This window comes from Cyprinodon tularosa, unplaced genomic scaffold (genome assembly GCF_016077235.1).
Source record: "Cyprinodon tularosa strain WSP-4 unplaced genomic scaffold, ASM1607723v1 ctg273, whole genome shotgun sequence".
Taxonomy (NCBI): Eukaryota; Metazoa; Chordata; class Actinopteri; order Cyprinodontiformes; family Cyprinodontidae; genus Cyprinodon; species Cyprinodon tularosa.
Window position 1 is genome coordinate 1,737,995 of NW_024038978.1, and position 72,089 is coordinate 1,810,083.

The 72,089-nt window shown below is 38.1% G+C and overlaps 2 protein-coding genes across 5 annotated transcripts in view; both read left to right on the forward strand.

Annotated features, from left to right (window-relative positions):
* The first annotated feature begins 20,796 nt into the window (after positions 1-20,796).
* mapk13 (mitogen-activated protein kinase 13) lies at positions 20,797-55,727 on the forward strand. The gene is made up of 12 exons (XM_038289912.1): positions 20,797-21,028; positions 27,187-27,316; positions 27,447-27,505; positions 31,618-31,723; positions 31,849-31,878; positions 37,460-37,507; positions 41,533-41,647; positions 42,172-42,243; positions 42,663-42,742; positions 51,077-51,155; positions 51,547-51,720; positions 55,361-55,727. The coding sequence occupies exons 1-12, from the start codon at positions 20,916-20,918 to the stop codon at positions 55,444-55,446; spliced, it is 1,092 nt and encodes a 363-aa protein (XP_038145840.1). The 5' UTR covers positions 20,797-20,915; the 3' UTR covers positions 55,447-55,727.
* A 5,449-nt stretch (positions 55,728-61,176) lies between these two features.
* Positions 61,177-72,089, forward strand: part of brpf3b (bromodomain and PHD finger containing, 3b) — a 17,576-nt gene continuing 6,663 nt past the window's right edge. For 2 of the 4 annotated variants that reach the window (XR_005281188.1, XR_005281187.1), the window contains exons 1-7: positions 61,177-61,537; positions 62,701-64,262; positions 66,727-66,883; positions 66,961-67,092; positions 67,677-67,805; positions 71,195-71,507; positions 71,624-71,914. Coding sequence is in view for 2 of the 4 variants with exons in the window: in XM_038289900.1 (XP_038145828.1) it covers positions 62,725-64,262; positions 66,727-66,883; positions 66,961-67,092; positions 67,677-67,805; positions 71,195-71,507; positions 71,624-71,914 (2,560 nt within the window). In the remaining 2 variants the exon portion in view is untranslated. The remainder of the gene's footprint in view (positions 61,538-62,700; positions 64,263-66,726; positions 66,884-66,960; positions 67,093-67,676; positions 67,806-71,194; positions 71,508-71,623; positions 71,915-72,089) is intronic. The other 2 variants (XM_038289900.1, XM_038289901.1) reach the window with 1 other exon arrangement.

The following is a 72,089-nucleotide window of genomic DNA, read 5'->3' on the forward strand; positions in this document are numbered from 1 at the left end:
TATACATTTATTCGAAGGCAAAGTAGCATTTGGGTACAGAATCAGTCAAAATGTGCCCACAGCTGAAGCTTGACAGTCTTTTTATAAGGTTGGAGTGCACACACACAGAACACTGGGGAGAAAACAGCTGTAGAAAAAGATGGCCAATAACCAATGGAAGCTAGCTCTGTTTCATCAAGAAACAAAATAAACAGATGCGAGAAACCTACCCCTTGAAAAGTAAAACCCTACACAACCTTTGAGAGATCTGGGTAATAAAACTCTGGCTGTATCTTCTGTTATGATTGCAGCCCTGATAGCTGATCTAATTCCTCACTTCCCTCACCTGCCGAACCCTCATCGCTCACTAATTATCCCTCATCTTATCCACCTACTCCTTCTGTTTTATATACGGTTCAGCCCAGCTATCGGGGCCAGATCATTGATGTATGTTTGTTCATTACTTTGAGTGTTTCAAAGGTTCATGTTTTTTCATTCTGGGAGGCTACTGGTTACAGAGGGTGTTAGTGTTGTCTTGTCGTGTCCTGACTCTTGCCCACTGAGCGCACCCTGTTCCTGTTTCAGCTTGGTGGGGGAAGCTAGTTTAAAACTCCTTAGTCCTGGGTCTTATCCACTGAAGCATGCCTCGTTCCCGTTTTGGTTCAGTGGAGGGAGCCAGTTTAAAGTTCTGCAGTTTTCCTAGTGTCATATCTTGTTTCTGCCCCTGTACTTCTGATCCTGCCTGTTTTTTTGTCTGAGCATGTCTACCTGAACTCTCTGCTGGACTCAAGGAGTTCTGAATCTGCCTGAACGTTCTGAGGATTCCTGAAGCCCCGGATCTGTCTGTTCCTGCTCTGATCGGAACCCCAGGCCAGGTTGCAGACTCCTGGATCTCAGAAACATTCTGTTCTGAGCTGTTTGCCTGGCCTGGCTCAGACTCCTGCCTGTTTACTAGGGCTGCTGCATCGGGGACACTCTGGGCAGCTTCTTGTTGGCAGTGCATTGGCTGGATCCTGCCTCACTCGAGGGCATGGACTGAACTGTTTAAACCAGGTACGTGTCTCACATGGATAATCATCTTCAGTTAGATTATCGTCGTCACTTACCTGTGTTTCTCCCTCAACCAGAGTGCCAGTGATGGGTGGCGCCCCGCCTCCCCCCGCAGCTATGGGCATCCATTTGTTTTTGTTAATAAACACTTTGAATTTCCCATTGTCTGTCTCGCCTGAATACTTGGTCCCTCTTCCTTGTTACATGATATTTTCAAAGGAACAAGATAAGGTTTTTACAGAATAACAGTGTAATAAAACTGATTCAAAGCAGGCAAGATGGGAGGGAATCAGCTCAAATGAGAGTCAGCATATTCTTAAGCAATTCTTCTACTATGCACAAGATTTTCTACAACACATGACAGTAAAGATGGTTGCAAATTCCTTAAAGACACTGTATCTCCTTTAGTTCTGCGGTTGGGAGAACATTTGCAAGTCATCCTGTTTAATGAACACCGGCGTCTATTATTCACCAGTAGTATGGCAATGTTCCCAGGAACACAAATACTGAAAACAACAGAACCGCATCGCCTACCCAACTGATTACCACCTGCTCCAACAGATAAAATGAGACAGAAATTAAAATAACTACTCTCTAACTTCCCATCGCAGCTGGCAGTGCTGCATCGCAAATGCTAGATTCTACCTAAACAGGAGCAGCAACTACACTATATTTTGTGCTGAGTAGTTTACATTTCAAACCCGTTTTAAGAATGTTTCATAGATAAATAGATTTTTTAAACATGTATGAATCAAAAATATGCTTTACTTTTTTGTAAAATCATAAGAGGGTAAAATTATCACATAATCTAAGTGCTTGGTGTTTCAAGCCTATGAATATTATATTCACCAAAATAAGAAAATAGCTAATTTTTGACATTTTTATTTGTTTTAAAATGTGTTTGCATGAATGTGCTTTAAAAACATGCATTCCTCTGCATTTGCTCCTTTAAAAGCGCTGTGTTTTGTCATCAAATCTACGTACTAACAAATCTACATTAGACAACAAACGAAACAAATTCTTAAATTATGATTTTAACAATGAGTTGTTTTTTGTTTTTGAATCATTTATTTTCAAATGATAGTTAAAAAAATGCATGCTGATGATGCAAAGGTATATGACCATTATCATAAATTCATAAATGTAAGTCTTATCTTTTGTCACTGCAGTCCTAATAAATGTACAAAGAAAAGAGCAACTCCTAAATTAGAACCTGAAACCTTTAAGCTTCTCGGTAGATGCATTTAGATTAAAACTTCATGACTCCTGATGGGAACATTATAATAAAGCATAATGACACAAAGAGAAATGCAGACACAATAGCGAGTGGCCATGCCACATTTCCAGCATAAAATGCTTTAGTGCTTTTTATGGCAACAAGCCAAGAATCACAGACTGGAAAGATACAGAATCCAGGGTTTTATTTGGAGGAGCTGCAAGTACTGATAAACCTGTGCAAACATGCTTATAATCAGAGAGAAGAAGCTCTATTGTAATTTCTGTGGATTTTGGAAAATTACCAGTGGACGTAACAAGGCAAGAAATTTGTGATGACTAGAAATAATAAAAAAAAAGTCTAGAAGTCTCTAGAATTTAAATTGCAACAAGGCAAATGGCAAATGGTAATTCCTTAGATTACATAAAAACTTATATTTTACAGTGTGTGTTCACATGATTTTAATGATCATATTGTGATGAATTCAGAATTCTTGGTTCAAAAAACCCCAGGCTTAAGGCTAGCACCGTGTGTTTACATATGGATAATAAAATTTTTCGCTTAAGACAAGTCAAACTAACCAGCAATGTTAACATCCCTCGTAATCCAGAGGAACATGTCTCCATCAAACCCTGCCCAAAAACCAGGGCAGGTACAGTTTAAGCACCTATCTAGACCTATATCTTTTCTAGCAGAAAAGACAATTTAGATTTAAAATAAGAAAAAAAAAAATTCCGTCATCATATTTCAAGTGCATATTATCTAAATATCTTATTTAAAGAGTAAACATATTCATTCTATTTGCAAACTATTTAATGTGTCTACTCAAATGAAGGGTAAATTAGTTTAAGAAATGTTTACTTATTTCTAGACCATTTTTCCAAAGTAAGACAAAGATCAAACATTTTAAAATGAAGGATTTGTTTGTACTGATGTCATTTTTTGGTGTCATTTGCTTAATAAACAATATGCACAGATTGGCAGAGAGTGAGTAGAACATGGTTTCAGTCTGAGCCAAAACTATAAGCTAAGCATTCTGAACAAATAAGGACTTACAGTATGTTTTAAGAAAGTAAGTACATTATTTTCTTAAGAGGCCGAACTCTTATTTTTTTTTAGCCATGAGATGCAAAAAGGAAAAAAACTACAGACTAAAATATTTAAGTTTTTATTTTTTTATCTATATTTTTTCAGTACAGACCTGAAAGGCAAGTAAAAAATGTATTTATTCATTGTTTGTTTGTTGTAACTCTACCACCAGAGGCACTGTTGTAAAAACCACAGGCTTTCAAAAAGAGAACAGAAAAAACAGGTAATACATTTCTTAGTCTGTAAACAAACATTTTCTAACTTGCTTTCATGGCTGAAACACAAAAAATGAAATCTGAAATATTTTGAATTTATAAAAAAGAAAAATCTCATGTGATCATGTGCAGTAAATTTAAAGAGCATTTTTATATGTTGACTCTATGTATTTTTTTTTTTTTACCATTTCCACAATTTTAAAACTTTAAAAAGCCCTAAATTGCTTTTTAATTAGAAAAAATCTAGAAATCTGCCGGGCAGAGTAAAATCATATATTTAGCTGATAATAAACTAAAGTAGGATAAAAATCTACTTGTGCAATGTGCAATGTCTTAGAAAGGGTTACCATCCTACATGAGGTAATATAACAATACATGTTATCAAATTTGGGCTGCTCAGTGGGGCAGTGGGTAGCACTGCAGCCTTGCAGCAACAAGGTTAGGGTATGATTCCAGGGGTCTTTCTGCAAGGATTTTGCATGTTCTCCCTATGCATGCGTGGTTTCTCTCCGGATACTACGGCTTCCTCCCAAAGTCCAAAAACATGACTGTAAGTTAATTGGCTTCTCTAAATTCTCCTTAGGTGTGAGTGTGTGTGTGTATGGTTGTGTTTGTCTCTGTGTTGCCCTGCCATGGACTGGCGACCTGTCCAGTGTGTACCTGGACGCCTCTCGCCCGTAGACAGCTGGAGATAGGGACCAGCACCCCTCGCGACCCCAGCAGGGATGAAGCGTGACAGAAAATGGATGGACGGATGTTATTAAATTTTACTGGCATTTAATGAGACAAACCAAACAAAAGTTGTAGGAGATTGTGAAGGGGGCTGGGAGCCTGTAAATATTTGAAAACCAGTGTCTTTGTGTACGTTAGAAAGCTGCCCTTGTAATTAGGCAGACTCCACTTCTTGAGAAAGCTTAGGTGCTTCAGCATTGTAGCAAATTGATGCATATCTTTTATAAATCTCTTCCAGAGAATATGATCTCTTCCGCCACCGTCTGAAGTAACAGCATCAGAGAAAATGACTTAAGAAGCTCAACAATCAGATGACGAAGGTCAGCTCTGTTCTAGGAACTGCCTTAAAACCTCTGGTGATGATTTCATTTAGAAAGATTCCTTATAAAGTAAAGAACATTAAGGAGAACAGCGAGCATCCTCTTCATCAGTCTGTTAAACAAAACAGAGTGTCTTCTGTCAAAGACTTCTGTGCAATATGGATGGCTACTGGGGATCCTTCCTGCCTACTGCTATCAACAACTACAACACCTCATTAGGTGTTTTTGAATTGAACTGAAATGAAATAAGAATTTACTCTGGTATTCTATCATAAGATTAATTGAATCCAAATGCACTTTGAAGTCAACTAATTAGTAAAAAAATCAACTTGTGTGTAATTTGTTTGGAGAGCTTCTGAGATCAATGCATCAGCCGGACAATAGTGCCCTCCACAAATCAGTGTCAGTTTGTCCCCAAACAAGGAATTTGATTTATGTTTTCCATTGATGGGCTCACATCTTAATCAACACCATCTTCACACCAACCACTAAATCAGTGGTTCTCAAACTTTTTCTGTCATTCCCCACTTTGGACAAGGGGGAATTTTCAAGCCCCGCCTGTCCCCATCGCCCCAACACAATGCTAATGAAATATGCAACAATCTTAAAATGTTCCAATTTTATTGAAGTAACAAGTAGTATCTAAATACAAACTATCTACATCAAATAACAGCAAGCTCAAAAATAAAGAAAATAAAAATGCAGCTGTGTCAAAATTTGTATCAAGCTCAAAGATAGAAAAAATTAAAGTGCCACTCTGCAATCTGTTAATAAAAGAAAAGAAGTGAAATCCATCTGGCAATACAGGTCTATTTATCCCTGCATTAGTGGCTGCAATGAGCCTGTTTTGCATTGCACAGTTTCTCAAAACGGGGTTGCAGGCTTGATACTGCCACTCTCAAGTCATGCTCAATGTTCAGCTGAGATCTGTATTTTGTTTTCAGTGAAGCAACAGTTGAAAAGCCCATCTCACAGAGATATGATGTGGCAAAGGGAAGAAGAATGCACACAGCTCTCTGCCCGATGAGTGGATACTCCCTCTCCACTCCAAACCAGAATTCACTATGAGTCTGAGCATTAAACCTGAGCCTCAGGGTGGAGTCAGACGTCATTTCAATAAACTGGTCCTATTTATTTAAGATAAAATATTTCAAATTCAGTTATTTATGATCAACCTGCGCCGTCAATCCCGGCGCATGTGCGCTTTATTTGCAGTCTGGACGCTGAGGGTAAACATGCTGTGTCTCTGCAGCGCTGAGAGGGACTCCTGCGATAGCGGGGGAGAACGGGGTTGGGACGGAGGCGCCCCACGGCAGCACCTGCCGCTGGAGGACAAGAAAAGGAACGATACGTGCTTTCACGTAAGAGTCTCCAAAAGTCGCTAATTTGTCGCTAGTCGCTTTTTTGATAAAGAGTCGCTGGAGGGGTCTGAAATATAGCGACAAAGTCGCTGAGTTGGCAACACTGGGGCGCGAAAGTTTATTCCGTTACAAATAATATGCCGACGTCACGTCAATCATTATTTTGGCACTTCAGTTCCAGGTGAAATTTTTCTCATATCTAATGTTCTTTTAATTAGACTGCATGTAGGCTAGTAATGATTACTTTGTGGGTTTGATTGGTCTAAAAAGCGGCAACATACAGCTATAAGGACAGTTTGCTCTCACACGTTCTACATTTATAGTCACACACACACACACACACACACACCGGAACTTGGCGCGCCCCACCTGTCACGTCTCAATAGGGCTTGGTCGTCGTGACGTCACCACTTTGCGTGGTCGCCATGTTGACGGCGCACTTTACGGCTTCCTTAGACTATTGCCTTGTGACTAACGCGTACTGTTCTCCCTCTCAGTCGTGTTTTATTTCGTTTAATTTCACCGTAACTTGATTTCAACCATGGTAAACCGTTGCAGTATTGTGGGCTGTAACAGCGCATCAAGAGTCGTCGGCTAGCTTGGATCGCGGCTGTAAGACGACAGAACATAACTTTCCACAGTATCCCGATGTCAATGCGAGTGTGTTCCCTGCATTTTCATTCTGGTAAGTTAAAGATGCACGGTTTTATTTTATAGCCTACAGTATTTCCTTCCTTCATCCGTGGCACCACATACATGCATGAACGCGCGCCCAGAGACTGTTGATATAGCATTTTCATCCTCGTTGGTTGATATAGCATTTGATATAGCATTTTCATCCTCGTTGGTTGATATAGCATTTGATATAGCATTTCATCCTCGTTTGTTGATGTAGCATTTGATATAGCATTTTATCCTCTTCGGTAGAACACACTGCCAGTTCCTACAAGGACAGGGACATCCCTCTCCATTTTCAAAAAAAACCCTGAGGTTGACAGCTGTCATAGCACCACTTACAAATTTTGCTGATCCTAGCGCTTACCAGCCGTCTTGTAATGTAATGTAATCATATAATACAATATAATAATGTGTATATTGAGGATCATTGATAACATTATGGTTCTATATGTGTTCAACACTGCTGCTGTGGATAATCATTTTAAATTGTGTCACCAGGAAAACCAGCAAATGAAATGTACACCTCGCATCCGGATTGGGCACCATCACTACACTTGGGCCACACTGAGATAAAGGCCACACAGACTGCAAGCTATGATACGGTGGCTGAGAAGTGCAAAACACATTTACAATTCAAAAACACATTAACAAATAAAAAACAAAATAACATTTGAAGAAACAAAATTATATTTTACGAAACAATTTATCTTTGAAAAAAAAGTTACAATTTTTAAAAACACATTTACATTTTAGCAAACAAATTTACATTAACAAATAAACAAAATAACATTTGAAGAAACAAAATTATATTTTATGAAACAAATGTATTTTTGAAAAAAAAAGTTTAGATTTTTAAAAACACATTTACAATTCAAAAACACATTAACAAATAAAAAACAAAATAACATTTGAAGAAACAAAATTATATTTTATGAAACAATTTATTTTTGAAAAAAAAAAGTTTAAATTTTTAAAAACACATTTACATTTAAGGAAACAAATTCACATTTTAAATAAGTTAGATTTTAGGTGAGAGAAAGTTTCATTTTAGAGAAAAAAAATACATTATAGGGAAACAAATTTACATCTAAAAAAAACTGACCGTTCGGAAACACTTGTACAAGTGCAAAGACAAAACTGCAAGTGGCAAAACACATTTACATAGCCAAAAACAAATTAACAAAAGACGGCTACACGGAAAGGGAATGTCCCAGTGGCCGGATGTGACGTCACGATTACCCTGACTTGTAGTACAAACAGCTCAATCTGTAGTCCTCCTGCTTCACGTGAAAAATCAGCGGCGATTTTAGATGGAAAGAATTGCACTGAAGCTGTTTTTCTTAAGTTTACGCTAACCGAACAATGTTTTCAGCCAATTTACACCATTTTGTTCTTCGTGCGGACGGTCTCTGGAACTTTTACGGGACACGGTACAAGGTGGCAGGACCAATAATTTGAATAAATGTTTTTATAAAGATTTGAGATTCCTTTCACTGAATGAATGGTCACAAAGCTAGTGTTAAGCTTGAAGTAAATCAAATGGAATGCCCCCCCCCCCCCCCCCCTTTAAGTTCTTTCTGCAGCCGGGTCTGGCTAACGTTCATGTTGATCCTTCTGCAGCAGGAAAAGGCTCAGATACGTGAGAAACCCGGAGGGTTGGCAGTTACCGTTACAAACTACACCTTTGAAACACATAGCAGCTAGTTAAAAGAACATTACATGCGTGAGTGGTTGTCAGCACTAGCGGTTAGAAGTTGCTAAACTAGCAGTTGTCAGAGCTCGTCTGAACACAGCTTACCTTGGTGCGTATCACTGTGTTCCCAGTGTTTGCTGGCTTTATGATCTGCAGCTCCTGAACCCATCCATTGGTGAACTGCACATGCGACTCCAAGGACTTGTAGCTTCTGTATTGTTCTGAGGTATACAGGTGCTGGTCATAAAATTAGAATATCATGAAAAAGTAGATTGATTTCAGTAATTCCATTTAAAAAGTGAAACTTGTATATTATATTCATACATTACATACAAACTCATATATTTCAGATGTTTATTTTGTTTAATTTTGATGATTACAAATGACAACAAATGAAAATCTCAAATTCATCATATCAGAAAATTAGAATATTGTGAAAAGGTTCAAAATTGATGGCCCCTGGTGCCACACTCTAATCAGCTAATTAACTCAAACCACCTGCAAAAGCCTTTAAATGGTCTTTCAGTCTAGTTCTATAGGCTACACAATCATGGGGAAGACTGCTGACTTGACAGTTGTCCAAAAGACGACCATCGACACCTTGCACAAGGAGGGCAAGACACAAAAGGTCATCGCTAAAGAGGCTGGCTGTTCACAGAGCTCAGTGTCCAAGCACATTAATAGAGAGGCGAAGGGAAGGAAAAGATGTGGTCGAAAAAAGTGTACAAGCAAGAGAGATAACCGCACCCTGGAGAGGATTGTGAAACAAAACCCATTCAAAAATGTGGGGGAGATTCACAAAGAGTGGACTGCAGCTGGAGTGAGTGCTTCAAGAACCACCACACACAGACGTATGAAAGACATGGGTTTCTGCTGTCGCATTCCTTGTGTCAAGCCACTCTTGAACCACAGACAGCGTCAGAAGCGTCTTGCCTGGGCTAAAGAGAAACAGGACTGGACTGCTGGTGAGTGGTCCAAAGTCATGTTCTCTGATGAAAGTAAATTTTGCATTTCCTTTGGAAATCAAGGTCCCAGAGTCTGGAGGAAAAGAAGAGAGGCACTTCATCCACGTTGCTTGAAGTCCAGTGTAAAGTTTCCACAGTCAGTGATGGTTTGGGGTGCCATGTCATCTGCTGGTGTTGGTCCATTGTGTTTTCTGAGGTCCAGGGTCAACGCAGCCACATACCAGGAAGTTTTAGAGCACTTCATGCTTCCTGCAGCTGACCAACTTTTTGGAGATGCAGATTTCATTTTCCAACAGGACTTGGCACCTGCACACAGTGCCAAAGCTACCAGTACCTGGTTGAAGGACCATGGTATCCCTGTCCTTAATTGGCCAGCAAACTCTCCTGACCTTAACCCCATAGAAAATCTATGGGGTATTGTGAAGAAGAAGATGCAATACACCAGACCCAACAATTCAGAAGAGCTAAAAGCCACTATTAGAGCAACCTGGGCTATCATAACACCTGAGCAGTGCCACAGACTGATCGACTCCATGCCACGCCGCATTGCTGCAGTAATACAGGCCAAAGGAGGCCCAACTAAATACTGAGTGCTGTACATGCTCATACTTTTCATGTTCATACTTTTCAGTTGGCCAACATTTCTATAAATCCTTTGTTTTTATTGGTCTTCAGTAATATTCTAATTTTCTGATATGATGAATTTGAGATTTTCATTTGTTGTCATTTGTAATCATCAAAATTAAACAAAATAAACATCTGAAATATATGAGTTTGTATGTAATGTATGAATATAATATACAAGTTTCACTTTTTAAATGGAATTACTGAAATCAATCTACTTTTTCATGATATTCTAATTTTATGACCAGCACCTGTATGCGCTTACTCCACAAACAAGGTAGCCGAAGACGTCCGAGAAGGAGAACAGTGGCAACAACTCGTCGTCGGTGCTCCACTCATTATTTGGAACCTCATACGGATCCAAATTATTTATGATGCTGATTTTGTCTACATACCGGTCCCTGGCTTCTCTATTAAGTGTATCCCGGTAAATTCCGGATCCTTTTGGGGACTTCAACATCGTTCTTCTCTTCTGCTTTTCCTCGTGCAAATACGTTATGTCGGCGCTATGAAATTGTTAGCGTAGCCGTCAACATGGCAACCACGTCCCAGAATGCAAAGCGGATCCCGAGCCCTATTCCCCACCAGTGGGTCGCGCCACACACTTTGAGAAACGCGGCACTAAATGAATGCTCAAAATAAGAAAAAATAGGATTTTGATTTCATTTTTTAATAAACAAGCTGGAAATAAAGAAAGCAAGGTTTTAAAAGTGAATATTCGTTTCCAGCTGAGCTTCTGGCTTCCCTGGCTGTGAAATGTTCACTTAGCTCAAAAGAGAGACAGTCTGGAGAAAGAAACTGTCTCTACGGCTGCTCTTTTCTGCCACGAGTGCTCTGTAACACTTCCCTGAAGGGTAAGAGTTTCATCGGGCCTCTGACCAAGATGAGGAGTCGGCTCAAATTTTGGCTGTAGCCTTTTACAGGAGCCTCTAGACAGACCTAATTGTTTCATTTGGACCTGTCCTGTTTTGTAAATGGGCCAAACTGCACGGAGATTAATGTGCACAAAACAGACTAGATGATGACAGGAGAGAAGATGACTTGCTCCTCCTGTGAAATTAGTGTTTCTTAAGCTGCCACAGGATGTGCAGCCTCTGTTTGGCCTTTTTCCATACACAGACTATGAGTGAGGACATGCTCAGTTTACGAGACAGGGCTGTTACTCTCTAGGAACCAAAGGAGATATACAAACAACTCCCTGTCATTGAGAAAACCTGACCTTTGTGAAAGCTTTGATGAATGAATATTAAAGAAGTCCTGTTTGCCGAGGAAAGTTTGTTCCAAAGGGACACAATAAGCATGGAAGGAGGTGATTTTGTCAAATTAAAGGAACATTTTATTTTTGATTCACACTCAGCTGCAACTGAGTGAAGGTGGAGAACTCACACTGCACATCACCCTTAACACACCGTTCCCACTGTGAAACATGGCCGCTGGCACTATTTAGCTCTAAGGATACGAGTGTTAAAAAGGACGGAGAGGCCTGTCGGAGTTAATCACAAGTTGGATGGATTTAAATTCAGGACAAGCCTGGAGCCAGACCCGTTAGAGTCCTTTAAAAATGTGACTTTCCTAAAAGATAACAACTGTGGCAAAGACCATCTGATCATCTATAGCAGAGGTCACGGATTAGCAGACCACGGTCCGGATCCGGACCCACCTGCTGGCTAATCCGGAAATTGTCTATATACCAAACTGAACGATTGTTGTTCTCTACTTCAAAAAACACTTTAGATTTTAAATTAGAAAAATGTTCTATTTTTTTTTATAGATTTTATTTTTTTTTTTACTTTTTTAAACAAACATGAACAAGAACACACATTGCTAAACATTCCTTGGCACATAGAGATTATGTAGCAGTGCATAACGGAGAGCAAGTAAAAGAAAATCCAGCATCCATGGAGCTGACTGATACAGAATGTAAAATGGGCAAATAAACTAGAAAGATGGACAGTTAATACATTATAACAGTCTGTGGGATTCAGTACAATTGGAAATAAATCTCTCTATAGGTAACCATCTCTTTACAAAAACGTCAAACTTCAGTTGTAATTGGGCAGTTAAAGCCTCCATACCATATACCTTCTTCACTTTCTGCTTCCACTGTGCAACCGTAGGAGGCAGTGCATTCCTCCATTTTATCGTTACCATTTTTTTTAATAGATTTTTTAATTTAAAAATTCAATGTATAACATGGATGCATAAAAATCTCATTTTATTTCAGTGTTAAATTCTGTTTAAACTAACAGATTATAATTCAAAATGTTTCTGGACCTATACTGGTTGTTCATTTTCTTTTTTCGGACCCCAGTGATTTTTAATTGGTTACCCCTGATCTATGACTGATGTTACGGTCAAATGCTAAGTTTAAAGGAGCACAGCCAAATTATTTGCTTGTAGCAAAAAGTCCAAAACCCAGTTGATTATGATAGAAAAAGGCTATAAACTCCAAGCGTGTGTCCTGATAGGATTTAAATGGTCCTTTTTGAGCCTAAATAGGATCCCAGCACTGGGGGCGATGAGCTGATATAATAGAAATGGTGCCATCTAACAGCTGAACTGCCAGAAAGACAGATGTTAGACAGATGACACAGCCACTAAATAAGTCCCGACCTTCCTATTATGCCTTGAAAAAATTTAACACCAGTAGCACTATTAGCTTTGCATGTCTATCCACTTTGTAGTAACATCAGAATGCTTCCTGAGCTTTAGCATACTGCAAAAGTCAGACTGTTTTCCCAGCACAAGTTTTACCCCTCTTGGAATCAAACATCTATATGTGCCATTTCATACAGTGATCTTGGACTTTTTTTCCCACAACTACGGGGGGAGTTCCCCACTCACTCGCCTCTATTACTTCAACTTGTTGATCGATTATATGTGACATATTCCTGCTCAGATGACATTGTTATGATAAATAAATATACAGAAAGCCTATAGTTATGAACAACCTGAGCAAAAACAAAACTTAAAGACAAAAATGACAAATACTAAGGCAACACAACACCTTAATTTGTCATAAAAGTATTGTATGCAATCAAAATGAATTACTGACCCAGCAATTTTGCATACGTTTTTAAAATAAACATGTCAAATAACATCACTGTACCTGTAAATCCTCAACTGGATAAAAACTAATGCACACGGCAGTTCATAGATGTTTATTTTTAAGAAAAGAATGCATAACCCGTGTTGATTCCTACCAAAATACTCCCAGGTTTCTAGTTCTTTAAAATGATGATAAATTTAAGAGGTACAAATGCTGTTATTTGCAATTGTGCACATTATACATATATTACAATCCTTTGATATATGTTTATTTATGTATAACCGAGGGCTGGTGTAGAGAAAGTCAGGCTTCTGCAAAACACACTTCCTGGTTGAAACATCAGGTGGCACCAACTATCAGGAGGGACTCAGAAATGCTATGAAGCAGGGGGGAGTCAATGCAACACAGAGGAGGGACAAACCGGAGTATCTCAGCAGGCGAGGCCTTGAGTTTTCAGCTTTGACCATAATATACAGATAGTGTCTGCTTCTTAACAGTACAGGCCCCAAATAACAGTGCAAGGAATTTGGTACAATTCAAATACTGTTTGTAGAGAACTGTACTGTATGGAAATGAGCTAATTTCAAAAGCAGCATTAAGGTAAAATATTTGCATCATTTCACGTAATTAATGAGACACATTAATATAAGTAGATATGTGATGACAAATTATTTTCTCCCTGCAGCCTGTTTCAGCCATCTGGATGTTTTTTAAAAGAAATAAATGAGGTGAGAGCTGTGAGAAATATGTGAAGGAGTAAAAAACGGATGTTTTTCTTCAACAGTATCTTTAGAAATTGGGAATATCACAGTTATTTGAGCTCTTAAGATTTTACAGCTCATGTTCTTTATGAAAATACTTGAAGCAAAGATTTTCTCTTTTAAACCTCGACTAGTTTGCTGTTCAGCTGACTAAACAAAGCACTGCAGACACATCTTGAAAAACAGCAGTGGGTGTTTTCACTCCAGAGGCAGAGGCTGCAAAGTGCCTTTTTGAAAGCATGAAAGTTCAACAGCCTCCAAAGTAACAGCTGAGTCACTGGTATTGATCTGCATGGCTTTTTTTTCTCAGTAATTTACTAGACAGCACAAAATCCTTTAAAATGCTCCCATCATCCATTTTTTTACTTTCAATTATTTCCTGCTAAAAGAGGAGCACAGTACTCATTCAATATTAACAGTAAAACAAAAATCAATACCTCAGAGAACTCCTAGTTTTCTTTTTAAGGCATTGTCATTTAATTCAACTTTTGCTGCATTAGCTGTAGAGTTGCATGATGCTCTGGACTGTGTTTTGTGGAAGTTATAATAAAATGACACATAATTTTACTTGTTCATATATTGTGATTCCAAATCCTGCAATCTTAAGCCTAAATAGGAGCTCAGGTGCTCTATATGTCTGGTACATCATTAGGTTTAATTTATTGTAAAAAAAATATATATATATAATAATAAAAAAAAAACTCTCTAACAGGGCAAAGGAGTCCAGTTGCAACTAAACAAATTTCTGCTGCACTTTTTAGATGTTTGTCTTGAACTGTGTGTAACCAGAATAATTTGTTTCCATTTTTGTTGAGTTCAGTTTTATTTATGTTTATTTAAAGATTTATCTTAAAATAAAATCCTCTGCTCCTTAATTTCTTTACCACAAAAAAAAAGCCAAATGAGATAATTCTGTTCTCACATGGTTGTATGGTCACATGACCGGCTGCATGTCATTATCGTAAATTGACAGCTGCAGCTTATAAGGCTGATGAGTGGCAGCCCAGGTAGGAGATGCTGTCTGACGCTGAGGCAGGTAGGCTTCTAGCAGATCATATGCCTCTCACAAGTGTGTACAATACTGTCTTCCACTCATATGCCTTTCAACTTTTCGATTCATTATTGTGGATTAAAACCTTCATCAGATCACAAGGTTTTGACCATTGGAAACTGGTGGGTATTTGTGTTTGTTCGGGAGCTAGCAGGCTAGCACTAGCCTCCCAGTGATTGTTTGGGCTTGGTCAGTGTAAACTGATCTATGTTTACCCACGTGGATTAAACATTTAAACTGAAAGCACTTTGAATTGTAAAACACTATCATTGTATGATTAAAGCTACAGTGTGTAACTTTTAGTGACATCTAGCGGTCAGACTGCAGACTGCAGCAACATGAACATCTCCCCCCCACCGCTTCTCCCCCCCAACAGTACGGCGAGCGTTACGGGACAAAATGTCTTCCACGACGTCCGCATCACCTACCTTCTCAAGTGATGAGGTTTGTTTACATAGATAATTTTACAGATAGTATTTCATTAGTCTGTGTAGGGTATAGATTTCATGTAGACTTAAGATAATAAATATACCTGTTATTTTTTCTACATCGTTGTGACGTTTTGGCAATCTCGCAATCGCTAGTTTGTTGGGTCTGCGCTGCCGTAGCGCAAAGATGTCTGCCTCCATGGCTGCGAGACCCGCTCCTATGTAATTATAAATAACAAATTCTAAGGCAACGCAAATATTAAGGTTAAGAGGCTGAGCTCGTAGATGATGATAAATAACATAGTTATGTATAATATATTACATTTCTGACAGTATATCCCTGTAATTATTACACACTGTAGCTTTAAATGAAATGATTGAGTACTCACATGAGCTCATAAGGTGTGAACTCTGTCACCTCATTTCTTGTACAATTGTATGCATGTACTAAAGGCTTGATATACTCTCGCCATTTTGACTTTTGTTTACCCTCCAGGTTTCCAAGCATACTGAGCAGAGTGCAGTTGAAGCGCTCAACTGGATTCCCTCTTGGGTGCTACGGGGTAGTTCGACTTTTCTTCATGCCCATAACTTTACAGAGCTCCTTAATGAGCATTGACTTGAACTCTGTACCCTGATCTGAGTGTATACACTCTGGAATTCCATAATAAATCATGAATTCATTCCAGAGGTATTTCGCAACAGTCTTTGCTTTCTGGCTTGGGGTAGGAATGGCAACTGCAAATTTGGTAAAGTGATCAGTGAGAACGAGGATGTCCTTAGTATTACTGCTACCAGGTTCAATAGTTAAAAAGTCCATACATAACAGTTCAACTGGCCGGTTTGTTTGAATATTTATCAATGGAGCTGCTTTTTCGGTTTGAGTGTTATGCCTTACACAACGACCACAGGTTTTTATAAGGGTTTCCACCTCAGGTGTCATTTTGGGCCAAAAGAAGCGCTGGCGAACCAGTTCAATTGTCCTTTCAATGCCAAAATGCCCCACATCATGGTGCAAGCTCTTTAAAACAGCTGGCCGTATACTGGGTGGTAGGACTAATTGAGAGGCAAGTCTATCTCCATCTTGTCTTCTCCGATATAGGATTTCATCCACCAACTCTAACCTGTTCCACTCTCTCAGGAACAAGGGAAGGTCTGGCAGCTCATCACGAACTGATGGAGGGACCTTCTCGCCAGTCTCCAGCTGATGAATGACCTTACGAATAGCAGGGTCAGCTTGTTGTTCCTGTTGGGGATCAGACTGAGATAGAGAGGGAATCAGAGGCAAGCCATGACACTCTTCATTGATGATGTTGACAGAGACTGAGACTCAACCAGTGTGACAGAACAATTTTTGTTCGGAAACGTAACGTAACAATTATTGTAGACAGAATGGCGATTTGGACTCTCTTATGATGCCAGCTTCGAGCAGATCCCTAAGGTGTTCATGGACTGCCTCCAGATCTTGGGGATGGATTTGCCTTGCTCTCTGTTTATAAGGTGTCTCATCATGAAGTTTAATCGCATGTTTAACTGCGTCTGTACAGCCAAAATCCAAGTCATGATGAGAAAATACATCAGACATGCTGTTCGATTTGTTAATATATATATTCTTTCCACTCAAGTGAAATGGGAGAATCTCCAAAATTAAACTCCAAAGTGGTGTGTTGTGAGGTTTGAGTTGTGTTTTGCTGTGACAAAACAGTAGGTGCTAAACCAATGTCTAATAATGGTTAATGGTGATATAGACACACCTTGCCATTCATTCTTCATGATTACTGGGACTTTGTATGGTGGATGCAGTGGCAGTGTAATTACACAACTTCGAACACACAAACCCCTTAGCAAAGCTGAGCTGGGGTGTTCAATAATGGCCCACTAATCTACAGATGGAGGGGTGATTTTAACAGAACCCTCCAGGACAATAGTTTGGCCAGATGGAATCAGGACTGGGATGGTGCTTAACAGCCTGATAGTTCCTGCATTGCCTGATTTATTCTGCTGGTGCCTTAACTGTAGCAGCTTCAGGACCACATGATACCCTTGGGAAAAGGGCTGAAAATGTACATGGTCACTGCTAAGGTGTTGTTCATACTACTCCAGTGTGTTCATGCCGATAAGTACATTAGATGGCCTTTCAGGACTAGCATCTGGAACCACAAGAGCGAGAGTTGGTAACTCAGTGCTTACCCCCATGAAGTCCTCAGGGAATGTGATGACCAGCTCCACATATCCCAAATATGGAACAGACTGTCCAGCAGCACCTTCAACCTGTAAAAAATTATCCAAGGGCATTACAGGTTGGTTGCTCAGATTATCATTGTAGAAACAAACTGGAATAGTTGTCACCTGTGAACCGGTGTCTAAAATACAGTTACAATCTAAGATAAAGTAATTAGTAATCTAATTACTTTATCTAATTTAAATGTACTTTTCAATTATATAGGGCATTATTCATTAGTGGATTTTACAATTTAAAGGTCTATGTTATATTTAAAATCATGTATTAGATAATTAGTAAATTAAATGTCACACTTACTTAATTCATAGTAGATTTATGTATTACATGATAAATTTTGGCCCTCCGTACACCTGAGGGATCACATCAAAATTATTGTAGAAATCATCTTGGATGGATGGATGGATGGATGGATGGATGGATGGATGGATGGATGGATGGATGGATGGATGGATGGATGGATGGATGGATGGATGGATGGATGGAACGTGACAAAAAGTTTAAAGAATTTCTTTCAGGCTCTGTTTATGAAAATAGAAAACGATTCATTTAATGTGATTCAGTCAGTGTAATTCATTCCTATACAGTCTACTGGCTCCTTCCTCTGACAGTGAACGTTCAGTGTGAGATTAAAAAGTCAAATCTCTTCATGTTCACATGCTTTGCCCCTTTCCTGCTTGTGTGAATGTGCCGCAGTAGGCTGCTATGATTCATACGTTTCTGGATTTGTACAAGTAACACGACAAGTAACACCTACCACGTGTGGGAGGGAGAAAATCGAGTCATGTTGACATGTTTCAACAAGCAGAGCTCCGGATTGTTCTCATGGGGGTTCTCATAATTTTAAGCATTTGGTTTGGTCTCCTCTTTCATGGTACAGTAGTTTTGTACTTGAATAAATAGCTATGATGCTACAATAAATAGCCAACATGCTGCTGATATCAAATAAAAAAATAGAAATAATCAGATTTTGGTTCAAAAGATGTGATAACAAGATTTCATTCATAAAGTTGACATTCAACTCAGGGGAGAACTTGCTTGATTGTCCTTTCAAATTAAAGTTTTGTTTTTATTTTGACATTTTGTGTTTATATTTTTGTTGTTGCAATATTATTTATGTAAACATAAAAATCTTAACAGGTAAAAATATGCCAATCTAAATATTGGATAAAAAATGTAAAAAGTTGTATTTTTTACAGTAGTGGTGGTTGTTTGCTCCAGTTTTGGGGGGAATTTATTACACAAAATATGGATACAGGATGAAAGAACAATCCAGAAATGGACCTGGTCAAAATATAACCACTTTAATTGATTATGGCAGACAGGTCCAGTTGCAGACAGACAGGGTGTTTTTCTTTTACCTGCGTATTGTCAGCAGTTCCTCCACTATCACAGTCAATTCAAATTATAGAATTATTTCTTCAGCCTGGCTATCGTTTTAGTGCATGGCAATAAACCAGTCATTTGATATAATTGTGAGCCTGAATTATTTAGAATAAGACACAGACTTGAAGTTTTAACAAATGCATAAGTTAAGCCTACTAGGAGCACATCAAAATAAAAAAACAGTCTTAGCTCTATCAGTTAAGAGATATCATTTCTTTGCAATGACGATAACAGTACTTGCTTTATTTATTTATTTATTTTTTTAGAAGAGAGAAAAAAAGGGAAAAAGACAAAAAGAAGGAAAAAAAAACAATACTTGTTTTAAATTGTACTCTAATAAGCTCAGTCTATTTAGGACTGGGGGCATTGAGGATAAAGACACCATGCGAAATACCAATAACCCCAGATTCCTCCCTTTGTGTTGCTCAGTTTATTACTATGGGTGAAAATAAAAGTACCCACTTTGGTGCTTTGAATTAATATTTCCTTCCCTATGCTCCAGAACAGAGCAACATTTCTAATGTTCCTCTTCTTTTAACCATAAAAGACTTTGGCTTTGATTCCTTCAAATCAAGGCTTCAATTGGTGTTTTGTTTTATTTAAGGTAAAGTGAGTCCAGGTTTTATTTAGGAAAACACAGTTAAATTCCTGTAGTCTGTGTAATAAGAGACAGTCATCATGTAATTTTAACACTTGGCGGGATTAAACTTGTTACTTTTATTTATTTATCTTCACATCTACTTGAATTTAATTTAAAGAGCTAAAAACAGATTAAACAATAGAGTACAAATATGCCAGGGCCTATACCATAGCAGACAAGAAAAAATACATAAGATTGTTAGAAAGAAAAACAAACAAGATGATATATACCAAGGAGTATCAAGTAACTGTACATATCCCATAAAATATATATCTTTTGTGAAATTTAGTTTCCTAATATTTTCAGATGGGAATAAACTGATTTGTTTGGGGTTTTTTTTTTTTTTTTTTTTGCTTTTTGATGAGTAGAGGATCAGATAATATATAGATTCATGAACAGCTTCTTCCCCACTGCCATTAGACTGCTGAATGTTGTATAAAATCGGGTTAAAATATAAACAAACAAACAAACCGCTGAATTTTGGAAACTGTAAATCATATCTCAGTTTTATGTTTACATTTGATCACTAATGCTTACTTTTATCACTGCTCCACTTTAAAAGTGAAAATGTCTTGAGAGCTGTACTGAATGAAATTTCTATCTGTTAACACTGTGTGTAAAAAAGTACAATGAAGTCATTCTAAGTCTAAGACAGACATATTGTCTAAGTTAAATAAAGAAAAACAACAACGTCAAACTTTTTTCTTTAGATATTAAAATTTATGTCAGGGAAATTTGGCTATGATGATTAAAAGGTTAATCAAGAAAGCATTTTTGCCCATGGAATTCATACGTTTCTGGATTTGTACAATATGTATGTATATATATATATATAGTTTAATTGTATTATTCTATTTTATTCATCTAAAATCTGTAGTCTAGCAAACATTTATTCTGTATTTTTAAACCGGTTTTGAAGAATTATAGCTGTTTTTATTTCTTTTTATATTTTTATTTTTCATTGTAAAATGTATAGTGTTGTGTTTTTTAGGTAGTCAATTTTAAGATCTGTCCAGGGACAACAGATGAAAAATAGCCTTTTGGCTCATTCTGGTGCATTTGCAGGAATACTTATTAATGTACACTGTCCCTGTCAAATGAATAAATAAATCTAAATATTTGAATCCACCTAGTCACAAAAATGTTGGCAGCAAGAATATAGACAGAACAAGAAAAAAAACATTAATGTAAGTTCTGTGAATGAAAGGACAGATGTCACTTGTTTCACCTTGCTGGTGAGCAGAAAGTGAAGGGCAGCAGCCAGAACCTAAACGCCTATGAGGCGACTTTTATTTTGAAAGCCCAAACCGGAAGCAGGTAGCCTCGGCTCGCGCTTGCCTGATGTTGTTGCTCTCCTCTCTGAGCAACTGACAGGCGTAACAGAAACAGGAGGCAGAGAGTAGAAGTTTTCCCTCTTTCTTTTCCTGCTCCTCTCCATCATGGAGGACCAGGGCCGTTTCTCCCGTGAGGAAATCAACAGCACGGTGTGGGCAGTCCCGGAGAAATACACGCGGCTGAAGCAGATAGGGACCGGGGCGTACGGTGTGGTGTGGTGAGTGACTTCTTGGACGTCCGTGGGTGTGTGTTTGTGTATTTACGGGTTTGTTTGCTGTGGTGGTCTCTCTCTATACACCATGTTCAGTTCTGATCGACACCTACAGCAGCTGCATGCAGGCTGCGGTGGGCCTGGGGTGATATCCTGTGGAACACCAACATGTCTGATGGAGGCAACTTAGCAGCTTTTACCACTTCCTATTAAAATCTATACTGTTTGATCTCATACCTGTCAGGCCTAAATGTGTCCTATAATGTACTGTGGTGAAGGAGGCATGGATGATAACTGTTTTAAAGATGGCCTCCTTCTTCTTGCATTAACCTGCAGGTATCAGATTGTGCATGTTGTCTCATGTTGCTGCATTATTCAACCATTAAGTCACCCTTATTAAAAAAGTGTGTAGAAACTTATATACCTGAAGCAACAGATCCAATAAGCATCACTCATTTACACTGACTTTTAGGTCCATGTGTTGATTTTCTGCACAAAATACACATTTATATTCTAATAGATGTGACTTACATGCGTAGGCATAAGTAATTATGAGTGTATAGAGTAGAGTAACCTTGATTTAAAAATACTAAGACTTTTTATTATTTATGTATAGTCTTATTTTTATGAAATAATTAAAACTAATTTAAAGCATAGCTGCTTTTTGTTAGGACCCACAAGCAACAGTTATTCCTACTGCTGAGATTTTGGTTAGGAAGTTGATACACTTTATAAAGTTTATTGCTACAGGGTTTCCACGGGTCATTAAAAATTATTAAAAGTCATTAAATTATTATTTTTTTAACTTAAGGCCTGATTCATGTAGTCCTGTTTCTCTTACTGTGACTGGCTAGATGTGCTGTCTTCATCCTCTGGCATGGGAGCTGGCTCGGAGCTCATCTGCCTGGCTGTGTGTTTTCTGGATGGGCCGCCTTTTACAGCTGCTTTTTGTATCTCTGCTTCTGTCTCCTTGAACCCCAGTCTGCCTCAGCAGATGGCCGCTCACACTGAGCCTGGTTCTGCTGGAGGCCTCTTCCTGTTAAAAGGGAGTTTTTCCTCCCGAATGTCACTACAAGCATGCTTGGTGTGAATGATTGCATTCCAGTCGATGCAATCAATTGATTTTCCTTAGATAGAAAACTGTGAATCAATTTGACTGTATGATCTGCGTATTGCCTTAGACAACGCAGCTCCTTTGAAAATGAAAACCGTTAAAAATAGAAAGCTTGCTCCTTGGTTTAATGCAGAGCTGCGTACTTTGAAGCAAAATGCTAGGAAACTGGAGAGAAAATATCGCTCCACAGGCCTGCGAGAGTCCTTCCTAGTCTGGAAAAATGGTTTACTGTTGTATAAGAGGACCCTTTGTAAAGCAAGAGCAGCATACTTCTCCTCATTAATAGAGGAGAATAAGAATAATCCTAGATTTCTTTTTAATACAGTTGCCAAACTCACCCAGAGCCATAGCTCTGTTGAACCGTCCATTCCACCTGCTCTTAGCAGCAATGATTTTATGGGATTCTTTATAAATAAGATTGATCTTATTAAAAATAAGATCATAAGCACTCCTCTATCCGCGATTGTACCTGAGGTAGTCATGGAATCTGAACCGGGTTTAGACTGCTTTGATCCAGTTGAACTCTCTGAATTAGCAAAATTATTGTCTTCATCTAAGCCTTCAACTTGTATGTTAGATGCAGTTCCAACCAGTTTATTTAAGGAGGTATTCCCTTTGATCTCCTCCTCCATTTTAGATGTGATTAATCTATCTCTGTTACAGGGATATGTACCTAAAGCTTTTAAGATTGCTGTAATTAAACCTCTGCTTAAGAAACCGTCTCTTGACCCAGATGACTTGGTCAATTATAGACCTATATCCAATCTTCCTTTCTTATCCAAAATTCTTGAGAAAGTAGTTGCCAAACAAGTTTGCGATCACTTCCACCATAATGAACTTTTTGAAGAGTTTCAGTCTGGCTTTAGAGCTCATCATAGCACTGAAACAGCTCTGGTGAAAGTCACTAATGATATTCTCATGGCCTCAGATAATGGACTTGTATCTGTGCTCGTCCTGTTGGATCTTAGTGCTGCATTTGATACAGTTGACCATAATATTCTTTTAGAAAGACTTGAATATTTTGTTGGAATTAAAGGAACAGCACTAGACTGGTTTAAATCTTATCTATCTGATCGAATTCAGTTTGTTCATGTTAATGATAGATCTTCAACACGCTCAAAGGTTACCTGTGGAGTACCACAGGGATCAGTGCTAGGACCAATTCTCTTTACTTTATACATGCTCCCAATTGGTAGAATTATTAGACAGCATGGGATTAATTTCCACTGTTATGCTGATGATACCCAGCTATATCTGTCTATAAATCCAGATGAAGCTAACCCATTACATAGATTACAGGCATGTCTTGAAGACATAAAAACCTGGATGACTCTTAATTTTCTGCTTCTGAATGCAGACAAAACAGAAGTTATAGTCTTTGGACCAGAGTCTCTGAAAAAGAAACTGATTAGCCAGTCACTTCATTTGGATGGGATTAAACTGATTTCAGATAATAAAGTAAAAAATCTTGGTGTTATTTTTGATCAGGACCTGTCATTTAAATCCCATATCAAAGAGGTTTCTAGAATTTCCTTCTTTCATCTGAGGAACATTGCAAAAATTAGAAATATCCTGTCCAGGGGTGATGCTGAGAAACTAGTCCATGCATTTGTTACTTCAAGGCTGGACTATTGTAATTCTTTACTATCAGGAAGTCCACAAACTGTAGTTAAAAGCCTTCAGCTGATCCAAAATGCTGCAGCCAGAGTTCTAATGAAAATTAAAAAGAGAGATCATATCTCGCCTATCCTGGCTTCTCTTCATTGGCTTCCTGTTAAATCAAGAATAGAATTTAAAATCCTCCTTCTCACATATAAAGCCTTAAATGGCCAAGCTCCATCTTATATCAGAGATCTGATTGTTCCTTATGTTCCTAACAGAGCACTTCGCTCTCAATCTGCAGGTTTACTAGTGGTTCCTAGAATTTCTAAAAGTAGAATGGGAGGCAGATCTTTTAGTTATCAGGCTCCTCTCCTGTGGAACCAACTACCAGTTTTAGTCCGTGAGGCAGACACCCTGTCTACTTTTAAGGCTAGGCTTAAAACTTTCATTTTTGATAAAGCTTATAGTTAGGGTGGCTCAGGTTATCCTGAGCTATCTCTATAGTTATGCTGCTATAGGCTTAGACTTTTGGAGGACATAGGGACCCCCATTTCATCATTCTGCTTCATTCTCTCTCTGTTCTCCTATTCTGCAGAATCTGTTAGTTCAATCTCTAACCTTCTGCTCTCTCTGCTTTTCCTCAGAGTAGCTTTGCCTCGTCTGTTCCTGTTTGGCTGTGACGTCATCCTGGAAAAAAACATCAGCTGTGCTGCTTCTATCAACACCCTTGTTAATAGATGTTGGAGATCGGCCTGTTTTCCAGTGTGGTCCTGTTTCTCTGACCGTGACTGAGTGGATGTGCTCTCTTCGTCCTCTGGCATGGGAGCTGCCTTGGAGCTCGTCTGCCTGGCTGTGTGTTTCCTGGACGGGGCCGCCTTTTACAGTTGCTTTTTGTATCTCTGCTTCTGTCTCCTTGAACCCCAGTCGGCCTCGGCAGATGGCCGCTCACACTGAGCCTGGTTCTGCTGGAGGTTTCTTCCTGTTAAAAGGGAGTTTTTCCTCTCCACTGTCGCTACAAGCATGCTTAGTGTGGGGGATTGTATTTGAGTCAATGAGTCAATGCAATCAACTGGTTTTCCTTAGATAGAAAACTTTGTATCAATTTGACTGTATGATCTGGTTGAACTGTAAAGTGCCTTGAGATGACATGTGTTGTGAATTTGGCGCTATATAAATAAACTGAATTGAATTGAATTGATCTGGTGAACTGTAAAGTGCCTTGAGGTTACATGTGTTGTGAATTGGGGCTATATAATTAAACTGAATTAAAATTAATCATAATAAAAATTCATTAAATGTGATTATTGTAGCATTTAAAATTCTTTATTTAAAAAAAAAAAGTTGCTTCCTAAAGCTGTTTGTCAGAAAAGAAGCTCGAGGCGGAGAAAAAGCTAGAGAATGGGGAAAATGCTAATTTCAACAAAAGTGGCTGGAAAACGAGGAATTCGGGACATGGCTACAGCCTGTCGATGGTAAAGATGATGAAGGATTTTGCTGTGTATATATGAGAGTAATGGGTACTTGTTGATGGCATTAAAATTATTTCTAAGAGCATTAAAAGCGCAGTAAACCCTGTCCTAAATTTAGTCACAGTTTTTAAGTTTTGATGATGCACTTTATCACTTTTCTGACTCTTCTAGAGTGTCACAAGTATTAATTTAGGACAGGATGTTTCCTGATGTACATCCATCTAGGGCTGCAACCAACCTTCAATTCAATTCAGTTTATTTCTATAGCGCCAATTCACAACACATGAAGAGAGCACATCCAGTCAGTCACAGTCAGAGAAACAGGACTACACTGAAAAACAGGCCGTTGTCCAACATCTATCTTCTTTTCCCACTAAATCCTGGTGATAGTGTGCAGAATGGAAGAAGCTGATATGATTTTTGGGGCTGTAGCTGTGAATTATTTTAATGATCTAGCACTTTTTTTCCTTTTAAGCAGAGATGCTTTCAATACATTAAAATACATCTATAAATGACTGTTTTAGCATAAAAATATATATTGCACATTTTTAATGAATATTAAGTGACTAAAACTTGTATATAAAGCTAAATTTGTTGCTGAAAAACGCCTAACCCTGTGGTTGGGGCATAGAGCTTGGAATCCTGATGTTGTGAGTTCGAAACCCAATCCCACAGACTGCCACTCTGGGTCTCTGAGCAAGACCCTTAGCCACCACACTGCCCCCCAGGCACCCCAGGATTGCAGCCCACTGCTCCCCAAGGGGACGGGTTACATGCAGAGGTAAATTTCTCCAATGTGAGATCAATAAGTTCAATTATTATTATTAATTATTATTCTGGACAGAAATATATACGGTATGTATAAATTTAAAAAGACGTTCTTGTCATGTCAGCAAATGGCATGCTATAGTCTACTGCAGTCAAGGAATAATTAAATACTAAATTAGTTACTAAGTAATTAAATAAGTGAATAATCAGATTAATCTTTTTCAGCTATTACTTTTTTTGTTTCAAAGATGTAAGCGCTTTAATTTAAAAGGGTTTTTAAAAAAGGAAAAATTGTATGCAACCCACTAAAGCCTATAGATGAGAAATACTTCCTTTTTCACTTGTTTCCTAACGTACAAGTAAGTTAAATGGCCAAATTCTATATGTCATATTTATACAGAATAGTTTCAGAGAGATCAACACAACAAATAATAAAAAAAACATTTATTATGTGAGGTTTTATCGCTTTTTATTGTTCTAAATGCGAATAAACTCCCTCATAAAATGCATATATTGCAGTTCTGGCCAGCCGTGTGTCAAATTACAGCCTAATAACTTGTGTTTACAGAGTGATCCTTCTGTGTAAGCTGAGGAGCCGGGCTCATCAGGCTGTTAAACAGTGTAGGAGTTAAAAAAAAGGCTGAACTTTAAAATAACATGTCATGAACTCACTCATCTTTACCTGTAATTTCCCCAAACAGAACATCTTTTATAAAACCTCATTAAGGAAAAAAAAAAGAAGCAGATAGATCATAGAAATGATAAAAGCTTCAAAATGAACATCCTCCGCTGCAGACGTATGAAGACATGCAGTATCTGCTGCATGAGTGACTGTAAAAATCCTACATTGGGGCTGTAAACAGGACCACACAGCAGTGATTTGTATGTGTGTTGGTGGATTGGGCTCCAAAATAGTCTAATAAGCCTCTCCTCCCACATATTGGTGCCCTGCAGATCACAGCAAGCATGCACATCAAAAGTTGCCAAACATTTTAACGCTGAGCATAAAAAATAAAATAAAAAACAGCAGACCACCACTCATTCTCTGTAGTTAGATTCAAATCTCTATCAAAACAAAACCTCAGTGCTACTAATTTTTTCATTTCCCCCACTGTTCTGACTTCACAGAGGGGTTTTTTTGATAGCAAAACCTATGCAGACCTGGCACTCAGCTAATGATGTGTTTCTCTGTGTTTCATCTTCCCCCTCAGCTCGGCAGTAAACGACAAGACTAAAGAGAAAGTGGCCATCAAGAAGCTCCACAGACCCTTTCAGTCGGATATCTTCGCTAAGAGGGCTTACAGGGAGCTCCGGCTGCTCAAACACATGAAGCATGAGAATGTGAGGAGATGGAGAACCCTGCAACAGACTGCAGATGTGTTTACGGCTCTGAATTGGCACTTTTGTTTCTTTTGTCTTTGTTGAGGTAATGAAGGTTTCTGTAAATGAATCCGTCTCTCATTCCATGCAGGTGATAGGACTCCAGGATGTGTTTACGCCTGCCTCCAGCTTGGACGATTTCCAAGACTTGTGAGTTGTTGTTTTTTTGCCGTCTTGACAAGCTTTGGTAACGTATGAGGATCTGTGGGTTTAGTAAACACCCGAGGCTCTGGGAACAGATGCAGTCATAGGATCTGGGGACCTGACAGCTGTGTGTTTTTTAATAAATAAAAAAAGCAATGATGGACCTTTTTATGTTGGGAAAAATCCTTATCTCTTCCTTTGCAACAGACTGTATTGAATCGGTTTAGGGACTTGTTGTAGCATGTATCTGTAACAGTTGATAAGTCTACAAAAGCTTGTAAAATGCACTTTGGGTTTTGCTTTTCAAGAAAGGCATGCTCATACAAGGGGAAGTGTGTTGCTACGCTCTAAAAGCCTTACTTCGTTTTAAATATCACTTTACTGCACCTTATACAGGTGCTGGTCATAAAATTAGAATATCATGAAAAAGTAGATTGATTTCAGTAATTCCATTTAAAAAGTGAAACTTGTATATTATATTCATACATTACATACAAACTCATATATTTCAGATGTTTATTTTGTTTAATTTTGATGATTACAAATGACAACAAATGAAAATCTCAAATTCATCATATCAGAAAATTAGAATATTGTGAAAAGGTTCAAAATTGATGGCCCCTGGTGCCACACTCTAATCAGCTAATTAACTCAAACCACCTGCAAAAGCCTTTAAATGGTCTTTCAGTCTAGTTCTATAGGCTACACAATCATGGGGAAGACTGCTGACTTGACAGTTGTCCAAAAGACGACCATCGACACCTTGCACAAGGAGGGCAAGACACAAAAGGTCATCGCTAAAGAGGCTGGCTGTTCACAGAGCTCAGTGTCCAAGCACATTAATAGAGAGGCGAAGGGAAGGAAAAGATGTGGTCGAAAAAAGTGTACAAGCAAGAGAGATAACCGCACCCTGGAGAGGATTGTGAAACAAAACCCATTCAAAAATGTGGGGGAGATTCACAAAGAGTGGACTGCAGCTGGAGTGAGTGCTTCAAGAACCACCACACACAGACGCATGAAAGACATGGGTTTCTGCTGTCGCATTCCTTGTGTCAAGCCACTCTTGAACCACAGACAGCGTCAGAAGCGTCTTGCCTGGGCTACAGAGAAACAGGACTGGACTGCTGGTGAGTGGTCCAAAGTCATGTTCTCTGATGAAAGTAAATTTTGCATTTCCTTTGGAAATCAAGGTCCCAGAGTCTGGAGGAAAAGAAGAGAGGCACTTCATCCACGTTGCTTGAAGTCCAGTGTAAAGTTTCCACAGTCAGTGATGGTTTGGGGTGCCATGTCATCTGCTGGTGTTGGTCCATTGTGTTTTCTGAGGTCCAGGGTCAACGCAGCCATATACCAGGAAGTTTTAGAGCACTTCATGCTTCCTGCAGCTGACCAACTTTTTGGAGATGCAGATTTCATTTTCCAACAGGACTTGGCACCTGCACACAGTGCCAAAGCTACCAGTACCTGGTTGAAGGACCACGGTATCCCTGTTCTTAATTGGCCAGCAAACTCTCCTGACCTTAACCCCATAGAAAATCTATGGGGTATTGTGAAGAAGAAGATGCAATACACCAGACCCAACAATTCAGAAGAGCTAAAAGCCACTATTAGAGCAACCTGGGCTATCATAACACCTGAGCAGTGCCACAGACTGATCGACTCCATGCCACGCCGCATTGCTGCAGTAATACAGGCCAAAGGAGGCCCAACTAAATACTGAGTGCTGTACATGCTCATACTTTTCATGTTCATACTTTTCAGTTGGCCAACATTTCTATAAATCCTTTGTTTTTATTGGTCTTCAGTAATATTCTAATTTTCTGATATGATGAATTTGAGATTTTCATTTGTTGTCATTTGTAATCATCAAAATTAAACAAAATAAACATCTGAAATATATGAGTTTGTATGTAATGTATGAATATAATATACAAGTTTCACTTTTTAAATGGAATTACTGAAATCAATCTACTTTTTCATGATATTCTAATTTTATGACCAGCACCTGTATGCCTCAAAGGGAATTGTCGCATTAATAATTAACATGACTAATAGCAGCTTTACAAGAATTTGGCCTTCATGGAAGAGTGGCTGGAAGTAAGCATTAAGAAAACCCCAGTTGAAGGTTCGGTATTTTACAGCACAGGTTTCCAAACTTCTCAGCTTCTCAGCCAAAAAATGGTCTACAGTCAAGTCATGATCCAAGTTTTTGGTTTATTATGCAAATAATTTTGACTATTCAATTAACCTCAGGTGTAAAATTGAGTTCTTTTGGAGTGTGGGGGGCGCTCCTAAAGACCTTTTATGACTCTGTTGTGGCATCAGCCATCTTCTATGTAGCTGTCTGTTGGAGCAGTGGAAAGGATCCTAACTAAATGAACAACTCTGTTGGATAATGTCTCCCACCCCATGCATAAAGCTGTTGCAGAACTGGAGAGGTTGTCACTACCTGATCCGTCCTGCGCATGCGCGAACAAATATACATCCGGGTGTCAATAAATGATGTAATTATGGTACTAAAAGTACTTATTTCTATCCTCAACTCACCAAAGAACGCTAAAACACATCTTTAAAAAATTATTTATGACTTCTGTGAGACAATTTTTACATTTTCTCCCTTAAACTGCTTCTCTGACGTCATCATGGAACATGCTCAGGGCAGTCTGGCAAAATATTTGATTAAACCATGTTTATCTGCATTTTAGTTGTTTCCTTCTTTAGATTACGCAAAATAAACCATAAGATTTAAACAAAACGAAAACATACAACTCAAAAGGGTTAGATTTATGTTTTTTTTTTGCTCGATGCTCCACAGCAACCAATCGATGCCCAACTGGTCCTCATGCTGGCTGGGGTGGTGTCTTGGTCTAGTCGTGATACTCTCCACTAGCTGAACATTTCTGAAGTATCTGGTGAATCCAGGCATGGTACTAAAGATCCCGATGATAGTGTTCCCTATGTTTATTAAGAAAATAAATCTAAGCCACTCTCTCAGTTTCATCTGCTATGTACAAGAGACCTGCAAAGAGAAGAGGGTAGCTCCTCCCAATGCGCCTCAGACCCTTTATAGGGTCATTAAAAGTCAATAAGTTATTATTTTTTAAATTAAGGCCTTAATTGGCACTAAAATTCGTTAAATATTATTAAAATGCTTTATTTAAAACAATTTCATCAGATATATCACGATTGATCGTAAAGCCCTATGTTCGGGAAAGAAGCTTAAGGCGGAGAAAAAGCTACAGAATGGGAAAATGCAAACTTCAGCAAAAAGTGGCTGGAAGACGCGGAATTCGGGAACATGACTGCAGCCTGTCAACGGTAAAGACAACGAAGGATTTTGCTGTGTTTTTAGTATATATATATATATATATATATATATAAGAGTCATGGGTACTTGTTGATGGCATTAAAATTATTTCTAAGAGTATTAAAAGAGCATTAAATTAGAGTTTCTCATTCCTGTATAAACCCTGATATTACGACACACCTTGCTGGCCCTAACGAGGACAGGTGTCAAAGATAAAGCAGCAGATGCTTCTTCACTGTGTAAAGCGCCTTTAGTGTGAACACAGCATTAATGCTGTAGCAGATTTACACATTGCAGGTTCAACAACAACCACAGAATGATTTAGATCAATTTCTTTTATGTGGTTGATCTAATCCCTAGTTTTAGAACCTGAAACTAGACCACAGATTCCCACAGATCTTCTGTCTATTCTGCAGATCTTGAGCTATTTTACCAGTAAGAATAATATGCAAGCAGGTAGAGAGATTCTCCTTAAGACTTTCACCTGAAACTACTGTGAAATTTGGTTCTACAAAGTGTTGACTCAGCAGTTTTTTACTGTAACATGATATGATAGAAAAAGGTTTGAGCGGTAACCACTAAGTAGCATGAATCAGTAATAAAATGAAATATTTTTATATGACTTAAAAGGGGGATCTTTCTCTTTTTTATTGAGTTTACTGAATAGAGGCTGAAATCTGAGCTGCAGCAGCTCATCAGGACTGGTTTCCTCAGTAGTCGGACACATCTATTTTACATCAGATGTAAAAACTCCAAAACTTCTGATGGAACGAGAAAAACTAAAACATCTGACCTCTCTGCATCTGTTTCTCAGCTACCTGGTGATGCCTTACATGTACACCGACCTGTCAAAGGTGAGGGGTCATCTCTCTGAAGACAAAGTCCAGTTCCTCGTTTACCAGATGCTCTGTGGACTCAGGGTGAGACCAAAATATCTTAAACTTTATTGATCTTGGAGAATAAAAAAAAAAAAAGGTATAAAATGCATAAAATGTTAGATGAACAATAAGAAAATTAACTGTTTGCTCCTCTTCTCCCTCTGCAGTACATTCACAAGGCGGGAATCATCCACAGGGTAAGCGGTCAATACTACTTCTAGTGTTTTCCAGGTATAATATGCCTCTTTCTACACCGTTATTTAGTTTGGAAATGAATATTGATGAGTCATTTGAAATGTGTCCCAACTGGTAGGATGAGTCGGGTCGTCTGATGTTTGAATGCATGTCTCGGGCTGTTTGGCCACACCTAGGGCCTGTTCTTTCTGCGTGTGAAGAAGGCAAAGTACACTTATGCGAGTTACTCCCAAATCCTTCAGTTATATATTTTCTTTACTGCTTCAGTTTTCCCTGTTCATTACGCCCTCCCTCTGTGAGTAGCACTAAAAACACTATAGTGCACTCAAAGCTCTGAGGATCGGAGAGGGATGTAAAGGCTTAGTGGAGAAATCACAAACAGAATAAAGCAGAATAAAGGCTTCTCATCAGAGTAAGACTGTTGATTTATTTTTTATAAAACTATTTGGGTTTAAGAGGTCTAAATATTGGGAAAAACATTTTGGATTATTCTGTTTTCCAGTTAATCATACTAGGCTTTATTTTTTATTTTTTGCTTCAGTTTTCAAAGGTAAAGGAAATGTAGTTCCTCATCCAGCCTTGGTTGTTCTAGTTCCAGCTATTTAAAAAGTTTCATTTCTCAAACTGTAGATTCTATTAAGTTTAGGAGCAGCAGATTTCTGTTGGGCTCCAGTATTTATACGCATTTATTCTCCAGGGAAACTCTTAATTACTAATTAAAAGCTGCTAGAAACACTCATCAGCCAGATTTGGTTACATTTGTCATGTGGGAATCACAAGGATAATTACTGAGATGCTGATGAGGTTTTTCAGAAATTAATAAGCGTTTATATCAGGATAAAGGCTCTAAAATGAAAGGCTGGATTTTCCAGAAGCTTTTCATGTTGGGTTATTTTATTGCTTTAACATGCTCAATTTATGTAAGGTATCTTCATCCAGCTTTCCCATGTGTGCCTGTAACTACAGCTTACATGTTATATATGTGTTTCCAAATTTAAATACACTATTATATCCATTTGTTTGGATGACATTGTGACGTTTTTCTTTAATGGTACGATATCTATGCAATTTAATTGACAAGCCTGCTACTGATGTGATGTTGCGGTAGCCTAGTAAACTAGCCCCTTTGGAATCAGTTTAGGAAGGATTAGACTTGGGGTTTTCGTTGAAACATGAGCAGGAAGAGGCTCTACGCTCATTTGTTTTTACACTCCCCCACCAGCTTTCTGTCGTGCTTACAGTTGCGCTCATTGGTCAGAACGTTGGCCAATAGGCACAGACATGGGTTGAAAGACAACGGGTTGTTCTCATCAACAATCTTCTGATGTCTCATTCATCGGGGCCAGATTAAATTACACATTTATTCTGGTTTATCAGGCTAATGTTACGGATCATATTCTGACAAGATCTGTCTGATTATGTGGCTCTATTTCAACTTTGCATAGATTTTATCACTCAATATATGAATACAGACTTCCACTAAAAGCGCCAGGATTTGTATTATCCAGGTAATAGCAAGCCTGGTTTATCAGCCTGCTTTCCCAATACTCTAGAGCCCCTGCTACAGTCAGCCTGAGAGAAACTGCACCACACATTAGCTCCAGTAATAATAACTTACATGTGGTTTTCCTTTTACCTCCAGTACTAACCAGCAGTAAGTAAAACCCAAAGCTTTAAAGGTTTATCTATTTAATTTATAACTACCTCTATCAGGCCAGATTTTCTTTTAATTATATATATATCTACTATCCAATGGGATGACTTGGAATGAATGAGGCTGATGCATGGTAAAGTGCGTGTTACATTTCCATGTTTCCGTCGTTTCAGCTCATACAGTTTGGTAGTGAATCTACAGCTGACGATTCATACAAGAAAATAACGTCCGTAGATTTACAGGCAAAATTTTGAAGGTTTTCACAAACATCTTGTTGTTGATCAAATAAATATTTAGGTTAACCAGAGTATGTGGACATAATCGTGTTATTGGGAGACAGTAAAACACAAGAACCTTAAATTTGCCTGTAGATGCGGGGAACTTGTCCTTATGGTTTCAAATTAAATATCTGAGAAAAAATAACTTGGAGATTTAACTTATTTCTTACTTTGACCCCCTAAGTGTTCTGACCTTAACAAAAAAAGTAGGCTCATGTGATGTTCCCAACATGGCACACTCTAAACATGGCCAAATTCAGTTTAAAGCATAAATCTCTCTCCCAGTCAGAATAAGCAATGGGTCTATCTTGTAGCGAAATGGCAGTCTGTGTGATTCTTCATGTCTCAGGCTCATCTGCTGTCTCTGTCTGTCTACCAGGTCCATCCTGAAGTCTCCACATTTCAATAGACCTGAAAGGTTAACTGAAATGTGTTCAGACAATGAATTTAAGGAAGTCCTTATAAACTATTCTTTCTTAGACACCTGGGGTGTTAGACCTTCAATGGAATCATTCTATAGCAGACATAAATAGATCAAAACTCTGAAAAAAAAAGAGCGTTAAAAAAAAAAAGAAAAAAGAAATAATACAGAGGGAGCAAACAGATCTAAAAAAATAAGTAATATGATGCACATCTAAAGTAAACCCTCCCCCTCTGGTTTTCATTCGGCGGGTTATCATTTATACTCAGGATAATTATGGCAGGGTTGAAACACCACACAGTTCTTCGTAGTTTTGATCCTCACGGTTATATTTTCACCTGATCTTCTATAAACCTTAAAGGTACACTATGCAACCGGTGTTGATTTTCCAGCGAGGCTCCCCCCAGAGGGCGAAAGTAAAAGTGCACTGTCGTAAATATGCACAGCTGTTCTCCTGGTTTCTCCGTCAAGCCAGGCGCGGTTGTTTTGAGCTTAGCAGCGAATGACTAATTCTGCGTTCACACTGGACGTAGCTGGCGCGACAGAAGCAGCGAGTTTACATGCAAAGTCAATGGTTGACGCGCGTCAAGGCGCAGCAAAAGGTCCCGCGGCTCGTTTTGAGCGCCAGGCGCAGCACGTCTGAGCAGCTGAAGCAGCGCGTCGGGTGCGTTTAACGCAGGGAGAGAGACACAGCGCTGATGATCACTCCTCTTAAACAGTTTATTGACGCCTAAATTAACTTAAAATGCAGAAATCTGCCGGCAGAATATGCAGTTTAGATTATTTAGATGAAAAACACCTACCAGCTGCCGCGGTGAACCGCTGCTGATGAAGGGATCCATACTGTCGGCGCATCCCTGGTATGTGGGGGTCTGAGCGGCTCAGAAAAAATATTGAAGGCAGGATAATAATCTGAATGAACTGATGGCACTGATTACGTTTTCAGGTGTATTTTCTCACTTAAACACATATTAAAACTACTTTATTCCCACTGATCACAGCAAATATAGCTGCAAGGCAGAGAAAGGATAGTGAAGCTCCGCCCAATGCGCCTCAGACACACTTTTGCACCGCGTAGCCAGAGCAGCAAAGCTGCTTCAGCCACGCGTCAGAACTAACTGGTACAAGCAGCAAAAATGAAGCAGCAGACACGCTTTTGCTGCTTTTGCTGCGTGAACGTAGCATAACTGCACAAAGATTGCCACTGTGCTAGCAACGAGAATGCTTTTAACTGGGGGCGTGTAGCAGTTCTCGCCGTAAAGCAAGACTGACTCTCACGAGACTTCTGAGCCTGTGGGTGCGGGTCGGTGCTCCTGCAGTTGCAAGTGCAGTATTTCCCCCACAGACCACCAGGGCGGCCGAGAATACCTTTGTTCAACCTGAAATGACTCATTTAATCATCCATAACGTTATGGAACACATTAATTAACTGAAAAATGTTGCATAGTGTGCCTTTAAGGACTGTTAAGCATAAAAATACTGGAACCGTACAGTTGATGTGCTGCTGTGTGATTGCCAGTGTTAAATATAAACGTCCCACACTCTCTGCATCCCCTTGGGAAGCAGTGGGCTGCCATTGTGTGGCAGGGTCTATGTTCAGTGATACAGAATGCAGGCTGTGGGGATAGAACTGGGTACTTACAACCTTCTTAGAGCACAAGCGCACTCCTCTAACCCACTAGGCCAACACTCTCTTAACACTAATCCAGCAATGGAATAGTTGTACCTAAAGTGAGGTTCCTTCTTTTTTAAGTTCTGACAAATATTTTGCATAAAACATGTTATCCGGCTTCAACATCCACACACACTGAAAAACCGATCTAAATAAGTAATAAGAATAAGAAATAAGTAAAAAAATGTCTTAAATTAAGTGTATTTAACCTTAATTTGAGTAGATAAATTATATAGTTTGTCAATGGAATTAGTATTTTTACTGTTAAAATAAGATAATTAGATAATATGAACTTGAAATAAGACAATGCAATTGTGTTTTCTTACTAAAGTGTAAATTGTTGTTACGTTGGCAAAATGTCTCTTTTACCTCCTCAATCCAAGAACAAATGCACTTATTTTAAGAAAAATGACTTATCTAGATCTGTCCTCAGAGTCAAGCTTAAAACCAGTGAGGCTGAACCCTTTGCAACCTTAATTCTAACTTCCATCACACTGTAGTGTTTTTTGGAAATATTAGATTAGAAAAACTAGACTGGAAATGCTTTAAAATCTGCATCAGTTAACTAAAGCTAATCAGCTGCGGCCTCACTGTCCTCACTGACATGCCATGTTTTTTAAAGCGTTATACTTATGTGAAAGCTGGTGTGTTTTTTCATTTCCAATGTCATGTTAGTGATTTTAAATCCTTGGTCAGCTTCTTTATCACATAAAGCAATTAATATTCCTTTGGTGTTAATAGAATGAAAGACTTGAAGACGCTGCATAAGATTTTCATCTGGACGTTGGAGTCCATATAAAGGTTCTTCCAGCAGTGAGATGAAATGAGCAGCTTGTGCATCATAGAAAACCACATCGATCTTCACTCTCCTCCATGATCATTTGGCCTGTTTGATGCCAAATAGATCCTATTAGCTGTCTTTACTCTTTGCCTAGTGGGCTGTGAGGACTTGTTTAGTTTCTTTGTTTTTAAAGTGTATAAACTGTTCCCTCCACTGGAAAAAACGATCTAGAAATATGTAAAACATTTTTAAATTAGGTGTATTTACCCTTAATTTGACTAGGTAAATAAGATGATCTGCCAATGGAATTAGTATTTTTACTCTTAAAATAAGATATTTAGATAAAATGCACTTGAAATAAGACAATGCTAATGTGTTTTCTTCTTTTAAATGCAAATTGTCTTGTTCCATTGTTAAAATGTCTCTTTTACCATCTCAATTCAAGAACAAATGCATTTATTTAGATTTTTTCCAGTGTCCCTGTTAACAATCAGGTGGTTCCCAAAGCTGTTTGGACATAGGGAACGTTCAGTGACAGCTGATCACATTATATATGCCATAGTATTAAAATGCTTATTGGTTGCAGTTGAATCACAAGATGAGGATTGTGTGGAAGAAGGAAAACGTTACTAAAGCATTTAGCCGAGCGGCTGAGCCATGTCAGACCACAGGAACCGAGGCAATAAATCTGCTTTTTCTGAGGGCGGAGTCCAGTCACTGTAATTTGTTGTTGTTACTATGTGCACCATTTAACCATCACCTCACTTCCATTTGCAGGATCTAAAGCCTGGAAACCTGGCCGTTAATCAAGACTGCGAACTGAAGGTACAAGCATTAAAACAAACACTTATAGTAACTTTTAGATATTTACATACCTTTTTGGGATTTTATGTGACGGCAAATATGCAAGATAGTTTAAAAAAATTATGAAGGGAAATGATAACACACATGGGTTTTGACCCCCTTATGAATCCAGTGTCCTAAAATAAGACTATTTGAAATGTAGGGCATCAGATTAATCTTGATTAATGAATTATTGGAATAATTTTCAACTCGTTTAGTAATTGATTAATTGTTTATTGGAGCATACATACTTTAAATATGCCGTTTGCTAAAAGAAAAACAACTCGGTAGATATTAAAGCAAAACTGTAGACCTGTGAGGGGACAGTGGCGTAGGGTGCACTAGTTCCTCCTGCAGCCGAATGATCGCTTGTGCGAACCCCAACTCTTTCTGCCTCGTCGTTGGGCAAAACATAATCCACTGATAGTGGTCAGAGGGTCTGGTGGTGCCTGTGTCAGTGTGCCCCATGGCATCTGTGGCTACAATATAGCTTGCCACCATTAATGTGTAAATGGCTGAATGCAGTGTAAAACGCTATTGAGTCTGTAAAACTGAAAAGGTTTGATTTCATTTACTAAAATACATATAAATACATAGAAAATTAATCATTTCATTTGGAAAAACCTCCTTTTAAGAAATTGTATGGCAAAGCTTTATTTTCACCTGGTTCGAATTAGGTGAAGAATCACATGTAAAGCACAAATTTCTATCAGTTTATTATTTGATTTATTAATTGATTAATTGATTTGCTAAATATTGCCCATTGCAGCCCTAAAGAAATGTAATGTTGCTGTATTTGTTCAGTAGTTCTGGTGTTTGATATCAAACATTAAGAGAAAACTGCATTAGGCTGCAGTCCTGTGTGCCGTCTCTACTCTCTAGCTGCTTTGCTGGATTTGTTTTGAAGCTCACCTAATTCGAACAGATGGGGACTTTTAACCTCGGCTTTAAAATGTTGCCAGAGTTCTTGTTGGATTCAGTCCTGGACTTTGACTGTTCTGAAGCTCTCGTTATACGCTTGGTATCTGCTCTCTTGCTGGAAATTAAACCTCTGCTCCAGTTTTCAGTCGTCCTTCCTCTAGCAGCTTTCTAGCTTTTTATTTAGCTCCATCTGTCCTTTGTTTTTTAACTTTTTTAACCTGTGTTGGAATTCCATCCACCCATAATGTCTAAGCAGTTTGCTTGTCTATGCTGAAGAAAAGTCTCCCCAAAGCATGATGCTGCCAACACCATGTATCGTTGTTGGGCAGAGTGTTAGGGATGTGGGCCAGAATGTTTTGGAGTGCGTAGGTCAACAGGTTTTCCACCTTAGCTGACAATCACTGCAGCCTTTCTTTTTTAAGTTACTGTCGGCTTCCTAAAGGGCTGGTTATACTCCCGCAGCAGTGTGTCGCAGTGAGCTTGTCGCAGATATTTTTGATTTATTCTCAATTTTGAAGCGTGGTCTGCGCTATGTTATTCCACGCCACAACACAAGAGGGACAATCAGGAACTAGCTGTGGGTCTAGATACGGCCGAGGCGGTGTGGAAGTGGGAGCAAGTTTGTGCGACAACGGAGGGATATGAGGGTGAAAAAGAGCAGGGTTCCAAGTAGAAAAAAGGGTCCCAGCTCTTCTAGCTGGTCCAACTTCACGAATCCACAATGACGGTTATACAAACAAAAACAAGCTGGTAGGGTACCAAACAGGAAATAAGCATAGTGTAGAGCGGATGTAGATTTGACCAATCAGAGGCCTCATGTCTGCGGCACTGTCTGCAGCCTCCAACAATTTAGGAGAGGTGTACCAGAGTGTCTGGGGAAGGGGCGAGGCTATACCTGCGTTAACTTTGACACACAGATAACCTTGTTTCTGAATATAAACCAGCCTTTAGTTGCGTTAGGATTAATTAGGGGCTACTTGACCAACCAGTTAGCTTAGGAAGACACCATATTTATTTCATTGCTCTGTAAATGTTATATTTTAAATATTTCAAACCAAGAAGTTTGTTTTTGCTAGAAATAAATGCAGAATTTTACGAACAACAAAAAAAAAATCTCCCCCGATCTTTGTGAGGACTCTGGCTGGACCACTTCTAAACCTTATTATTCCTTCCAGTCAGAAGAAACATGTTGCTAAGAGATTACTGTAAACTTAAACCCACCAAGCATAGGAATAACTGCTGGCCTAACTGTAGGTTTTGCAGATGTGGTAAACTGCTCTCGGTTTCAGATGAAGTTTCAGTTTCAGATGTGGGAGGCTAAAAGCTTTCAGCCTTATTTTATGTCCTTATCTTGCTTTAACCTTCAAATGTGTTTCTCTCAGTCCTGTCTGCTGTGTTCCCCCATCTTTATTATGCAGTTGACTCACTGACTTTCACTTTTTAAGGATAACTGTTTTTAAGAAACCTCTGAGATCTATAGAAAACAGCTGAGACTAAACTTCTGAAGGTGACTAGATTTAATTTAGGTGTATCAGAGTAAACAGGGCTGGATATAGATGCAGGCCACTTTAAAATTTTGGAGGGAGGTTCAGTTTTTTTTTTATATATATATAATGTTTAGGATTGCTTTCAAATTTAATTTTTATTTTTGTTTTATTTCAATTTTATTTTTTCAAATTCCTCTTTCTTATTGACTGTATTCTCTTCACCTCAGAGACGAGGTTTTCTTTTATAATAACAGGCAAAGACACATTTCTGTTCCCCTGCTTGGACATCAGCAACCAAAATTTTATTGGTCAAGAGTTTGTATTGAGCTTAAAGTGAAGAGAATGTAATCTGTAAAGGCAGCTTGAAAAAAATGCAATTAATCTGAAAAGGAGAAATTAGAAAAAATAAAATTCAAAAGTAAAAAAATTGTACAATAAAAAAACAGCGAACAAATAAAATTTGAAAAATAAGATATGAAAGAAATTTAAAAAGTCAAAGAAAACAGTGAAGTTAATTTCTTTAAGACGTTTTTCCAACCTTAAATTCAGAATTTTCTCACATTTCCATTTAAAAAAATGTACTTTGCTTTCAACTAAAGCTGAAACAATTAATCTGATTAAGAATTGTCAACTAATTTAGTAAGCGATTAATCATTAACTGGAGTATAGAGACTGTAAAATGTGTCTTTTGCTAACAGAGCGACCCGATTAGAGCAGTCATTTTATCAAAATTGTAAAAAAAAATATATAAACATTTTGCATTTAAAATGTTTTCTTCCGTCAAATGCTCTATCAGCACTCCTCAAGTGGAAAAGTTTTACTTTCACCTGGCTTAATTTCGCAAAAAATCTTCTTTAAAGGCACACCGTGTAGCTTTTGGCCACTAGGGGCGCTAAACCTGTTACTTTTCACGTCTAGCGCCCTTAGTGGCCAAAAGCGCCGCAGTACTGTTGCAAATCCGCCAGCCTCCCATGTCTGAACAAAGTACTAAACGGTACTACATTGGGGGCCGGACTAGGCGTCTAGGTTCAGCTCTGAGGGCGTGAGAAAAGCTGCTGCTCTCTCGAGAACACCGCCGGGACACGCCAGGCGGATCAGCGCGGCGCTCCAGTGAACAGCCACTGGGTCGGATGGGGCGTTCTTTCAGGTCACATGACCTTGCCAACTTACATAAGCTGCATTTCAAGAGGGAAGCCCCGCTCTTAGGATTGATCAAGCGCGTATTTTGGCCTGAGGAATCCTTTCGAATAACTCACGTGTGTCAACTCTTTAGGTCACAAAGTCTGCAGTGTGCCTTTAAGAAACCTTTGATTCTCCGATTATTGATCGATTAATCATAAAAATATTGACTGATCAATCGATTTGCAAAATAATTATTGTTAGCAGCACTGCTTTAAACCATAATGAAACAAAATTCACTCCATACATACATTTTTTTCTTGAATAAAAACCTGAATATAGAATCAGGTAAAACTTATCTTAAGATGTTAAACATGTACGTATCCACGGTGACCTGAATATATCGTTTACAACATTGCTTGCATGATCTGCTTATGATGCTCTGATGCCTTATCAGTCTCTTTTGTACCTGTGCTACAGATCCTGGACTTTGGGCTGGCTCGCAGTACCGATGCGGAGATGACGGGCTATGTGGTGACCCGTTGGTACCGGGCGCCTGAGGTCATTCTGAACTGGATGCACTACACCCAGACTGGCAAGACGATTGTAGCTGTTACATATTATTAACGTAGTCCTGCTCTCACCTCTCTGTACTGTAACTCTAACTGTTTGGCTCATCACATGGACACGTCCTGTTTTACATGAGGCTTGTGTTTTGGTTTGCACAGTCAGCCGGTTTTAAAATCCTCTTATTACTTCCTAAAATCCATTGTGTTATTGTGAAACCTGTTCCCTCTCTTTTTTCTATTCTCACAGAGTGCTACTGTCTGTTTCAGGATGTATGTTTCTGAAGGGGGAGACGTTTAGCTTATTGGAAGTAGGTTGGGTGAAATAAAATGTGGCACAGAAAGCAGATTTCCACCCTCCTTAGGATAGTATTACTCACCATATGCTCCCCCATTTCAGCTCTCTATTTGTGATCGAGAACTGATCTCTGCCAGTTAAATGCCAACTTCCTCATTTCTATTCCACCCTGCTAGACTTCAGCCTCTGATATACATATATTATGCTTCTAGTTCTTATTGATATTTTTCGTCTTATTTTTCTGTCTTTTTCCAGTGGATATTTGGTCTGTGGGCTGCATCATGGCAGAAATGATCAATGGAAAAACCCTCTTTAAAGGAAAAGACTGTATCCTTAATTGGTTTTTATCTGTTTTTTATGATATTTTCATCATGTAGTAATGAAATAGATTGATAGCCTCTTTGATAAACAGGAACGTTAATTTGATGAGAGCTATAAATCCAGTATTAAATGAATCACAAAAGCCAATTACCATAAATTATCCAAGCAACATGTTTCCTGCGGGAGAATCCTATCATGCGTTCACTATAATGTCATTTAGCTAATACATTCAGCTTCTTGTACGTTTAACAGATTTATTGGGTCTATTAGAAGATAAAACTTTGCCCTGGATTATTAACTTGCTTTCCTGGTTTTAATTAATTAGTTTATGGGCTTGTTTTTGCAAACCACATATTCCTGGGGCTAAGTTTGCAACCCATTATGATTGCAGCAGGTTTTTCTTCCCTTAACCCTTTGATATCCAGACATGGACCAGCTTTCTCAGATCATGAAGGTCTGTGGAGTGCCTGGACCAGAGTTTATCCAGAAGCTTGAAAGTCCAGAGGTAAGACAAGTCCTGATTTAATCAGATCAGTCGTCTCATTTCTCACAAAACTCTTTTTTTCAATTCAATTCAATTCAGTTTATTTATATAGCGCCAAATTCACAACACATGTCATCTCAAGGCACTTTACAGTTCAACCAGATCATACAGTCAAATTGATACAAAGTTTTCTATCTAAGGAAAACCAGTTGATTGCATTGACTCATTGACTCAAATACAATCCCCCACACTAAGCATGCTTGTAGCGACAGTGGAGAGGAAAAACTCCCTTTTAACAGGAAGAAACCTCCAGCAGAACCAGGCTCAGTGTGAGCGGCCATCTGCCGAGGCCGACTGGGGTTCAAGGAGACAGAAGCAGAGATACAAAAAGCAGCTGTAAAAGGCGGCCCCGTCCAGGAAACACACAGCCAGGCAGACGAGCTCCAAGGCAGCTCCCATGCCAGAGGACGAAGAGAGCACATCCACTCAGTCACGGTCAGAGAAACAGGACCACACTGGAAAACAGGCCGATCTCCAACATCTATTAACAAGGGTGTTGATAGAAGCAGCACAGCTGATGTTTTTTTCCAGGATGACGTCACAGCCAAACAGGAACAGACGAGGCAAAGCTACTCTGAGGAAAAGCAGAGAGAGCAGAAGGTTAGAGATTGAACTAACAGATTCTGCAGAATAGGAGAACAGAGAGAGAATGAAGCAGAATGATGAAATGGGGGTCCCTATGTCCTCCAAAAGTCTAAGCCTATAGCAGCATAACTATAGAGATAGCTCAGGATAACCTGAGCCACCCTAACTATAAGCTTTATCAAAAATGAAAGTTTTAAGCCTAGCCTTAAAAGTAGACAGGGTGTCTGCCTCACGGACTAAAACTGGTAGTTGGTTCCACAGGAGAGGAGCCTGATAACTAAAAGATCTGCCTCCCATTCTACTTTTAGAAATTCTAGGAACCACTAGTAAACCTGCAGATTGAGAGCGAAGTGCTCTGTTAGGAACATAAGGAACAATCAGATCTCTGATATAAGATGGAGCTTGGCCATTTAAGGCTTTATATGTGAGAAGGAGGATTTTAAATTCTATTCTTGATTTAACAGGAAGCCAATGAAGAGAAGCCAGGATAGGAGAGATATGATCTCTCTTTTTCATTTTCATTAGAACTCTGGCTGCAGCATTTTGGATCAGCTGAAGGCTTTTAACTACAGTTTGTGGACTTCCTGATAGTAAAGAATTACAATAGTCCAGCCTTGAAGTAACAAATGCATGGACTAGTTTCTCAGCATCACCCCTGGACAGGATATTTCTAATTTTTGCAATGTTCCTCAGATGAAAGAAGGAAACTCTAGAAACCTCTTTGATATGGGATTTAAATGACAGGTCCTGATCAAAAAGAACACCAAGATTTTTTACTTTATTATCTGAAATCAATTTAATCCCATCCAAATGAAGTGACTGGCTAATCAGTTTCTTTTTCAGAGACTCTGGTCCAAAGACTATAACTTCTGTTTTGTCTGCAGAAAGTTAAGAGTCATCCAGGTTTTTATGTCTTCAAGACATGCCTGTAATCTATGTAATGGGTTAGCTTCATCTGGATTTATAGACAGATATAGCTGGGTATCATCAGCATAACAGTGGAAATTAATCCCATGCTGTCTAATAATTCTACCAATTGGGAGCATGTATAAAGTAAAGAGAATTGGTCCTAGCACTGATCCCTGTGGTACTCCACAGGTAACCTTTGAGCGTGTTGAAGATCTATCATTAACATGAACAAACTGAATTCGATCAGATAGATAAGATTTAAACCAGTCTAGTGCTGTTCCTTTAATTCCAACAAAATATTCAAGTCTTTCTAAAAGAATATTATGGTCAACTGTATCAAATGCAGCACTAAGATCCAACAGGACGAGCACAGATACAAGTCCATTATCTGAGGCCATGAGAATATCATTAGTGACTTTCACCAGAGCTGTTTCAGTGCTATGATGAGCTCTAAAGCCAGACTGAAACTCTTCAAAAAGTTCATTATGGTGGAAGTGATCGCAGACTTGTTTGGCAACTACTTTCTCAAGAATTTTGGATAAGAAAGGAAGATTGGATATAGGTCTATAATTGACCAAGTCATCTGGGTCAAGAGACGGTTTCTTAAGCAGAGGTTTAATTACAGCAATCTTAAAAGCTTTAGGTACATATCCCTGTAACAGAGATAGATTAATCACATCTAAAATGGAGGAGGAGATCAAAGGGAATACCTCCTTAAATAACCTGGTTGGAACTGGATCTAACATACAAGTTGAAGGCTTAGATGAAGACAATAATTTTGCTAATTCAGAGAGTTCAACTGGATCAAAGCAGTCTAAACCCGGTTCAGATTCCATGACTACCTCAGGTACAATCGCGGATAGAGGAGTGCTTATGATCTTATTTTTAATAAGATCAATCTTATTTATAAAGAATCCCATAAAATCATTGCTGCTAAGAGCAGGTGGAATGGACGGTTCAACAGAGCTATGGCTCTGGGTGAGTTTGGCAACTGTATTAAAAAGAAATCTAGGATTATTCTTATTCTCCTCTATTAATGAGGAGAAGTATGCTGCTCTTGCTTTACAAACGGTCCTCTTATACAGCAGTAAACCATTTTTCCAGACTAGGAAGGACTCTCGCAGGCCTGTGGAGCGATATTTTCTCTCCAGTTTCCTAGCATTTTGCTTCAAAGTACGCAGCTCTGCATTAAACCAAGGAGCAAGCTTTCTATTTTTAACGGTTTTCATTTTCAAAGGAGCTGCGTTGTCTAAGGCAATACGCAGAGAACTAGCAACCCCATCAACAAAATCATCAACCTGTGAAGGGGAATAAGCTAAGCTTTTGCACTCTGCAGCACTGCTCAGTGACACAGAGCAGAGAGAAAGTGAAGCAGATTCTTTAAAATTTATAACTGCACTATCTGATAAAGATCTACTAAAATTGAACCTTCTTTTGGGGGAGGAGAACTCTGTTAAAGTAATCCTGAAGGTTATTAGAAAGTGGTCAGAGAGGACAGGGTTGTGAGGAAATACTGTTATTTCTTCACATTCTATGCCGTATGTCAGCACAAGATCCAAAGTATGAAGATGAGAATGCGTGGGACTATTCACATTTTGAACACACATTTTTTTTCTCTTACCTTTTATTTCAAGGGTATTATCCTTGTCTTGAAATGATGCTTTTCATTTTTCTTTTCACCAAAATGCAGTTTAAGAGAAATTTAATACAGAATTTATCGCAGTTTATGTAATTTACCCACAACTCTAGATTTTAGAGTCGATTAGTTTAGATTTGATCCTAACCTTTGAGAAGCAGCATCTTTTATCAAAATCCATTTTTTATGTAAACCAGTTGCCAGGTTGTCCTCATTATAAGGCTGTTCTCATTTGTTCGGTGTGATCCTATTAATTTTCAGTCACTACCAGCCTCATGGGCTGGTAGTGACTGGGTTTTCCTACTAAGAAAATAATCAAACCAGTCAAATTAAACCACTTATTATCAAGTTTAACTTTATGATAATGACCATATAAAAATATTTGCCTTTCTTATCAGTTGGCTTCACAGATGTCCAAACAGTGGCTTCTAGAAAGTGGCATTAAAAATGCATTTTTAGACGTGTTTGAGCTGCTGTGGTTGAAGTTGTGTAAAGTCACAATGTTGAGAAGTTTATCACTAAAGAAATAAGTATTTCAGTCTATATATATATATGTATATATACATATATATATGTATGAAATTTGAAAAGGATCAGTTTGTTACTCTAAAAATAGAAACAATATTTTTGTTTTGATACTATTATAAAAGCAATATTAAGGAAATCAAGCATTTTCTGTTATTATCAATAGTCAAAGTCAAAAGTCAGGATCTCATTTTGGAGTAAAGGTCCTTCGCAGTGGGAGGTTGTAAATATTCAGCTCTATATTAAGACATGCCCATATTTTGTAATATAATCTACTTTTTAATTCCAAAGCATATCTTGTTCTACTGAAACAAACAAACAAACGTTTGGATACCTTCCTTCCTAAAACCTCATATGTGCCTAAAAGAAACATCCAGACATCTCCAGCTTTCTAACGGTCGAACTGAGAAATGTTTTTTTTCCAGTCCTCCTTTTCCACTGGAACACAGCAGCTCCTCAATGACATCAACATCTGGGCTGGGACTCAGCTCAGGATTTTCTCTCTCCTAATCCCTAAACCAGACCCTGGTGATTTGCTGGTACTTGATGGTGATTGTCACGCTGCAGGGTCTGGATTTCCTTAAAAATAAAATTTCATACACACAATTATATTTTTTTTCTCTAAGTCCTCTGATCCAGAGTATAATTCATAATAGATGCAAGGAGCGTTAGCTGGTTCGGTTCTGCTGCAGCAAAAGATGACACCCTCGTGTCAATCCTTCCCAGTAGCTCTGAGTTTCCTGGAAAGCCGTACTTGGTTTATTTAAAACAAGTCTACTCTCTGCTGTCAAATTTAACTTACCACTCATTTGTATAAAGAACATTATTGCGGTATTTAACTACTTCTCTCTGGCCTTTATGTTTTTCCCTGAGAGACTAAAAGTTTCCTCCTTTCAGACATCCAATGACAGTTAAACCTGATCAATCTCTCAGCCTCTTTGCTGTCAGCGTTAGGATGAACTCGCATAGCCAGCCTGAACTGGGCAAATTGGAAAGAATCCTTAAGCTGCTAAGTTCTTCTTTGTAAAGATAACAAGCAGCTTGCTACATCTGTTCACCTCAACAGTCAGGAGCACAGAGCACTAAGGGCCTGATCTAAAAACGTTTACATGTATTAAAACAGGTGCAAACTTCAAAATAAATCTAAATACAAGGTGCAAAAAAATTAGCAAAATCGGCAGGTTGCAGCCTCAATTTCATTTATTTATTTTTTGCATGTGTTATTTATGGGTTGGAGGATATTAGCACCAGCTAGAGAGCTTTATCAAAACAGATAAAACATTTTCAAATCAAAACATTTTTTTTTTTTTTAGCATGTTTGAAAGTCAAACAAACCCACACTAAAAAAAAAAACAATCTGCAGTCATTGCAGGTCAGAGATGCTAAAAGTGTTAATGTTTATTAATCAAGTAGAAGTAGAAATCATACTGTTTAAGAGAGGTTAGTGTCAACTTAAGCTTTTTACTTAAGTAAAAGTCTAAAAGCACCATTTCAAGAACTACTGAAAGTATAAAAGTAAAAGTAATGCAGGAATACATGTTACTGACAGACGCTTTATTGCACTAGCCTATTAATAGTACATTTTATTAAAATTCTGGGTGATATCTTCCTTATACTTAATTTTCAACACTGTCAAATTTAACTTTGCATTATCTTGAAAAACTATTTACTTTGGTATGTGGTGAACAACAAGTTGGTGCAGAATAGAAAAGAAATTGTCTGGATGAAGCAAATAATTTTGATCGTTTTTATTTTTTTTATGTGCCAACAGGTCATAATGAGTCTATAAAGTCTTAGTTTTAAAAATGTAGGGTGTAGAAAGTAGAGATACTTGCAAAAAAAATTATTGAGTAAAAGTAAAAAGTTTTCCAAAACTTAATAACTCCAGTAAAGCATCAATAGCCAAAATTTCTACTTAATTAAAATATTTGTTACTTGACACATCTGTTGCAGATGCAAAGGAGGAATGAAGGAGGATGAAGAGAGAGGCTGTGTGCATGCTAACGTGTCTGGACTGTCAGAAATGACACAAGTAGAATAATAGTGGAGGGGAAAAAAAACTCTGCATAGCGCGGAAGAAATTAATGCAGCAGGGAAGCGATTCTCTGTGCAATCAAAACAAAATGATAAACACCATGTCCGACTGCATGTTTGGAAAAGAAAAATCTGAGCATTAACTTCCACCAGAGAACAACCATCATAGATGGGGGATGACACCCCCTATGTGTGGTAGGAGGGATTATTTTCCTTCCTCAATGTTCCTTTACAGGATCCACAGAAGCACAGTTGTGTGTGTTTTATTGAATAACGACAGCTTTTTGCAGTATATTGGCTCTAGTGGCCGTGTAGAAGAGTTGGAGGTAAATCCAGCTGCTTTGCTGCAGCTTGTTATTCTATCATGAAGCAGAGCAACATTTCCAGGTGCTTTGAAAATAAAATGATTTTTTTTTATTCTTATTTTTTTATGATGTACTAATATGATAACTTGGGCTGATCAATTTCTTTATATGAATAATGCACTTATGGCCCAAAAAGAATACCATATGTCTCCCTACATTTTAGACACCATGAAAACCAAACAAACAGTGCTGATGTTGCTTCTCTACTTCAGTTAAACACCAGAAATCCTGAGCCTCACCACAATCATTGTCACATGAATAGACAGATACCACATGACCCACCTCCTCCCCTCCACCTCCTGTAACAAAAAACAGCAGCTACATGGAAATAAAAATCAGTTTTAATGATCAGGCCTATGAAGACATTTCTTCTAATATATAACATGCATCCTTGGTTATTTTCATCTTTTTTTATTTTTTTTCTATCACTTTAAGACAGTTATGTAAACTACACTGTAAATCATACCCACAGTATTATTTGTATTCTTTTACTAATTATTATTATTATAACCTCATCTTTAACGATTCTTAGCCTTTCGTTAACAAAGAAATCTGCTTATTTAAAGGTATAGTGGAGGATTTTCACAATTTTTTTAAAAGACTCATCCTCTCCACTTAAAAAAAAATGCACAGGGACAACCCTGTACCCGCTCACAAGAAGTGACTCCTATTGAACGCATGAGAGAGCGCACAAGTCCATTTCTCCTTGTTCACCCTCTGTTTAAAAGTTGCTTATTGCATCACTCAAACAAGCTTACTTTCCAAAAGAAGAATTTGCAATTTTTCCACTATGTCAGACTTTCCACCGGTAAGTGAAAATGGGGACGAGCACGTAGGAAGGCCTTATGTAAACATATCACCAGAATGATTGACAATTAGGAAGACCACTTATTTTGATGATCCACCCGGAAAATGAACATCCTCCACTATACCTTTAAATGGCGCGGACCGAACCTGTGTGCTTGTCTTAACTTTCGTTTGCGCAATTTGTCTAGATCACCCGTCACTTGTTGCTCAAATACATTTTTATTTCTTGCACAATTTATCACTCCTTATTTGTAATCTTTGTAGATCAGGTCCTAGATGTCTAACAGTTTGAGGAGGTAAACCTCCTTTAAAAGGCTGAATAACTCAGTTCTCAGGTGTGTGGGAATAAAAGTATGGCTGTCCTGATTTATTGGTTTGCAGATCTTTATAAAGGTCCCTTTTTTTGTTCTTTTCACGTCTTATATAACCTAATTTTAGTGTTGTCAAATACCCAATCATACATGAAAACACACAATCTTTCAAAAAACACTGGGCTTTGTTTCCAGGTTTGAAGACATTTCACTTCTCATCGAGGAAGCTTTGTGTCAGGAATAGCGTTGAGTTGCTTTATACAGTAGCTAACAGGGCCTTGTTTTTGCTTAGACAACGTGCAAATTGAAACAGAGAAACTGGTCCACTCCTTTGGAATGGGCATCATTTGGTTCACTTTGTTAGCCTGCAATGCCCCATACCTGGCTATGTCTCTGATAGGGGGGTCATTAAGGGGAATTGTTGGCCTGACCGAATTGGCGATATCTTCTCTTTCCCTGTAAAGAAAGACAATAACCAACCTTAAGCAGAAGTAGTGGACTCAGATTTTGGCCTTCAAAAACCTACAATGCAGCATCTGAGTTAATCCCTTCCCGCTATCATCGCAGCCCCAGCTACTTTACAGGGAAACAGAAGACCTCGCCTCTTCAGCCTGGCCAACAATTCCCTTTAGCGACCCCCTTTCAGAGACATAGACAGGTATGGGGCATTGCAGGCTAACAAAACAAGCCAAACGACCCCCAATCCATTGGGGTGGACCCCTTCGTCTGTTGCAATTTGCATGTTATCTAAGCAAAAACAAGGCCCAGTTGGCTACTGTATAAAGCAACACAATGCTAATTCTGACATTTGCATTGAAAAAGCTTCCTGGATGGGAAGCCAAACGTCTTCAAGCTTGGAAACAAAGTACAGCAGTTTGTTTTTTAACTTTTTGGGAATCACTGTGACCTGGATTACTGAGAATCTTCACCGGCATATAACACAAAATCTTTGAAATAAAACTCTTTTTATTAAAGTCTGAAAATGAACATTCATGGATACACAAAGTTTACTGGGCCAGACTCTGATGAGCACACCTTCTTGTTCAGTTTGCAGGCATCTTTAGCCAATAAACTAAACTAAATATTAACTTGACTTTTATCTTTTGTTCTCATCTATAAAAAGGCCAGAAGTTATGTTAAAGGCCTCCCTCGACACCCTAGAAAAGACTTCTCAACGTTGTTTCCCAGAGCCAGTGATAAGGGTGAGTTCAAACGATTCATCATCTAATAGCGTTTTTTTAAATATCTATTTTTAACTTCATATAAAGACAGATTGTCTTCCTGTTCAAGGAGCTACTTTCTAAACGCAGACAGCAGTTGTTTTCTGGTTACTTTGGAACGTAATGTTGATTTTAATGCTTTCTGATCTTGAAGGATGAGAGCTGTCACATTTTGTAACAAGACTTCCATAATTGCTTTTTTTTTGTAAATATGTGCAAGAAGTTATTAAGTTAATAACTGCAGATTGAGACATTAAGATGCACGGTTGCATCTTTGTGTGTATGGGTAGATACAGAAACCCAGCTTTTGACACTACCTCTTTGATGCAGTCTCTGTTTTTTTTTTTTTTTTGCGTTATTGCATGCTCGGCAGGCGTCGACCTGCTTGAAAAGATGCTGGTTCTGGACGGAGATGAGAGGCCCACTGCTGAACTCGCTCTGGAGCACCCATACTTCGATAGTCTACGAGACCCGGAGGACTTTCCTGAGCCGACGCCATACGATGACAGCCATGACAATGCAACGTTGTCCCTAGATGAGTGGAAGCGTAAGTGCTAAAAAAGCAAAACACTGAAATCTTGTGATGAGATATGCTTTAAAAAAACAGTTATACAGTTAAATCTTTATAATGTGACAACCTTATCCAGCCTTTTAGACTGAAAATTAACTATGTCATAAGAAGCAGTTGAAGTTGTGGAAATAGGACTATAAATATAAACTTGCAGGTCAATCTAGTTAGGGTTGTCACGATACTAAACTTTTCAACTCGATACCGATACTAAGGAAAATATTCGATACTCGATACCATTTTCGATACCACAAAGATAAAAACTCAGAAATATTTTTGATTAATAATAAAAATACAATAAATAAATAAGTACAATAAACAATGAGAACAACATTTTGAGGTTGTTTGCTGTGCACAGTATTAAGCAAGCTTGATAAAAAACTTTCAAAATTAAAATTAAGTTTTCCTTTCTTGGCTATGCTTTGCACACATAACAATGACGCTAGCCAAACCGGTTAAGAAACAAAAATAATTCTCAGCAGCTGCAACTGTTACAAACAAAGTCTGAAACTGAAAAGTGCACAGAATTATTCAATTACACAGTGTTCAGAAAGTGCATTTTCCTCTATTCTGCACTTTAGATGAATGACTGTTAAGGTGCCACTGGTGGTAGCACTGTATCGATACTTTTGAAAATGAGTATTGTATCCGGATACAACGTTTCAGTATCGATACTTTTTTAAATATCGATACTTTTGACAACCCTAAATCTAGTACAGGACTATATTTAATTAAAAACAAGGTAAAATGGAGAGTTATGTTTTTAAAAGTAGCAATTTGCTTCCAGCAGAAAGGCCCAAGGTAATCTCTCTTATGATCAGAACATTCATCCATGTGACCTCGGCTGTTTCATGTGTAAGAATAGAGGTTTCAAAGTTATGAATCAAAGTGACAACAAAATATAAGTACAAATCCCAAATGTACGAGTATGAATCTACAAAGCCAGAGGAAGCTGTTACGCTCATTATTGGTTGGTGGCAGTAGTGCACCTGAAGGTTGTTTACCAATTGGTGTTAAAAAACAAGAAAAGGAAGAAGAACACGTAAACAAAACCATCATCGATCTTTATTTCTTTGCTAAATTGTTGGTTTTGACACATGATGTTCTATTGATGGTTGTGTTTGAGGCCGCATCCGAATGTCCGCCCTAACCCCTCAATCACTATATAGAGCAGGGACTTTATATCGAGCTCAGGTAACTGACTGTTCCAAATTATGATGACTACTATCTGCTCCCTGTTGGTCACGTGACTCTGGCTCCCCACATGGTGCCTCCGCCATCTTTGTTCTTTGTTGCCCCAAAAACAAATCCAATAAGGCTTTGTGAGGGCAGCTCTTGCGAAGCATTCTGGGATATATCTGCTCATCTAGTGAAGCTACTTGTGCATTGTAGGAAATTTTGAGTCCCCTAGTTTTATCCACTATACATCAGTAACTGAGGTATAAAATGCCCTAACCCCTATATAGAGCACTATATAGGGGATAGGGCCGATGTTAGTCTCCCTCCACTTCTTCTTTAAATTGCTTTGGCAAACATTTTTCAGGTGAACTACTGCCACCAACTGGTAAGAAGTGTAACAGCCTGATCAGGGGTTGTAGAGTCATACTCATAAATTTGTGATTCTTGCTTGTATTTTTGTAAATGTTTGACTTGTATTCATAACTTCTTAACCTTGCTACATATTTAATGTCTAAATTTGGTTTTGCCATATTGTTTTTCACTTTTAAACTGACTTTTTTAACTTGTTGGGATTTCTTTATCGTCCCAGAATTGGTTGCATTTACGTCGATCAACTGACAATCGCCAAAATTATATGATTTTAGGAGTTTTTTCTTAAAAATATATAATAATGATTCATGTTTTTTTTTTCCAACTATTAATATATGGTATTTTAAGACTGGATTTCCACCAAGGTCAGGTTAAAAATGTTTTTAACAAAAAGATTATTTTGCTTGTGGTGATGATATACCTTTAGTGTTCCCTTGATAAAGGTGTGTAAAAGTTCCATAAATAAATAAATTTATCACCGACCTTTATTAATTTTTAATCCAACCTTTATTTTTCTGGGATATTTATTCACTGGGAAAACAAATCAATGTTGATAAACAAACTTACTGGCATAACTGATGTTAATGCTCTGTGCAACGTCCCCTTTGTCAATAGGAAGAAGTAAATTCATTTAAATAACTTTATTTGTAAAGCGCTAATTCACAGCAAATTTTTTATGGAGCACTTGTATAAAACAAATCGAATCATACAAAAATATTCAAAGTTATTCCAGATACAATGAAGTTCTATTTATTATCAATAAATAGGTGTTACGGAACCAGAACATGTAGAGAGAAACAGCCTAGACTGGCTTCTCTTCAGCTCATGACACACGTTTCTTCAGTGTATATATCTGGTCAACAATTTACTCAGGTCCAAAATAATTTACTTTAAAATTTTCACATCCACATCATCCTCCAGGATGCTGCTGAAGATTCATCCAGCTCAATTTCAATTCCAAAAAAAAGAAATTAAATACAATCCACTGGAATTTGTTTCCAATTTTAAAAACGTTTTGCTTCCCATCCAGGAAGCTTTTCCTGACATTTTGAACTGAAAAATCTTCTTGGATGGGAAGGAAAACGTCTTAAAACTTGGGAACAAAGTCCAGTGGATTCTTTTTGTTTTATTTTTTATTTTTTTGGAATCCTCCAGGATCTTTTTATCAGCAACAAGTTGAGAAATGACTTATAAAGTATGATTATGCCTCTTTGGCAACCAGACCTGCAGCTCAGGAGGTTTAGATATTGGTTTGGTATTCTATTTCAGATCCTTCACTTAGTAAACAAGCTTATACAGAGTTTTATTGGTAGAGTCTATCTGACTTTTATTTAAAATGCCCTGGTATTTTAAAAAGTTTGTGATTCCAGATCCACATCATCAGGAATCCTCCATCATGGTTAACAGAAATGGGGTTTCTGCTTATTAATCCTCTGATTTATGCCAAACTCACCTGATGTTTTGTGATTGAGACGATTGTTATTGTTTCCTTCTGCCCAAAGCACACGGCTTCAGTTCAAGTCCCTGCAGAGTTCAGCAAACTCCACATGTCCTCCAATACCATGCTCCTCACTACTTACCATGAAAACATGACCCTGTTTAACCTTAACAATTATCTGTTTAATTGCAAACCTAATGTAGGAATGGGTTGGTTAAGGTTGGCTGCAATTTTTTTCCAATAAGTTCAAATTTGTTAAAGATTTATTGAGAAAGTAGTTTTCTCCCATCTCTCCCATTTTGAAGCCTGGAGAACATCTGTTGGATGCCATATTTATACCCTGGGAAAGCAGGAAGTCTTAAATTAATGATTTTAAAAAATCCTCAACACTCTGACCAAACTATGAATCACAAAAGATATTTATGTTAATTTAATTTGAAACAATAATGTAATTCAAGCTTTGATTTTGAGATTTTTCTCATTGTTACATTGGAATAAAGTTTTTTTTTTCCTGTTATTTATCTTTACCAGCAGTGCCAGAATGTTTGTGCAGGGGATGCATGCATTTAAAATCATTTTGTTATAAAATTGTGGTTATAAACATGCATACGTTTCTTGTCTTTCTTCTCACAGGGTTATGTTACAAAGAGGTGAAAAGCTTTGTTCCGTTTCCACGGCGGGACTCCAAGAGAAAGAACACTTTTACTATGTCTCCATGACACCATGGATTCGATTTCCCTCCCGACGCCCCAACAGATAATAGCACAAAGCCAATTACTGACCCAAATCAATTTTATTTTGAAGGTAGTTGGATTCATTGTTTGATGATAGTGCTTTATTTAAACAAAAACATCCAATTTTCTTTCTGAATGTGAGCTTATTTCTTAAGTGTAAATTGTTACATGTCAGTGATTCGTGTTGAGAGTTTGTGATAAAACGGTGCAGGATTTCCTTTTAGATGTGCTGTAATACTGCTTTCCATTAAACAATAAGATTTATATTTGCTGTTTTCTTCTTTTTTATTATTTTGCTGAACTTTGACATTCTTTATCATAACATGTGCTGTAAATATTTGAGTACAAGTAATTTAAATGTATAATTAGATTCTTAAAAGGAGCTTTCCAGACCAAGACAAGTGATGCACATTACAGAAGTAAGCAGCTAAGTTCACCAGTATGCTGCGATATGGTCAAGAAACAGTGTGCCTAATAACTGTTATTGATTAAGGTTTCTGATTATAAACTAAATATCAATTAATAATGCTATAGATGTTAGAGGAAACAGGTGCAAGAAAAGGCGCTTTTCAGGATTTAGTTTTTTTGATATGTTACGATAATTTAAAACCATCCAACAAGCCTTATCTAAGCCTTATACTGCAGCTATTGTAATTATACTGCTTTCTTTTTTTAATCTGTGTATCATGTTCATGTTCAAATAATTATTATCATATTTCAAATGATATTAAGCATTTGAACTATATTAGGGGAGAGCCGTAGAACCAAAGAGCCACTCGTGGCTCTATACTAATTGAAGTTAAATTTCCATGTAATTTAGTTGAATTAAAATGTTATGTTCCAACTGAAAATGTGGATTTCCTGGCTTGAAAATATGCATTTCATTTACCTGAAATGAAAATAAAAAACTTACAATAGAACAAAAAGCACAGAAATAATCAGGTGATAAATATCTGCTAAAGATATTTTGCATATTAGGTCAATGTAAATTCATGAATTATAATATCACATATTTTTTACTTATTTAAAATGAAAATTACCTGTTTTAATTGAATCAGAGTTGGAACTTAAGATATTTTCATCTGTAACAAATTAGATTTTTTTCTTTTAATTTGTTTCAAAATAACTTTTAGTAGATGAAAACTGTGATCTAAATGTGACGGACCTACCACATTTATTTTGAAATTATAATTAAAACAAAACTGTAAAGATATCAATGAAATGAGTCCAAGGAACCAATCATTCACTATTTATGTTCCAGCGTAAAATATCATGAAACATTTTTTTTTTTTTTGTATTATGTCTTCACTAGAGGGACCACAGCAGAGGCCAGGACCAGTTCCACAGGGGCACTGGCCCCTGTTGGCCCCATTCTAAACCCGACAGTGTTTTAAACATGGTGACTGAAATGTTCCCCTCATCAGATGGATCATAGAGTAAGCAGTGCCTCCTCTCCTGCAGATGTTGCTGCCTGCTGTCATCCTGCTGGTTTGTCCTTTTCTTTTGCTAGAAGACAGAAGGCTGGGAAATAGTTCTTGTTGTAAAATGCATACAAAGTAGAAATTTGAAAGAGCTTCACCAACCTACAAGCTGCATGTATATAAAGCAGCAGGGTACAATCTAATGGAGCAGATAGCCTGAATAATTAACCCAACTTATATCAGCATTATAAACATCATCATTTTTGTAATTAGAAGATTACAAAACCAAAAGGAGAAGAAAAGCAGATCTCTACTACATGTAGCACAACATGAGTCTATTATAAAGCTTTTTATATATACTAACAGCATTGAATAGTCCTTTTTTAGAACCAGAATAGACCCCCACCCAACTAATGTGCTCAAAATGAAATATTTGAATTAAAAACAGGTCTAACCAAAATATGCACTTGCATAACTACCACAAATATTTAGTGGCTACCACACATATTTCACACATGCCAACAAATTTAAATGCAATTAAAACATGCCTATGTCTCAACAGAGGAAAAGCTGCTAAAAAAACTGATATGAAACAGAACACAAAATATTAGCTACATGGAGTTACTGGGTGAAAAGTTGAGTGTTTGCCTCAAATATACTAAAAGGAGTAAAAATTCAAGGTCAAGAAAAATAGGAAGTTATATTAATTAGTATGTTAAAATAATTAGTTGTTTATGCTTTCTTTTGTTTTTTTAATATTTATTATTGTATTTTGTAATGGTATAAATATCCCAACAGGCTCTCGTTTAAACTACAGCTACTAGTCTACTGGTATGCACTCTCTCTTTTCTATGTAATAATAATAATTGAACTTTATTAATCATCCTAACTGCTGAAATTTATCTCTGCATCTAACCCGTCCACTTGGGGAGCAGTGGGCTGCCACCGTGCGGTACCCAGGGTCTTGAGTTAAGGGTCTTGCTCAGGGACCCAGAGTGCAGGCTGTGGGGATTGAACCGGGAACATAGCTTTGCTTCGGTGCATCTTAAACTTCCATATCAATGCGTTTTTGCATCATGTCTTTTCTCCCACACTGTTTACATCTGATCAATGCTGCACTTTATGGGAATGAAATGTTCTGAAAGCTGTTCAAAACGAAATTTCCGTTTTGTACACACTCTGTGTTTACAAAATGACAATAAAAGTTGTCTAAGTACATTCAACCTTATCAGAACACAAGCGCACCGCTCTAACCACTAGGCCAAAACATTTATTTATTTATTTTTTTAACATATTCACTCTTTACACTTTTTTTGTACCTTTGTAACAGGTAAAGAATGAAACAGTGGGACATCCTTTCTTCACTGGGTTATTTCCAAACTACCTTATTTAAGATGTGTTATTTCCCTATTTAAGTGTGTTCTGTCATCTTATTTTACTAATAAATCATTTTATAGCTTACTATAAATTATATATAACTAATTTATTTCAAAGGCTATGCAAAAAAAAGAGATTTAACCCTGATTTACATAGGGATTATTTTCATGTATAGCTAAAGGGAATATTGCAGGAGCTCTTTTTGAATTAATTATTAGAAGAAGGATTTATTTACTAAGATTGTTAATCAGTGAGAAAGTGACTGGAATTGTCGCCTAATGAGGATGAGACCCGCGAAAATCATGACCTCGTGACGTAAAAGGGGCGGTCTCCTAGCAGGCTGAACTTTTACCACCCAGCTAATGTCAAGGCATCAATTATGTTACCGCCCACCGGAAAAAGGAGGCAATGCTGTCACAATAAAAGCATGGGTAATTTTATCTCATTTGAAGTAGGTAAAATAAATGCAAAAGCAAAAATGTTTATAGTGTTAAAATGTGTTTTATGAGTTTTAATGATACCTCTGTGCCTTGTATATGTATGTTTTGTCATTGTTACTGTCTGTCAAAACAGATTTTTTTTTCTTTCTACTCTTAAAAAAACCTGAAATTACTCTCTGGAATTATCAGATTAACCCAGTAAAATAATAATAATAAAAAAATAGATGTAACACAAGATATTTCATTGATTCCTTTTGTATTTTCATTTATCAAGTATTAATTAAGAAAGTGGGTTGCTATGGTGCATCTATATTATGCAGGTCTGATTTAAAAAAAAAATTTAATTAAAAAAAACAGCATTTCAGTAGTCAACAAAAATACTCCTATTTCATAAATGAGCATCTACATTTTTTACCCCCAACATTTGGTATTTGTAATCTTAAAATATGATAAATATCTTAATAGGACTGCACAGATTTAGCGGAACATGATCATGCAAAATGCTAAGGTAAATAATCCAAGTGGCAGTAATATGATTTAAAAAAAAATGTTAAATGCAGAATGATAAAAAAAAAGTTAAATGCAGAATCCTAAAGTATTATTTTTACTATGTTTTTTGTTGGCGGATGGTAACAATGGTTATGTTGTTATGATGTCAGAAGGAAGCTATTAATACATACCTCAATGGTATGCACGCATCTGCACACAATCAATCAATACCCATACAAACTCATATATAATGATACGTGTGTATATGCACATGCATACACGCACTTATATTCTTACTTTATGATTAAATAATCCAGTGTTTTTTTTTTTTATCTAATTAACTGATTTGAATTAACTGATAAAAGGTTTATCATTTAAAATCCTATTTTTCTCTATTTAGTGTTCACTTTAAATGCCGATGCTCCTGTGAATACTTATAACATTGTAATAATACATTTTCCACTGTTTCCATTTGATTACAGTGATTACCTGTCCCTGTATAATGTTTCCCCATTGTTAAGAGAACTATTAAGTCCAGTATGACCAATTCTAAGTTGAGATATGACTACCTCTTCTTTCCACCTTCCATTTGTACAACTATTACCTCCCACAGTCTTTTGAATTTTATATAGATCTCCACCAGTGTCAAGATTATCCCGTTGTTCTTGCCAAACCTTACAGATTATATTCTGAATTACAGATTTACCCTCACTTTTGCTTAAAGGAATTCTTAAGTTAATAAAATATCTGATTTTAAGGCCTGTTTAGTTGATATATCTACTTCCTTATCTCCTTCAATCCCTACATGAGCAGGAATCCAGACAAATTGAACAAAACATTTCTTATTATGAAGCTGAACTAATAGATAGTATATCTAATAATAAATCTAATCTACAAGTCTTACCAGATTTGATACTTAATAATGCAGCTTGACTATCTGATGCAATAATATAACTATTTCCTTCCCTAACATTATAATCAAGCAACCATTTTAAAACTAACATAATGGCAATTAATATAACTGTAAAAACTGCTAGATGATCTGTTGTTCTCATTTTCATCATGACTTTATGGTGTGGGATATTCACACCTGCTCCTGTTTTGCCACTATTTGGATCTTTAAATCCATCTGTAAATATAATTACACTATTTTTAAATATTTCAAAAGTACTTTATTTATTTTTTTTATAGTGTCCTGTCTGGCAATGTGGCAATAAGAATAATATGCCAAAAAGAGCCCAACAGATTTTACTTTCACAAGTGGAGCAGTATGGCTATCGCCATAGTGTTCTGCTTGTTTCATGCATATAAATTGGTTTTTTATAATTATGCAGGGAGTTTTACAGATTATATGGACACTGCAATGTAAGTAGAACAGAAGAGGAAAAAAGAAAAAAAGGAGAAAAAATGAGAGAAGGAGAAATATGGGCTTTTCTGTAAAAAGCCCATATTCAAAAAATGATTATTAACTATAACCCATTCTGGAGTCTTTCCCTTTTTAAAATATTCCCACCAATTGCAGATCAGCTTCTGGTGTGATAAATAACCATCAAGGAATTGGTGACTGTGGAAGAGTAAAGCCAAACTGAAACTGAGTCAAACCAAGATTTTGAGCTTTTATGCCTCCAATCTATCCAATGCCATTATAATCTGATTTATGTTGTCCCCAACAGTCCTGTAGCACACTACTAAAGTATTCTGATCTTTGTCGCTTAAATGTATTGGCTGCGAATAATAAAAAAAAACTGTCCAAAATAGCTCAATATATGTTGGAAAGTAGTATATTATTACATTATTACACAGTGGTCTTTTTGGCCTTTGGCCAAGAAAAAAAGGCATTTATTGAACCACAGTCTTTTGCAATTAAAACCACTTATAGTAAATATGCTTTCGATTAAATTCAATCTTTTCCTAGAATGGAATCCATTAGCGTTTTTATATATTATTATGAATTTTTTACCCGGAAGTCACTGACTTTTTCTTTGCTAGCTTTTCCTCTACAGGACTAACTCGGCTCCAAACAAGTAGCCAACTAGCCGTAAGAGGCTAGCTTTTCTTCTCACTATATTTGATCGACAACAAGGTTTCACTCGTTTTTTTGGTGTTAATATACCGTCGTTTTTTTCAGTATGACATTGGAATCAGCTGATTTAATTTTAAATGCACATTTGCTGATAGCTGGAGACGTTATAAGGCGGTGAAAAATACCGGCTGTGTTAGCAAACTGGGAGAGGCTAACGTTAGCAGCTAGCCTAGGAAGTGTAGCAAGCCAAACTAAGCGACCATTACTTGAAGCGGCTTCAAACCACCGGTTGTTGCGGCACCGCCATTTATCAGCTGACATTAGTGGTAAGACTCGCCAAATGTGCTTTTTTTAATTGCACTTTCAAGTTGTTTACTGCTTTTGAAACTTTTATGTTTGTTTTGTTTAGAAAACCTCAATAAAACCGGCTAGCGACTTTAAAAGTTAGCCACCTAGCTCTGTTACATTCTTGACATGTAACGACATAATGCCAGATAATCGACACATTGCCGTAGAGTTTTTGTGTTGACTTCACAGATGAAAACTGTATCGGTTCTCAAAAGCATTGTTAAAATATGTAAAGCACGTATGAGCTCTTGACAGCTTTTGAAAACTAAATATGGCTGACATTTTACTACTGGAATGGAGGGCTCTGATCCTTTTAGTAGAGGTTGTTCTTGAAGCTGATTGGCTCTTTAACCGATCACTCAAACTTTCTTGAAAGTTGATTGGATACTCTCGTGAAATGTAATATATATGAATCTTTGTAAGATAATAATTAGGAAAATTAACTGGTCAATTAACATTGTTTTCGTAATTTGAAAAGATAGGGTTCCCATAATTATTTTAAATTGTAGTTTTGAAATGTCAGTATCTGTCTGATTTGTTATCTGGAATATACATTATCTCAGCTATTTATAAGAAAAAAAGCACTTATATATTTATGATTTATTTTGGTGAATAATCCAAAGTTTAAATTTTGTTTATCTTGGCTATAATTTGTATACACTTGTTAGAGCTCCCTGAATTTTTGAATTTTACATTGATTTTGTTCTGCAGTAATGGCACTGTAGAAGACACTAAAATAAAACGTGTAGCTGCCAATCTTAGACAAATGGGTGCATGAATACATTTTTGATAAGGAGACTAGCTTATGCTAGCCTTGCTCTGTTTAAGCGAAATGGAACAACATCAGTTTCTTATTACTATTTTGTTAATAAAGTGTAAGTTTAATCTAAATTTAAAAAATTAGGCATTATCATTTGCATGCTTCTTTAAAGGATATGTTGTTTTGTTTTAATCCCATTGCTCCACAGTCTGGATTAGGAAAGATGTTTAACTTATTTAGTTTAGTTTAAACTCAAATCATACATTGGATGTATCTTTGTTAGTGTTAATTAGTGAAATAAGATATAACTAGGTAGTATATTTAAGATTTTATGCAAAGTTTAAGGCACTATTGTTCCCTAATTATCTGTTTTATTTACAGGAGTGAAAGTGTAGGCAGTGGCCTATGAGGAAGCCACGTCGAACAGGCCAGGCGGCCTGTGGAGGCAGCGGGGTGGATGCCAAAAAGTCCAATGGGACAGTTGGTGGGCGTGGGAGTGCCCGCCAGCGATCTCCGTCTCCTTACAGCCTCAGAGCATCTCCGACTAAAGAAACCCTCTCCTATTCTCAGGCTCAGAAAGTGGTGGAGGTGGAACTTGAAGGAAGGCTTCACCGCATTTCCGTTCTGGAACCATTGGAAGTCATTACAGACGACGAGTCCGTGGCTCAGGATGTCAGCGAATGCACCAGCAACAAAGAAAACAGTGACCGGTCTGTATCGCCAACCAGCAGCGCACAATCAACCCGTAAACCTTCCACGCCCAGAGGCCACAGAAAGGACTCCAGATTAAGCTCTGCCAGGTCAACCCAGACTTCCAAGAACAAATGTCCCAATTCCCAACCTCAGACACCTGAAAAGTCCAGCAAGTCAAACAGCAATCACACCAAGCTCCCTGAACCTAGTTTTCGTATTGTGGAAACCTTTAGGCCAGTTGAGGCATCTCCTCTCCCAACAGCTTATTATCGTTACATTGAGTGCTCGCCTGACGATCAGGAAACAAAGGCAGAGTATGACATGGATGAGGAGGACACTGTATGGCTGGAAATGGTCAACATCAGCCGGCTGTCCGACGGTCTCTCGGCTGTTTCACCCGACAATTTTGAGCTGCTGGTGGACCGGTTGGAGGAGGAGGCGTATCGGGAAGCCCGCATTCGAGCACCTTCGCAAAGTGCTATTGACGACGATGCCTTTTGCTGCGTGTGCTTGGATGATGAATGTCTGAACAGCAACGTCATCCTGTTCTGTGACTCTTGCAACTTGGCAGTGCACCAAGAGTGTTACGGCGTACCCTACGTCCCTGAAGGACAGTGGCTCTGCCGCTGCTGCCTACAATCTCCTCAGAAACCCGTCGACTGTGTTCTGTGCCCCAACAGGGGTGGTGCTTTCAAACAAACGAGCGAAGGTCGTTGGGCACACGTGGTTTGCGCCATATGGATTCCGGAAGTTTGCTTTGCAAACACAGTGTTTTTAGAACCAGTGGAAGGGGTCAGTAACATTCCTCCAGCTCGCTGGAAATTAAACTGCTACCTCTGTAAGCAGAAAGGCCGCGGGGCGTGCATTCAGTGCCACAAGGCCAATTGTTACACTGCGTTTCACGTCACCTGTGCCCAGCGGGCTGGTCTCTTTATGAAGATTGATCCTGTAAGAGAAACGGGAATCAATGGCACAACTTTTTCAGTCAGGAAGACGGCATTTTGTGAGACGCACTCCCCCCCAGGACAGGAGACGGACTCCGATGAGGAAAGCGAAGGACGAATCGTTGGCAGCAGGAGCCGGGCGAGTAGAGGACGTAGTGCCTACACAGACGGTCCCAGTTTGCCCAAAAAGGGTAGAAAGTCTGAAGATGGGCCAGATGATAAGAAGAAAGGGAAGAAGAATGCAAACTCTTCACCCCAACAGACCGGTTCTCCACAAGTCATTGTGCCTCATATACCCCCAAGCAGGTCTGGTTTCTTTTGATTATGTCCTACATTATTTTTATTATTTATTTTTAGGGTGTATTTACTTTTATACAAATATGCAGAGAAAATTTTGTAGTGTACTGTAATCGACCAATAACAAAGCTTTATCGGTCCTGAACTGCTCAAAGATCCAAGTTCCTGTCTACTAAAGGATTGATTTTAAAATAATTTTATATGTCCTTAAATACTAATGGCCTTCCTCATCCACATCTCTCTTGTTCAACCTGTGAAATTATGTTATTTTAGCACTTGCACCCCACCACAAAGCAAGGTTTCCCACATCGCTCACCTAGGACAGCTCCGCACAGAGAAACATGGTGGAAAAACTTCTATTAGTAGACATGCACCGTTCTGGATTTTGGGAGCCAATCATAAAAATGAATATATGCCGATCACTGCATCAAATCCATAAGTTCTTCTACTGCTCTCTCATTTAAATTATTAGGTATCAAAATAATAGGAGATAAGAAAGTATCAAGGTTTGACCACTATTTTAGTAAAGGACACAGCAGGGAAAAATTTTGTTTTTATTAAGATAGAGAAATAAAATGATAATGTGGGGGAATGCTCTCAGGATACTTTTTGGTGACTTAAAAAAAAAAAAAATGTTTTAAGCCCTACAAGGATAATTTCCTGGTCCTACCCCCAGCAAAGACACCAACCAGTAGTGGCCTTATCCCCCCGCCCCACTGCTCTGTCTGCCCGCAGGCTACCTTGGTCCTCCGCTGCCATTCTTCCACCTCTGGAAGTTAGCCTCTAGAGCAGGGGTCACCAACGTGGTGCCCGTGGGCACCAAGGGGCCCTCAAGGACAACATGGGGTGCCCTCAGCATCTTTTGAAAACAGAACAATTTACCAGTGGACTAAATCTGAAATTTTATTTTTTACTGAAGCTCTTATTTGAAGCATTTATGAAGCATTTTATCATATCAATAAATTAGAACATTTGAGAATTTATATGGATTTCATAATGAGAATATCTAAAAGCAAATTAAAAATGAAGAGAAACAATAGAAATATGTTTATTATCTATGAAGTTCAGGTGAACGCTGACTCCTCTAGTTCATAGGTCAGTATTGGTAGCCTGTCCTATGACTCAGTACCCATAAAGTAGCCCTCAGCCTTAAAAAAGATGGTGACCCCTGCTCTAGAGGTTAGCCTGGGCTAGCTGTAGCCTCTCCCTGCTCTTTTTCCTTGGCGGCCTCCTCTAAAGTAGCCTTTCCAGTAGCATCTAACCTCCCTTCAGTATAATGTTTCCCCGGCGTACTTATCTGATTTTCCGACATTCTCATGAAATTCTTCGCTTTAGGTTGAGATAAAACAATTGAATTGAGTTTGTCGCCAGAAAGGTAGATAGTTTTGCGGCTAGCATGCAGGTTCATGTATGCAAGTAGAAGTAATCACTTTTTCACACAAAGACCACACTAAAATCCTACAACAATGGACTTTGGACAGGCAAACTTTCAAACTGAAAGCTAGGGGAGAAAATTCAAGTTTAGGGTTAGGGCAAAGGAAAATCAAAATATTGCAATTGCAATTTTGGTTAAAAATAATCGCAATTTTGATTTTGGAAAAATCGTTCAGCCCTGCCACGTGCAACAGATTCTGAAAAACTCTTGAAAAGATATAATTTCCATTCTTGGATTATGCAAAGAGGCTTTAAAAAGTTTTAAATGGTCATGTTCTCTTCATGTATTGCGGTGTTGTAGGCACGCGGTACGTAATGTGTACGCACCCTGGAGTCGGCCTGAATGTTAGGCAGAGCAGGAAATATCCTCACAGAGTATAAAAGCTGCAGACTGGTCTAGGAACAAATGTGCATCAAGCATAACTGAGCCCTCACATTTCATAAGAGTTAGACATGAACTTTCTCACTCCCGCCCTTTAGGTGCAGTAGTTTGCTTAAAGTAAATATGCTGCTACATAGAAGGGAAAAGAGAGTTTCAGCTAATGTGCAGATCCATGCCTGCAAGTAGAAGGAAGCACTTTTCCACACAATTATATATATTCTGGACAAGAGATCGTTCACGTTTATTAAAAAACAGATGAAATATTTGAGCCAAACAATGGAAAACTGAAATAAAATCACAGTTTTGGTCAGCTGTTGGTTGATTAATACAAGCGCTTTATAAATAAATTGGATATAAGCTATTTGTAGTAGTGACAGGTTTTTAAGCAATACAGAAGCACAGAGATGTAAGAATTTATCAGCTCTGTCAACTCATAGTTTAAGTGGGTTTTCTTGTTTCCTCTGCGCCTGGTTTAAATAATTAGCCAATGCTAATAAAAGGAAAACTTGATCACCTCGGGATCAGCAGGTTACAGTTTTGTAAGAACTAATCGTTGAAAATAAGCAACGAATTTCCGATTGGTGCATCTATCACATCATGCTTGTTCAAAGTTTTATTGAGAGTAAGATAAAAGTGCTTATTTCTCCTCTTCTCCAGGTTGAATATAATCTCCAAAGGAATCCTCATGCAAAGGAAAAACCAGTTTATGCACAGGCTGCATAGCTACTGGTTACTAAAACGTCAGTCAAGACACGGCGTGGCCCTGGTGCGGCGGCTGCACAACAACATCCAATCCCAAAGGAATACAGAGCAGGTGGCTTTTAACTCTAAATATTAACAATAATGTCTGACTTGGTGTCTGGAGTTCTAAAATGAGTCATCTTTGTGTAGCCGGAAGTAGACGAGAAGATTTCTGCAGCAAGAGAAGCACTGAGGTACTGGCAGAAACTTCGGCACGACCTGGAAAAGGCCAGGCTGCTGGTGGAGCTCATACGCAAGAGAGAGAAGCTAAAACGAGAACAGGTAACATTGGATTCAAACTTTTTCTTCCAGCAGAAAATACAAGTTGTTCCATCGTATGCTGATGTATTTATAAACAAAACAACCTGCTGGATTTCTGGACTTGATCATGTGTAGATTAGCTGCCTCTTCAGCAGAATAATGAAATTATCTCATTAAATTAGTAAAGTCAGTGTTTAAGATTCTTTATATTCAAATATTTCAAATTAAATAGTTCTGCATTTTAAGAAAATGGTACTTGGTAATAATTGTTTAAAAATGTAATTAAATGAAACTTGACTTCTTACTGATATGGTTTATCTCAAATCTCCTGTGGAAATTTTTTGAGGGTCACCGATTGATAGGAAAACTGATCTCCTTTATTTAAAAGATCAGTGATCGGTTGATACTGAGACGTGAAACCAACCTTATCTTACTCTAAAAAGGTCTGAAAATCTCCCACTGTTGATGCTTTAAGAAATGCAAATATATATTTGAAAGCAGCTACCAAATAAAACACTTGTTTTAATATCTCGTGTAAATCAATATTGGTTAAAATCAGAATCGAAAATCAGAATTAAAAGCTCTGTATTCCTTGTCAACTGCAGGTCAAAGTTCACCAATCAGCTTTAGAGCTGCAGCTGACTCCGATGTTGATGCTTCTGCGCTCCGCTCTGGATCAGCTTCAGGAGAAGGACACGGCTCGGATTTTTGCCCAACCAGTCGACTTGAAGGAGGTCAGTTTATAAAACCCAGTGGAATACTGCCTTAAGGAAGTTTGACAACTTAGAAAATTGGAGTCTTAGCTGGTCGGCACTCTGATGCTTCGTTCACACCGGACGCGCTTCAAAAATGAAGCAGCAAACACTTTTTATTGCTGCCTCTCCAGATTAAAGTCAGATGTGCCTCAAGAATATCTTTGACGCTCCTGAAGCACGTCTAGCAAAGTGTGTTCAGATGCTTCTGATGCTTTTGCTGCTCCTATTTTCAGTGACAGAGATTTGCTGTGATACGCTTGTAAAAAGTAGTTTTAAAATATTTTTAAGTCAGAAAGTCCCCCTGAAAACATAGTCTGTGCTGTCATTTCATCAAGATTACCATCTTGCCTTAAAGGAAAAGTTTAGCCAGCAAGGTATAATCGATGGATCGTTATCTGTACCTAAAACTAACACATTCGCAGTGATTTAATGAGTTGAGTGTTAAATCACTGCAAGCTGTTAGCAAGCTGCTTGACATTTCAAAATGATTGAATGTCCGTCAGTCAGAGATCTTGTTTTTTCCTGATATTTTCTTGCTGTTAAAATTCCCCTTAATAAGACATAAAATACAGTTTCTCACAATTTGAGAATAACTAATCAGAGGACCCGGGCTGGGTGTGTTATTTTGAGGTTTGTGCCGTCCCCATGTGGTTCTCTTCAGAGCAACATCCTGAGCGCCAGCTACTAGCATTCAGAGCTTTAGCAAATTAAACTGTAGCTTCTCATATTTGTTTCTTTAATTACCGTGGAATCCTCATATAGTGGTCACGTTGGTCCAGAGCCATTTTGAACACTATAAGCGGTTGATTTCTAAAACCGAATGTACCGTTATTTCACTTATTTTTTATGCAGAATATCATCCAAATTCCATTTGTATGGTTTTTCAATGCGAAAAATGAAATGAAACGGAAAGCTTCCTCATTTACTGAATTTTATTATAGAACCGTGCAAGTTTAGAACAACAACATACAAGATAACTGCATAGGCTACAGAAAATTAAAGCTAGCCTACGTTTGTTTTGTGTTGCCTACGTTTGTTTTGTGTTGCATTCATAAAATGGCCAAAAATGAACACTATAAGGGGATTTCCTGATTACTATAAATGAATTATTTAAACAATATTTGTATAGAAATGATTCTGTCCTAAGCCTTTTGATCTATATAAGCGGTTGATTACTATATCCATGACCACTGTAAGCGGATTCCACTGTATTAAAATGCCCTTTTTCTAAAAATGCATCAAAACATGAAAACCCAGACCAACCCACCTTATTGACGTAGCAGAACCATCTATCAGCAAAGCACATCATCTATTTGCAAGGCTGCTTAGACGCTAATCGGGATAATTTTCCTGAAAACTAATGCTCCCTGAATGCTTCAAACAAAAGAGTTCATGACTATAAAGTCCCATGAAGGAGATAATGAAAGGTCCCAAAGAAAACTTTTGTCCACCTGTTGATTAGATGTTCTCACCACACACTGATATTTATATAATACTGATGATATATTTTATTTGAAGGTCACTAAAATATAGGAATGTGATAATGAGAGAGAGGTCATCAGTTTTTACCAGAGCAGCTCCTCCATTGCTCCTCTGTTTAGTTGTGTAAGTTAATGCTGCTAATGCTAATGATACCACAGGCTAACAATGGAGCCAGACTGAAGCAGATGATATGGGTAGAAAAATAGAGACCTGTAGATTCCCCACCCTGCTTCTTCGGTTGACCACTAGAGAAGATATTATTTTAAATTAATAAAAGTCAGAAGTCGTACAGGGCTGCTGCCGTAGACTCTGGATGGATAAGATCCTTCATCCATTGTAGTAACATCTCTTATATGTTCAAGATGAAAGTTGGTTTTATTTTGTTTTGAGTTTTTAGGGGCGGCATGGCATGCAGATCTGAAACAAAACTATATTAATTTATAAAACAACGTAGGGATTTTAAATTTTTTCCTGAATCCACACTGCATGCATCTGACCTTTACTGAAGCTACAGTAATCGGTCTCATTATAAGGTTAACAAACGATTCAAGCTGTGGAGTAATCGGGTAATCATTTTAGTGCAACTGTTCTAGAGAGAAAAAGAGACTAGATTAAAGTTGATATTTTATTAATATCCTGCTCTGTAATCCATGGCGGATTGGATTGGTTATACATCAGCTGTGGGTAAACAGAGCAGGTTTCCGCTCTACTGTCTTTGCTCTGACTGTATTTGAGGCTTTCGGGACGAGGCAGCTGTCTGTGAGACGGAGCTTAGGGAAGCAGGGAAAGGCCTGGCAGCTCTCGCTGCTTTTCTGTGATGATAGAATGCTTGCTGCTTTCGTATGTAGTCTCTAAGCTCTCTGAAACGCAGAGAAAATTGCCCAGATTTGTCTCTTTGTAAAAAAAGGTTAATAGAGGCGCCTGAAAGGTCCCCAATTAGAACAACAAAGTCGTTAAGTTGGCAACACTGGACTTTCTCCAATTTTGCTTCTCTACAGAGAACAGTGGAGAGCTAGTTTGCTTCATACATCATCCAGCTTCACGGTAGTAGACAGGAGCCAGGGCTGTTTTCAAATTGAAGTAAATTTTAACATTGCATGATATTTAGATTCATTTGAACTCTGATTATGGTTGAAATAAATAAGCAGATATACAGTATGCTGCATAAGGTTTATATTGTTGTCATTCATTGGATTCATTTCGATGTCTCGCTATGGGCCCCAGAGTGTTATAAACACAACTTAGTGTGCTAGGGCCTCCTCCACTAGGTCTTTATATAACAGAAGGGGAATATTTTTGAAAATATCTTCCAAAGAGCTCCAAATGACATAAAACTCATATGGGTGAGTAGAACATGATGTGATAAGGTAAAATCAAGGGCCCCTTTAAGAGAATGGTTAAGCGAGCTGCCAAACGGTGCCATGGAATTGGAACGTGGAACCGGTTCTGAACAGGAACCGGTTTTTGATTCCCATCCCTAGTAGGAATGCTGACAGATGTATATTGCATACGCCGCAATATAAATCTCCCTGCTGCAGAGGATGTGCATTTATGAGAAGTCAGTGAATGACTGAGTTGAAGTAATGCTCTGCCTTAGATTTCTGGTAATATAACGTATATAAAGTATTCATTTACTTTACTTTTTCAATGATAAAATAACTCGGTTACTCCCAGCACTGGCCTCAATAGTGCAGAAACCATGAATGGCTCGCTACATCATTCGCTGTTAGCATCTATATTTATTAAGTTTTTTTTTTTTTAAGAAATTGATCTTAGAGTTTTTTATGGTTGTTTTTAGGAAAGTTGAGGGTCAACTTTTAATTGAAGTAGAAAATGTGACTCTTATTTAGGACTGTTTAAAAAGACTAACTTTGCTGTGCGTTCAGGTCCCAGACTACCTGGAGTTTATCAGCCATCCAATGGACTTCTCCACTATGCGCTCCAAGCTTGAAAGCCATTCTTACCGCTCAGTGGCCGACCTGGAGGCGGACTTTAATCTGATGGTGTCAAACTGCCTCCTCTACAACACCAAAGACACAGTCTTCTACAAAGCAGCGCTACGTCTTCGGGACTTAGGGGGCGCCGTACTGCGGCACGCCCAGAGACAAGCCACAAACGCCGGCCTGGGTCTGGACACTGGCATGCACCTCCCTGAGTCCCCCCAGAAAAAAGACTTTTATAGCTGCACCTGGGAGGATGGTAGGTTTCTGTCCTGTTATGATTCTGCAGAACCATTGTGTCCAACAGAACACTGTACAAATGGAGGACACACACATAATTCATCCCAGTCCAATAAGTCTTTTTGATGTTCCCAGTTGATAGTGTCCTGGATCCAGATAACCGACTCCACATGACGGTGGAGGAGCAGCTGAAGGAGCTTCTGGAGAAACTAGACTTTGTGGCTTCCATGCGCTCCAGCGGCGCCCGGGCTAAACGCATCCGCCTGCTACGGCGCGAGATCAACAAGCTCCGGCACAGACAGGGGCAACCCACGGGCCACGGCGTCCACAACGGCCATTTTAAAGAGGAAGGCGAGGAGGATGATGATGACGACGACGAGGATATTGAGGCCAAAGCAGACGGCAGCGTTGGATCCTCAGACAAAGGTGAGTTGTTAGGTGCACTAAATCACCAGCAGTATGAAATCTGCAATGCATGAAGCTTTTGAAAGGCTTGATTTGTTTCAGTGAGATCAGTTGTGAACATGAGCTAACGGAACATTGTCCTCAGGTTTTTGAGCCAGGGTCCCCCCCCACGCACCAACCCCAACCACCCCACTGT

Excerpts from the sequence above, each read along its gene's own strand:
- mapk13 (XM_038289912.1), top strand. The coding sequence starts at position 20,916 with ATGGAGGACCAGGGCCGTTTCTCCCGTGAGGAAATCAACAGCACGGTG. Across the intron at positions 27,317-27,446 it reads AACACATGAAGCATGAGAAT|GTGATAGGACTCCAGGATGT; the intron begins GTGAGGAGATGG and ends CATTCCATGCAG. Across the intron at positions 27,506-31,617 it reads TTGGACGATTTCCAAGACTT|CTACCTGGTGATGCCTTACA; the intron begins GTGAGTTGTTGT and ends TCTGTTTCTCAG.